The sequence below is a fragment of the Rattus norvegicus genome, chromosome 4 (assembly GCF_021556685.1).
Source record: "Rattus norvegicus strain SHRSP/BbbUtx chromosome 4, alternate assembly SHRSP_T2T, whole genome shotgun sequence".
In the NCBI taxonomy this organism is placed as follows: domain Eukaryota; kingdom Metazoa; phylum Chordata; class Mammalia; order Rodentia; family Muridae; genus Rattus; species Rattus norvegicus.
The window spans coordinates 5,265,329-5,337,417 of NC_141537.1; the positions used below are offsets into that span (position 1 = coordinate 5,265,329).

The 72,089-nt window shown below is 38.7% G+C and overlaps 1 protein-coding gene and 1 pseudogene across 2 annotated transcripts; both read right to left on the minus strand.

The window, feature by feature from the left end:
- Positions 1–7,557: 7,557 nt before the first annotated feature.
- On the minus strand, positions 7,558–28,753 carry LOC134486696 (uncharacterized; annotated as a pseudogene). The gene is made up of 7 exons (XR_015687184.1): positions 28,544–28,753; positions 24,953–25,191; positions 19,673–19,803; positions 18,273–18,431; positions 14,586–14,771; positions 9,043–9,229; positions 7,558–7,722 (listed from the first exon to the last, which is right to left on the minus strand). The product of XR_015687184.1 is annotated as an uncharacterized LOC134486696 (transcript).
- Positions 28,754–34,038: 5,285 nt separating this feature from the next.
- On the minus strand, positions 34,039–56,388 carry Ralbp1l3 (ralA binding protein 1 like 3). Its single transcript, XM_087659562.1, is given in 8 exon segments — positions 34,039–36,231; positions 38,381–38,520; positions 49,026–49,281; positions 50,721–50,736; positions 50,738–50,908; positions 51,295–51,404; positions 52,775–52,957; positions 56,364–56,388. Coding segments are annotated over 6 exon segments (2,682 nt in total). The 5' UTR covers positions 51,375–51,404; positions 52,775–52,957; positions 56,364–56,388; the 3' UTR covers positions 34,039–34,212.
- Positions 56,389–72,089: the final 15,701 nt, after the last annotated feature.

Consider the following 72,089-nt stretch of genomic DNA (forward strand, 5'->3'; position numbering starts at 1 on the left):
CTAGTAATAAGTGTACTGTTAACGATTTATCAAAATTATCCCGAGCCAAATCTCTTTTTTCTTCGCTAATTCAGTTCCCATTAGGCCGTGATAGTAATAAGTGGACTTTTTGTATTATAGAAAAAAATTTCAAAAAGGTAATCAAAATTTCTAGGCGAATTCAGTGATTTTCCGATAGGACATGCTTGTCAGTGTACTTTTCAAGATATAGCAACATTTTCAGTAGTGGAATCTTTGTTTCTTCGCAAATTCAGTTACTTCTCAATAGGAGCCCATGTAATAAGTGTACTTTGAAAGATTTAGGAAAATTTGCAAGAACGGAATCTCAGTTACTGGGTGAATTCAGTTCATTCTCAGTTGGAAACGCTTTGTATATAGTGGAAATTTGAATATATAGCAACATTTTCTTGATCAGAAACTTCGTTTCTCCGCAGATTCTGTTAGGTCCCAATACTACGTTCTTGAAATAAGTGTACTTTTCAAGATTCAGCAATCTTTTCAATAATGGGATCGTACTATCTACCGAAATCACTTAGTTGGCAATAAGACACACTTGTTATAAGGTGACTATTCAAGATAGAGCAACAATCCGAATCTAGTATCATGGTGAATTCTGTAGGTTCCCATGTCCTATTGGGAACTCACTGAGTTCGCCTAGAAATTTTGATTCCATTTGTGAAAATTTTTCTATATACCGAAAAATCTAGTTATTACTATTGCGGCCTAATGGGAACTAACTGAATTTGCCAAATAAAAGAGATTCGGCTTGTGAAAAGTTTGATAGGTCTTTAAAAGTACACTTATTACTAGAACTTGCAAATGGGATCTACCTGAATTCATACAGAAACTATGTTTCAATTCGTTAAAATTTTGCTGTATCTTGAGTAGTACCCTTATTAAAAGCGCATCCTGGGGCTGGGGATTTAGCTCAGTGGTAGAGCGCTCACCTAGGAAGCGCGAGGCCCTGGGTTCGGTTCCCAGCTCCGAAGGAAAAAAAAAGCGCATCCTATTGGGAACTCACTGAATTCTCTTTTAAATTTTGATTTCATTTGTGTAAAATTTTCTATACCCAAAAAGTCCACTTTGAAGATAAACACACAGCTAGTGTTACCCAAAGTGTATTACTGTTACTTGGAGAATAAGCTTAGTTTTACGTGGGAATAGATTGTTAAGAGCATACTTTTATACATAGACAAAACATGCTTGTCCCAGACTGACTCGCACAATCTTTGAATTGTGTTCGTTCCAAGCAGGAAAAGCTTTTAGGAAGTTTACTTTGAAGATACACACACAGCTAGTGTTTCGCAAAGTGATTTGCTGTTATTTGGTGAATAAGCTCAGTTTTAAGTGGTAATAGAGGATAAAAAGTATACTTTTCTACATAGACAAAACATGCGTTTCCCAGACTGAATCGCACATTCTTGTCGAATTCTGTTTGTTCCATGCGGGAAAAGCTTTTGGCAAGTTTACTTTGAGGATATACACACAGCTAGTGTTTCCCAAAGTGAACTGCTGTTACTTAGCTTATAAGCTTAGTTTTAAGTGGGAATAGACAGTAAGAACATACTTTTCTACGTAGACAAAAATATGAGATTCCCAGACTGAATCGCACATTCTTGGCGAATTCTGTTCTTTCCAAGCGAGAAAAGCTTATAGGAAGTTTACTTTGAAGATACAAACACAGCTAGTGTTTCACAAAGTGAATTGCTGTTACTTGGCGAATAAGCTTAGTTTTAAGTGGGAATAGAGGGTAAAAAGTATACTTTTCTACATAGACAAAACATGCGTTTCCCAGACTGAATTGCACATTCTTGTCGAATTTTGTTCGTTCCAAGTGGGAAAAGTTTGTAGGAAGTTTATTTTGAAGATAAACCACACAGCTAGTGTTTCGCAAAGTGAATTGCTGTTACTTGGCCAATAAGCTTAGTTTTAAGTGGGAATAGACGGTAAAAAGCATACTTTTCTACATAGACAAAACTTGCTTATCCCAGACTTAATCGCACAATCTTTGAATTCTGTTCGTTCCAAGTGAGAATAGCTTTTAGGAAGTATATTTTGATGATAAACACACAGCTAGTGTTTCGCAAAGTGAATTGCTGATATTTGGCGAATGAGCTTAGTTTAAGGGGGAATAGTGGGTAAAAAGCATACTATTCTACATAAACAAAACATGCGTTTCCCAGACTGAATCTCACATTCTAGGCGAATTCTGTTCGTTCCAAGCGGGAAAAGCCTGTATGAAATTTACTTTGAAGATAAACACACAGCTAGTGTTTCCCAAAGTGAATAGCTGTTATCTGGCGAATAAACTTAGTTTAAGTGGGCATAGAGGGTAAAAAGCATACTTTTCTACATAGACAAAACGTGTTTGTCCCAGACTGAATCGCACAATCTTTGAATTCTGGTCATTCCAAGCGGGAAAGGTTTGTACAGTTTACTTTGAAGATAAACACACACTTAGTGTTTCCCAAAGTGAATAGCAGTTATTTGGCCAATAATCTTAGTTTTAAGTGGGAATAGACAGAAAAAGTATACTTTTCTACATAGACAAAACATGCTTTTTCCAGACTGAATCGCACACTTTTGTCGAATTCTGTTTGTTCCAAGCGGGAAAAGCTTGTATGAAGTTAACTTTGAACATAAACACACAGCTAGTGTTTCCCAAAGTGAATTGCTGTTAGGCGAATAAGCTTAGTTTTAAGTGGGACTAGACGGTAAAAATAATACCTTTCTACATAGACAAAACATGTTTTTTCCCAGACTGAATCGCACAATCTTTAAATTCTATTCGTTCCAGCGGGAAAAGCTTATAGGAAGTTTACTTTGAAGATAAACACACAGGTAGTGTTTCGCAAAGTGAATTGCTGTTCCTTGGCAAATGAGCTTAGTTTTAAGTGGGAATAAACGGTAAAAAGCATACTTTTCAGGAGCTCAGGAGCTCTGGAGTTCAGAAGGTGCCCCATGAAGTCCTCTCACTGTGCACCCTACCATTTGTGTCCTTTCCAGTTTAGCAGAGGCACTTGTAGAAGGACTGAGATTGAACCCAGGACCTTGTCCATGGGAGACGAGCACTGACACTGAGCTGCATGCACAGCCCAAGCAGGCAAGATTGTAAGGGACATCTCTTTCTATGAGAGCATCCGAGCTACCCACAGTAATTCTTTGTTTACATAACACAGTGGTTTTTGTTTGCCACACAGGCCAGGGAGCTTCTGATATTGTTTTGTTTGTTTGTTTTGTTGTTTTGTTTGTTCCTGCCAAGGTCTTACTGGGTAGCCCTACTGGCCTACTGGATAACCTAGGCTGGTCTCAAATTCCTATTGATCCTCCTGCCTCATTCTACCAAATTCTTTGATTCCACACATGAACCACCATGCCCAGCTGCCTTAACATATAGAACTCACTGTCTGAGTAAACAGACTCTGGGGATGAGATGTCTCCCTCTGAATACCTTACGTTTCTTTTAAACACCTTCGGAACACGTCCAGAGCATTGAGTGACCATCAGAGGAACCTTACAGAGGCCACTGCAGGCATCTCCACGGACCCACTGCACATCGACGAGGCGTGGTCAGAACCACCCTTCACATCCACAGAGGCAGCCATGTAGTCCATGCTGAGTGCCTGAAGAAACTTTGCAAAGTAGCACTGTGACAGATCAAAGAGTGCAGGTGACCCAAATCTTCCTCCCAAGGGCGCTTGTAGAAAGGACAAAGTGAATTCTGAACGATTGTTGGGTACCGACCCCTGTACTTCAATAGGATCCCAGTTCAGGTCCCACCACCCACAGGGCAGTGTACAGGGATGTGTGATTCAGTTTGCTGGCAATCCAGTGCCCCCTTCTGGCTGCTGGGAGCACAGCACACATTTGTATGCTAACAAAGACCTAAACTTCCCAAATGCCTGCCTCTAATCTTGGCTGTGCTTTCTTTCCACAGAAGCCTGTGGCCCAGAGAGATCTTTGGACGCAGCTCTGAGGACGAGGTCCAGACACTGCTGAATATTTATTTCCGGCACCAAACACAGGACAGACAGGAACCTCGAGTCCCCCACGTTTTCATAGCTTGCACTGCTGCCATGCTAGAACGACGTCATCAGTGTCTTGTCAGGCTTCACAAAGCTTGGACAGAGCATTCCCCTCTAGTTTCCTGGAGATAATTTTCTAAAGAAGATGACTCAACTTCCAATGTGACAATACTCTCCAAACCGAGGCAGCCTAGGACCTTCTGAGACAGACTCTACCGATCCTGATGTGTGGCTACTATTGACCAAGCAAAGGCACCCAATACTGGAGACAGGACTTTGGTTCCCTTACCACAGCTGAGCACACAGAATGGCACCATCCCTTCAAGAGACACTTTAGGATTGGCAGAAGTGCAATGCTTTTTTTCACAGGAAAACAAATTTTTATTCTGAACGTTGTACATTCGTTCCCTTCCTTTCCCTTCCTTTGGGTTGTCTTTTCTTTCATTCATATTCTCTCTCTCTCTCTCTCTCTCTCTCTCTCTCTCTCTCTCTCTCTGTGTTCCTCTCTCTCCTCTTGAGATGTGTTTGTTTTTTTGTTTTATTTAGTTGCAAAAGGAAAGAGAGAAAGAAGCTGTCCACTGAAACCTGTCAGATGGTCAAAAGCTGGCAGCCTGTGTGCTTGAAAAGGGAATTGTAAATGAGTTACAATTTCATGGACAGGGTATCTAAACCAGGCTTTTATGAAGTACCTTACTTAAGGTGCTAGGCTGCTGTTTCTGAAAACCCTGGATCTCTCTGTGCCTGGAAAGATGCAGATGGAATCGTTTTAAGGATCATGGCTGCTTTTTACACAGAGGTTGCTTTAATAGGCATCGTTTATACCACAGAAGACGAGTGTTTGCATTACCTTTACCGTCTTGTAGAAAAGCAAGTTATTCACAAAAACCCCAAGTCTGTGTGCATGAGTCTTTAGTAGCCCTGTGTAGAGCTGCAAGTAGAGAAACACAGGGAAAACATGAGTTGCCACTTTAAGGATGATGACCTAATTGATCTGTAATGGGTCTTTCTCTTTTTTCTAAGATTTAGTCTTTTATTAGATATAAGTACACTGTAGCCATCTTCAGACACAACAGAAGAGGGCATCAAATCTTTATTACAAACGGTTGTGATACACCTCGTGGTTGCTAGGATTTGAACTCAGGACCTCTGGAAGAGCAGTCAGTGCTCTTAACCACTAAGCCATCTCCCCAGCACACTAAAGTGTCTTAAAAGCTCTTTCCTTAAACCCAGCACTGCCGAATGTTTGATGTGGGCATGTGATCTCTTGCTTTCCAAAAGCACATCCAGACTTGGTCTTTGTAACTTATTCACTGTGAAAATACATTTAACGTTTTTGGGATGTGATCTTGGTTGATAATTCTATTCACAAATTCCTTTATCTTACTAAAGAAAAAAGAAAAGACATGTTGATCACAGATTTTATTTCTATTGAAATTAAAATATTTGCATTTGATATTTGTATTTTTACAGGTAGCTCTCACCGTGACAACCTTGCATAGATTATAAACTTTTATTCTGTGAATTCTCCAGCATTTGGGACCTCAATCCAGAGAATACAGTGTCCTCGGAGTGAGGCACCACAATAAGAATTTGCCTTTTCTTTACAGAGGCACAGACTGACCATGATCCATGTATATACACCTGCATGTGTGCTGTGCCATTTCATGCTGCTGTCTGTGGATGCCTGAAGAAAACATGGGAGTTACAGGTTGTACTGACTAATTTTTGCAGTTACCACACAGAAAGGAGCCTCCATTGAGGAATTGCCTCTATGAGGGCCAGCTGTCAGGCATTTTCTCAACTAGGAACCAAGAGGGGAGGACCCAGCCCATTGTGGGTGGTCCTGACCCTGGGCTGGTGGTCCTGGTTCTATAAGTGAGCAAGCTGAACAAGCCAGGGGAGGCAAGCCAGTGAGTAACATCCCTCCATGGCGTCTGCATCAGCTCCTGCTTCCTGACCTTCTTGAGTTCCTGTTCTGACTTCTTTGGTGATGAACAGCAACATGGAAGTGTAAGCTGAATAAACCCTTTCCTCCCCAACTTGCTCTTGGTCATGATCTGTGTGCAAGAGTAGAAACCCTGGTTAACACAGTGTTTGGAACATGTGGATGCTAGGATTCAAGCCCAGGTCCTCTGGGAGAGCAGCAGTGCACCTAACTGCTGAGCCATCTCTCAGGCCCACGCCCCTTTGTTACTGTGTCCATGTCTGTGCATGGCAAGTGCACTAGAGTACGTGTACCTGTGGGATCCAGGAGATGGACTTCAGCCTTGAAGGGACTGCTTGACCCAGGTGCCATGACTTTAACTCATGGCCTCTACAAGATCAATATGAGCTCTGACCACGGAGAGATCTCTCCAAACTTTCTCCTATCTTTCCTATAGATTTATTTTACTTATTACATGAATGTGGTTACATGGTCTGTCTTTAGACACACCACTAAAGGACTCATTACTTATGGTTGTCAGTCACCCTGTGGTGCTAGAAATTGAACTCAGGACCTCTGGACCATCAGTATTAACTGCTGAGGGTGTCTAGCCAAGAGTATGACTTTCAAACATTTCTTCTTGACTGGCCATGGTAGCTTGCTCCTGTAAATCCTATACACAGGCACACACAGATGAACCAATTTAATGAGCATGATGTTTCATTGCCACCTAAAACACACTTTTAAAGCCGTCAGAAACCTGTCATTTCTAAAAGCCTACACTGAATAGAAAATATCAACTCCATTCCCTGTCCTGACTTGAGCCCTGGTTCCATGCACCATCCTACTGCCGCTCTCTGTGACCCATCACCGTGCAGGTCTTTCTATGGGCACCAGTGCACCATCCCACTGCCGCTCTCCATCTGATCTCTCCCTAGTGATTCTCATGGGTGTCTCTACCTTGGTCCTACACTTCCTACTTCATGCATTGCCATCCTAGTGTGAGGGAAAAGGGAAACAGTATTTATCTGAGGAAACGTGACATTTCACCCTAACTTCCTCCTCCTTCTGTCCCATGACCTCTCTGCTTCACCATCTCACTGAGGAAAAGGTCACATTTCCTACTTAATATGGCCGCCGAGACAGATGGGCTAGTGCAGACTGGAGTCCCAGCAGCCCTCACTGAAACCTAGAGAACTGGGGATGCCAGGACATCCTCACCCATGTAGTCAGTTGGAGCAACACAAGGCCTTGTCTCTAAATGGCTGTTGGGCTAAGTTAAATTGTTGTTGACTCAAATTAATTTGACACGTTAGACATGACAGCTGGAACTGACCTTTGATTTGATGGGTCCTATGTGGAGCTTATGGTTATGGAAGTTCCTAAGATTAAGAAACCTCACAGCACCCGGAACATAACAGGGGATGTGGGCAGCTTGACCCTGGGTTGAATCAAGCCAATTTTTTCAGGGTGAGCAACAATATAAAATGATTGGAAGGCACGGAACAAAATGGCTGCAGCTGGGCTAGGGAAGTGGCCTTCACTGCTCCTCTAGACTCCATCCGACTCTGCACTCATGTGCACAGGCCACACAGATTCACACACATATACACAGTGAAAAGTATTTTTATTATAAAGTTCAAATACACAGAGAATAAAACCAAGGGCACAACATATACCAGTAGTTTTATAAATGTGTGAGTATATGTGTACATCACAGAAACATGCATATCCAGCAATCCAGGCTTCTGGGGGCATCAGGTCCTCTTGATGCTAAACAAGGAAATAAATTACAAAAGACATCTTTAGGCCACTTCAGGCAGTGATGACCCTCAGAAAACTGCAATTATACCATGCTCGACTGGAAAGAGATAACACACATCCAACCCAGCCTCACATACCGGCTTCTCCCGAGAGTCTTCAGCCTTTGATGGGCACAGCTCCCCTACAGAGAGGGGCTGTCGCTGTGGAATAGATGGCGGGTTAGGAAGAACACACAGCTAGAGAGGATGATCTGAGCCAACCTGAAATTTAAATTCAGCTGCAGTTGACCCTTAATGGGAAAACAGCACTGTAGAGTTGGAAGGGATCACAGATAAGTGAACAGAGCCACACAGATCCAGTTAGGAACATGGCATTCAGATGAAGCCTCGTGTACCCACATTACAGAAGTGGGTCCCTGCTCCCTGGAAATGACATGAAGGTCAAGGGTCACTCAGACTGAGGAGACTCTGGGTACTGGGCAGAGCCTTTCATGAGCATTGATTCCAAATTGCTTTACAGTTTTTTTTCTTCTTTTCACCCCTCCCATTCCCCACCCACCCCACACCCTGAGGTGATGAGGGAACCCAGGGCTTCCTGCTCACTAGACAAGTGCTCTACCACTGAGGCAAATCCACATCCCCTCCTTCCTAACATTGTATCCTCTGGGATATTACTTTCTATATATAAGTAAATCTTTTTCTTCATGTAGGTTTTGTAGTGGATCCTGTGCAATTTAATATTTATGCTAATGCTAAGCATTTGGCAAAATTGTCTCTCATAGGAAATTAAACAAACATTATTTTTGCATTAAAATCAAAAAGCATGTTGACAGTGGTACAGGACTTAAACATGCAGAATCTCTAAAGGATGTATAAATTAAAACATTGTTTCTAAATGATCTTATCAAAAATAATAATTTCATATGCATGAATCCTCTATGACTTAAAGACCATAGGAAGAACGGCAATATTGTGGGATTCTTACAGAGGCTGAATAAAGAGTCTGTCATACTTACATGTGGTATATATAGTACCTAAGTATTTGTGTGTGTGTGTGTCTGTTTGTGTGTATACATATAAATTATATATACATATATATTGGTTTGTATATACATATGCATACATTTAAGTATAATTTAATTAAAGTGTTGGTTAAAAAGTTTTTCCATACTCTAATATCATTTTGTGCCCAAAACTGCTCTCATATTTACAAATTTATGAAATAAGTGAATGATGTCATCCTTCCATTCATTTGATGACTAAATAAATCTTGGTTCACCTGTAGGACCTTACTCCTGCAGAGCAATGGATGAAATTTTTAATTTTTCACCATTATCGCATGTCTTCTTGTTGTGGCCAGCTAGGAATTCTTTCATAATAGGTGATTTGCCAGAAGAGTTTATTGAATCTGCACAAGTCTTTAAATCCTCAGATCTTCTGTCAATATGTTTATAAAATATATTATAATTTCCAAATATTTGATGATAGTTGTCGATCATGATTTGTATAATGGACATCTGTAATAACACAAGGCAAAACAAGATTGTCATTTCACATGGTTTACAAAATTGAAATTTAAAAATGAAATCCAAAACTATGAGGAAAATAACAGTTGCCACAGACAGGAATGCATGATATGAAGTTTCTGAAATGGAGACTCTAAGTTCTCTGCATTTTACCAAAACTTGTCAAAATTTAAGGCATACTGCAAAGAATAGAAGAACTACTAAACCAAAGCAACATTTCAAACCTGATGTGCTGCCAAACACTGTGAGTTAATCTAATTAATGACTGTCATTCATTGACATTTTTAGGGGGTAGGGGGGTTGGGGGTTTCTGTTGGGAAGTTTTGAATGGGATGCCATTCTAGTTCCAGGCATGGCAATACCCTCTTTGTGACGACTTTCTGGTGGCTTAAGTCCCTTGACCCTCCTGATAGAAGTATACCATTGCCTATAATTTGGAATTACAAAATACAGGTGCCCATTTTCAATGTACTTTCTCTGCTACATTTTTGCTTCCCAAGATAAGAGACATCAGGTTTCAGCTTGCTGTTTGTTTTTTTTCCCTTTATGCAGACATGCTCCTCTGTCACGACATTGAAGTGCTATACTCTATCAGCATTTCTAAGTCCCAAAGAACCACTTACTTGAATGTTTCCCTGGTCATATTGTTTTCTTTTTTATTATTTTATTTATTTATATTTCAAACGTTATCCCCCTTCATAGTTCACCTCCACAAACCCTGTATCTCCTCCCCCTGCCTCTATTACACTGCTCCCTCCCTCACCTATACACTCTGACCTCAACAGCCTAGCATTCCCTAACCTTGGGTCATCAAGCTTCCTTAAGACTAAGCAGCTTCCCTCCTAGTGATGCCAAATAAAGTCATCCTCTGCTACATATTCAGCTGGAGCCACAGGTTCCCCCATGTGCAATCTTTGTTTAGTGTTTTAGATCCTGGTGTTTTATTAAAGCAAAACAAATGTACCTGAGAAAAGAAGTTGGTGAGAAAAGGGAGTTTAATGGAGAAAATGCCTCCATCAGATTGACCTAATGTACAGAGAAGTCTAAAGGATATTGTCCTGATTAACCTTGGAATTTGTAGGTCCCAGATCTCCAGGATGGTGCCACCCTTGAGCTATTAGTCAGAAAATGTAAGGGATGAGGTACAAGGCAAGAGGCAGAACTCCTTGTTCTTCAGCTTGTACTTCAGTTCTTGAATCCAGGTTCCTGCCCTGCTTCAGTTTAGGCCCTGATATTTCTCAGGAGTTAACTGGTAACTCCAAGTATATCATGGAGTGCAACCTGTCTTCCATAAGTTGCTTTTTATCAGTGTTTTGTCATAGCAATCATAGAAAATTATAACACTTCCTAAATTGAGCAACACTGATAAGTTACTTTTCTTCTGAGATTATGACTTAGGTTAAGTCAACTCTACTCATCACATATTTCTTACCAGCATGCAGCTGAGTTTATGTTTGAGCAGTCCTGCACAAGATAGTCATATTTTATATGCAGATTGCAGAATAGCTTTGCTTGTTTGTTTTCATGCTTGACCATACAAAAGAATATATTTGAAAAGAACTGCCCTCCTGAGAGACAGAGCCAGAATACAGCAAATACAGAGGCGAATGCCAGCACCAAACCACTGAACTGAGAACAGGACCCTCGTTGAAGGAATCAGAGAAAGAACTGGAAAGCTTGAAGGGGCTCGAGACCCCATATGAACAACAATGCCAAGCAACCAGAGCTTCCAGGGACTAAGCCAAGACCTAAAGACTATACATGGACTGACCCTGGACTCTGACCTCATAGGTAGCAATGAATATCCTAGTAAGAGCACCAGTGGAAGGGGAAGCCCTGGGTCCTGCTAAGACTGAACCCCCAGTGAACTAGACTGTTGGGGGGAGGGCGGCAATGGGGGGAGGATGGAGAGGGGAACACCCATAAAGAAGGGAAGGGAGAGGGGTTAGGGGGATGTTTGCCCGGAAACCGGGAAAGGGAATAACACTCGAAATGTAAATAAGAAATACTCAAGTTAATAAAAAAAAAGAAAAGAAAAGAAAAGAACTGCCCATAAGAGAAGAATCATTAATAGTTATTAAGAGTGAAAAATGAATTTTGTTGCTTCATTTGGACATGCGCTTTGATTCAGGCTTGGATTTTAGGTTTCCGGGAGCTTGGTAATAAGAAATTACCTATAAAAGGTAAAAGTCCTATAAAAGTCCAAGCCAAGTTGAGTCCTGGGTGAGAATACTATTCATGTGTGTGACATCACTAATTCGTCCTTCCTGTGGACTTAATCCCTGGAAACTACTAGTTAAAAATGTACCCTGCTTTCTTTCATTTTTTATTTTTTTGTTGCCTTTTATCCTTTTCAAAATATATGTGTTTTTGAATCTCTTTAAATTTATCATCATGCTCACAAGTAACTCTCATTTTATTTTTCAACCCTTCCAACTATCTCTTGATAACAATCCCCCCCTTGCAAAACTTCAAAAATTAAAATTAAATAAAGTTTTAAAGTTAAATTAAAAATCAAACAAAAAATTAAAATCCTTTTAAAAAATGCAGTCTGTGAGATGTGGTGTGCTATACTATGTCACAAATTATACCCCTTTGTCCAAAAAGGTTTACTTGCAAATGTACATTAAAATAAGTCACTGGCCTGCTTCAAGACCTCTGGATTTTGCTACACCATCAATACCGGAGCCTCCCATATCCTTCTATATCCTGGTATCTTGCTGTAGCCTTTAAATCATTGTGATCCTTCACCTTTGAATCTGCAGGACCTCCCCCTTCATATGCTCCAGCAGCAGGATCTAGGCCCCCTACATATATGTAGCAGATGTGCAGCTTGATCTTAGGTATGTACCCTAAGTATTAGTGTGTGGTCTAGCTCTGACTCTGTTGTCTACCACTTGATTGCTTTCTTTTAGCTGGGCTGCTTTGTCTAGCTTCAGTGGGAGGAGATGCACTTATTCCTGTTGTGAATTGATGTATGAGAGTGAGTTGTTGTTCATGGAGATTCTACACTACTAAGATGAAGGAAAATGGAGTGGAGAAGGGGTCGTGAAGATGAGACTGTAATCAGGATATAGAGTAAATAAATTAGTGAATAAATATTTTTTCTTTATTAACTTGAGTATTTCTTATTTACGTTTTGATAGTTATTCCCTTTCCCGGTTTCTGGGCCAACATCCCCCTATCCCCTCCCCCTCCCCTTCTATATAGGTGTTCCCCTCCCCACCCTCCCTCCATTACGGTCCTACCCCCAACAGTCACAATCACTGGGAGTTCAGTCTTAGCAGGACCAAGGGCTTCCCCTACCACTGGTGCCCTTACTAGGCTATTCATTGCTACCTATGAGGTTGGAGCCCATGGTCAGTCCATGTATAGTCTTTAGGTAGTGGCTTAGTCCTGGAAAGCTCTGGTTGGTTGGCATTGTTGTTCATATGGGGTCTCGAGCCCTTTCAAGCTCTTCCAGTCCTTTCTCTGATTCCTTCAATGGGAGTCCCCTTCTCAGTTCAGTGGTTTGCTGCTGGCATTCGAGTATGTATTTGCTGTATTCTGGCTGTGTCTCTCAGTAGAGAGCTACATCCAGTTCCTGCTGGACTGCACTTCTTTGCTCCATCCATCTTGTGTAATTGGGTGGCTGTATATGTATGGGCCACATGTGGGGCAGGCTCTGAATGGGTGTTCCTTCTGCCTCTTTTAAATTTGCCTCCCTATGCCCTGCCAAGGATATTCTTGTTCCCCTTTTAAAGGAGTGAAGCATTCACATTTTGATCATCCGTCTTGAGTTTCATGTGTTCTGTGTATCTAGGGTAATTCAAGCATTTGGGCTAATAGCCACTTATCAATGAGTGCATACCATGTGTGTTTTTCTGTGATTGGGTTATCTCACACAGGATGATATTTTCCAGTTCCCTCCATTTGCCTATGAATTTCATAAAGTCATTGGTTTTGATAGCTGAGTAATATTCCATTGTGTAGATGTACCACATTTTCTGTATCCATTCCTCTGTTGAAGGGCATCTGGGTTCTTTCCAGCTTCTGGCTATTATAAATAAGGTTGCTATGAACATAGTGGAGCACGTGTTGGGGCATCTTTTGGGTATATGCCCAAGAGAGATATAGCTGGGTCCTCAGGTAGTTCAAGGTCCAATTTTCTGAGCAACCTCCAGACTGATTTCCAGAATAGTTGTACCAGTCTGCAATCCCACCAACAATGGAGGAGTGTTGCTCTTTCTCCACATCCTCACCCACCATTTGCTGTCACCTGAGTTTTTGATCTTAGCCGTTCTCACTGGTGTGAGGTGAAATCTCAGGGTTGTTTTGATTTGCATTTCCCTTAGGAGTAAAAATGTTGAACATTTCTTTAGGTGTTTCTCAGCCATTTGGCATTCCTCAGCTGTGATTCTTTGTTTAGTTCTGAACCCCATTTTTTAATAGGGTTATTTGTCTCCCTACGGTCTAACTTCTTGAGTTCTTTGTATATTTTGGATATAAGCCCTCTATCTGTTGTAGGATTGGCAAAGATCTTTTCCCAATCTGTTGTTGCCATTTTGTCCTAACCACAGTGTCCTTTGCCTTACAGAAGCTTTGCAGTTTTATGAGATCCCATTTGTCGATTCTGGATCTTAGAGCATAAGTCATTGGTGTTTTGTTCAGGAAATTTTCTCCAGTGCCCATGTGTTCGAGATGCTTCCCCACTTTTTCTTCTATTAGTTTGTGTGTATCTGGTTTGATGTGGAGGTCCTTGAGACCTGAAGAACTTAAAACTGCACTTGAATACATCAGTGGTAAAGTAATTGAAAGTATACAAAATAGTATACACGAATTTGTCACCTACATACACACACACACACACACACACACACACACAAATACGCACACACACATATGAAATACATATATATATGAAATGTACTTTTATATGACCATTAATTCACTTGATGTGAATATTTAATAATATAATAGTCTAATTACTGTGAAATACAACTATTATATACTCCAAAAAGAGGGCTGGAATGAAAAAAAAAACAAGCAAATCCTGGGTAATCAGGATTTTATTAAACTTCACTCTAGTCTTCTTTGACTACCATTATATGTGAAGCATACTCTTGGTCAAAATCAGTATCTATTCAGAAAGAACAAGAGAAAGACTGAAATTTTTCACTTATTTTAAACTACATTAACCATCTTTCTTTCCAAATCTTCCTGAAACAGATCGATATATATTCCACTCCACTCCAGAAGAATGGAATCCTAGGGTTTCCTTTTACAGAAATGATCTTTCCAAAGTGTTCCTACTTCCTGCATTACAATGAGAATTTTGTTCCCAAAGGCAAAAGTCAGATCTCCTTACCTTTCTTGATACATCACTCCCAAACCATGCATCCTTTGTAGTCTGATCCCACAAAACATAAGGAGCTATCCGGATAGATAACCTGTTAGTGTCTAAATTATTCGTGGATGAGTCTCTTATTATTACTAATACCAAATGAGATGCTTTAGAAGGATAAAGTTTGCCTGAGGAATCTTCAGTAGAAGTCTAAACGAAGAAAAAGGATAATTTTATTTTAGACCATCTGAAAACTAATGTTAGTTACAAAACTAACTATGAAGAAAACAGGGCAAATGTTTTGTAGACCAACTCATAGTATAACCAGAATTCAAAAGACGTATAATATACAGGTAGAGTACTACAAAAAATATTTTCTGCGAATCATTTTACTGTATAAAATCATGGGAACATTTTAAAAGTATGAATGAATTTCTATGTAATAGATATTTGACTGCTACCTACAGAAGCCAGAGGAAGGTGTTGGGATATTGGTATTAGAATGAATGGGATTGTTGCAGACCATGTGTGTTCTGTGTATGAAAACATCTAGTGTTATTAAACATCAATCCATCTTCCCAAGCACCATGGAGTGGAGACACATTTAATATCTAATGTAGTATAAATCCATTTAACATTCTTGTGACACTCTAGAACGTAAGGAGCAGAAAGCACTCTAGTGACCCTACACGATGCAATTATAAAAGGTTCGGTACAGCAAGACAGAGATGCATGGCGCCTGGGTAGCAAGTGGAGCTCAATGCTCCTGTTACACACAAAAATCATTCTCTGGAGTATTGCACAGAAAAAAGATTCAAAGAAGTCAAAGCTATACCTGACCTAGACTGTTTGAGGTAGTTATATTTGAGAAAGAAGTATTCAGTAATAGCTTCATGTTCTAATCAGTGACATATATTTAGCATGTGGTATATTCACAGTAACATGGTAATAATACTAGGATGCAAATAATCCACAGGTATTATACACACCTCTTTCTTTTAATTTGTTTCACACAGGAACTAAACCAATACTCTATGCTGACCTGCACACAAGGTGCTGCATAGGCTGTCTTCTAAACTGTGACAGTTATAAAGGAGAAGACACGCAGGTGGGATTACAGACATGGTTCAACACTCTAGTTTGAGAAATAAACATGTTTAAAAAGTGACAATACATGTCTGTGCTAAGGAAACCTCTTGGTTTTTCCAACCAGAGTTCCTTCATCTGGGACGCTAAGCCAATTCTCATATAAGTCAGAAGTAACTTCCTTCAATGTTTGCAATGAAGTCCTTTTTTTAAATGAAAATAAAAAAGTAATGGTCAATGTACATTTTAGAAAGAACATGAAAAGCATTTTTGTTTAAAATTAGCAGTTTAGACCAGTGATTTTCAATTTGGGAGTCATAATCCATTAGGGGTTCACATATCATATATCTTCCATGTCAGATATTCTCTCCATTTTTCTTTATAATTCTTACCAATAGCAAAATTTTAATTGTGAGAAAGCAGCAAAATGATGTAATGGTTAGTAATCACCAAACCATAAGGAAATATATATTAGTGTTACAGTATTAGGATGGCTGAGAATCATTGGTTGAAAGCATATAACATAAAAGACTCCCAAACTTCTATCTCCCCAGAATCTTGGATCAAATGTGGAACCTATATGCAGGATCTTGTGTTTTCTTCCCTAAGACTAGAATCAATGAAGCAGTGTCCTAGTTGCTATAGCAATGAAATAAACCTATGGTCTGTTCAAATTGCCTCTCTTGACTTCTAGTCCACAACATGACTTGCAATCATAGATCTGCACTCCACTTCCCAGCCCAAAGCTCTCTCTGCCTTGAAAAACGCCAGATGGTATGTGCAATATCCAGACAGGAACCTATCATAACTGCCCTCTGAGAGGCTCCACCCAGCAGCTGAATGAAATAGGCTATGTAGAGTCACAGCCAATCATTGGCTCTCATGAATCAATCAAGGACTTGTATGGAAGAAATGGGGGAGAGATTCCATGACCTGGAGGAGATAGGAAATCCACAGGAAGAGCTACAGAATCAACTAAGCAGCACCACTGGGAGCTATCAAAGGCCGAATTAACATCTAAAAATCCTGCAGAAGCTGCAGCATGACCTACAGCACAATTTCTAGCAAATGTAAAGCTTAGTCTCCTTGTGGGTCCCCCAACATGTGGAGCAGGGGCTATCTGTAAGCTGTTGACTGTGAAAACCTGTCCCTACCTGGCCTTAGGGGGAGAAGATGTGCTAAACCTGAAGAGAGTTGATGTGTCTGGGTAGGAGTACAACCCAAGGGTCCCAATTCAGCTCAGGGAAGGAGACAGAGTCTATGAGGGGAGAATAGGTAGGGGGCAGCATACAAGACATAAAATGAACAAACAAAAAATATAAAATGATGATGATGATGATGACGATGATGATGGTTTAAAAATCCACCAAAACAATCAAACCAAAACCAAAGTCCTCTTCTTGGAATAGGCAACAATCAAAAAATGACAGCACCCAAAATTAACTCATCCTGACTGTATAATTGTTGAATCTGTACTTTAGGTTCACACAGCGTAAAGCTGTTGTATACACATACACCTTGCTTACAGACCCAGCAGGAATAGTGGTGAAGCTTACTTATTTTCCATGTGAGAAGATCTCATAGTTTCATGTCTTTTTCTTAAAATTTGTAAATATTCAACTATTTAAATTTAGTTGTAAGCATCAGATTGTTTGAAGAACAGAAACTGTCTTTTGCAAGAAATACAACAATGAACTTTCATGTTGTACTAAGGATAGCAAGCCATAAAAATGGAAGAAACATAGGAGCCCTTATACCTGTAAATTGCTTTGAATACACACGGCTAACTTCAGTAAGGTTTTAAGTTTCTGGCAATGAGAATCAGACACACTTGGCAAGCTCAAAGGCCAAGGAAGTATCATTCAGTACCTTTGCCTAATGTTAGTAAGCATAGTTAATCCCAGAGCATTATTTTTACTATTTATGTCTGGGCCATAGCTCCACACACTTCTGAAAGGTGAAATCAGATCATGGCCCAAGTAAAAATAAAACAATGATATTTGCTCTAGAGTCACTGCAGCTCCCTGGCAAGTTAGGAGTGTTAGTGTGTTAGACAAGTTAAAAGTAGGTTAGGCTAATACTTGAATATTTGACATGGAATTAGAATGGCAATATCTGGCAAAAGTGAAAGTGCTGAATTATTTTTTGTTTGAGAAGGTAAACGATTTCTTGTATATACAAGACAGAGGGTAATGTTCAACATCGATAGCCTATTGTAGGTGAGTGTTGGACTTGTCAATTTGAACTGTTATTTGTGAAGGATATTTTTGGTAAGTATTATTTAATACATGCATTTAATAAAGCACATTTTTACCACCATTATAACTTGTTCAGCTATTAATTCACAGGGTATGTTCAGAGGTGAAATCAGTGGGAATGTCTGTAATGCCAAACTAAAGCCTATCGCATATATGAGGATGTTAACTTCCAACAGAAGCTGTTCACCTGCTGTTCTTTATGATGAATCTTTGGGTTTGTCAGACTTTTACCTGCCATGCCTCTTATCAAGAGGTCACGTGTCCATAGTTCTAGGAAACAGTCATCGTCATGTAATCTTAAGGAGAGATAGCACATATGCATCTCTAGAGGGATGCTTAATGTTGGTGACGTGAAAACCTTCCTTACCTTCAAGATAGATGCTATTACAAGCATGCATTCTTTATTCCATTCAATGAGTTGTTCACTGTCAATCCTCTCTCTGAGGCACCAGTGTGAATTTTCAGGTAGAATTTTGAATATGTGATCTGATTTTTGTCCTTTCTCTGCAATTATGGATAACATATCCTGTGTGGGATAAGGATAAGCTTGTAGTATTAGAGATCCACACCTGAAGCACAAATATGTCTTTTATTGTGATCCTGAGCAAGGACAGTTTTGGCTGCACAGCTATAACTGAGAGGAATAAAGTAGTCATTGAACTTTTTTCTGTTTTAGCTTCCAAATACATTTTCTTCCCTAATCCATTTTTTTCCCCAATTTGTCACATCATGGTTTTGTTGGACTTCTGTTCCCCAAAGCATTTTGGTGAATGGTCCTCTATTACTTTGTGTTTCCTTCTATCAATATCTTTCTCAAGCCTGGCATCTTAAGTAAATATTGGCATATTTCCCTTCCAGAGATCAACTCACTATTTTACTTACTGTTCATCCTGGCCTCTATTATGAATCCTAACTTTTGTGTTTTGAAGAAATATTTTTTCACCATATTTCTGAGACTTTTATATCCTTATTCTGTGACTTCTTATTTTCAACTATGTCTACAGATGCTTTCACATTTAAAAGCCCAAGCATATTTCTATCATTCTTCCATAATTTACTCTGTAAACATGACTACCATGCATAGGTTTACTCCATTTTAAATTGATTACACGAATACAAACAAGGTTACCAGAAAATTCTGCTCTAAATTACCTAAGAAATTGGCAGTAATGCTCATGTGTCTAACAGGATAAATTTGTTCACAAACACCATAAATTCCTATCACAGCTATAGTGCTAAAATAGATGTTGGATACTAGAGATATATTTCCAAAGAAGTTTAATAACTCATTTAAAATGGATTAAGCCATATTAGATGGCATTTAAATATAGTCCACTAGGATAAATGATGTTAATATATATATAAAAAAGTGTGTTCATCTAATTCATTGATAATTTAAAGGAAAAGCCTACAGATATTTTTAAGTATTGAGTAATTTCAGAGGAAATGATATTAAGGGAGATTCCAGAGAAATGTGGAGTCATAAAGACGCTGCAAGACTTTACAGTTGGGTAATTAGTGGGGCACTTCCATAGAATTATTTCCTCCAACATGCTGGTGGGTTTGAATCTTTGATGCAGTCAGTGTAAAACATGGTAATGGTATTTCTTCTCTTTTTCTTTCAATTACATTATTCAAATTACAGTGGAAATTATTTCTGTTTTAAAATGATCTTACTCTCATAGATTGGTTATCTAAACATTCTTCAGTTTGATTAAATAGCTTACTGAGAACAAAGGTGCTACAGAAAGCCAGAATGATACTCACAAGTATTGGTGCAGGCAGCTTTCTGTAGACATAAATGCTTGTAAGATTTTTGCCAAATAAGCATTTCTTTCTTGGTGGTGCTGGATCAGAATATACTGGTGGCTTGGTATATATATAGCCTTTCTGTTTCTCTGCATATAAGAAAGAAGGGAAATCATTTTTGAAACTGAACTCTCTTTAACCTTGTATATCCTTTGCATTTGTCACACCAAATCAAAAAGAGATATGTGTTAAAGTACTAGAAACATAGAAAACATCAAGTAGACACATAATAGTCAAAGGCTAACTGAACATAGAAATAAAAATACAAAAAGCTATGAATGAAAAAGACAAAGTCATACATAACATTAACTACATTAGACTAATACCTGAATTTTCAATGGATATTCTAAAATATAGTGGGCCCGCATCAACGTTCTCCATGTTTTCAAAGAATACAGATACTAGCCTAGACTTTATTACTGAGCAAAAGCATCATTCATATCAACAAAAGAGGAGAAACATTACATAGTTTAAGCACCACTAAGTCATTTCTCATCATCAATACTGGTCTACAAAAGGCAAACAGCAGGCTGAAGATAACGTACATATACACAAGAGGACAGAAATGATAAATAACCCTGTAGTCATTCAAAAAAGAGGGGGAAAAGTATGTGTCAACAAAAAAATAACAAGGACCCATAAATACTGCTCATTAATAACTCTAAGCATTAACTGTCTCATACCAATAATATACAGACTATCAGTTTGGGTCAGAAAACAGGTTTCATCTTTCTCCTGCATTCAAAAATTACAGTTGTTTTAGATAAAATCACATACTCGTGTTTGCCATGCAATTGCCTATATTTCTTTGTCTAGGTTTCAGGTCCCATTTAGTTTTCCATGTTCATTGGTGTTGCCTTCTTCAGTTAATGTTTAGGAAGTGACGTTGGTGGGGCTTTATGGGTGAGGTCAAGGGAACATGGCAGAAGACTGCGAGGAAAGAAATTTAAAAAAATCACTACAGGATGGTTTAGAATTTTTACTGTTTAAATCTCCCTGATTCATGAACATGTGGGAATCTTTCCATATATCTGATATCTGTTCAATTTATAAGACATTATGTTTTGTTTTGGGTTGAATATTTTTTTTCATTTTTTTCTTTTGTTTTTGGTTTTGTTTTTTTAATCATAAAAGCCTTTTATTTCTCGGTTAGAATTTTCCCAAGAAACTTAATACTTTTAAAAGTTACTGTTAATGACAGGTTTTCATTGATTTACTTTTCAGTAAGTTTGTGATTTTTACAAAGGAGTACTCACTTTGTGTGTTAATTCTGTATGTTGCTACTTTTGAAAGAATTTACAAGATATCTGATTATTCTTATGGAATATTTAGGCTCACTTATGTTTACTATCATACAATTTTCAAAAAGACATACTTTGAATTCTTCATTTCTAATATATGTCCCCTTGGTCACATGCAGTTTTAATATTATCTTAATTGTTTACATAGGTTGTATGAAACAAGAGTAGATTGAGTATGACCAAAAATCAGCAAAGGAAGCCATTGGTACCATAATATTTCATAAATAACTTGATGAGGGGCAGCACACACTATAAGGATATTCTAAGTGATAGAATCATTATCATCCTTGCAGACATAAGGCGCTCACTGCTAAATATTCTTCAATTAACTCAATATGGTAAGCATTCTTATTGCTAGAAATTTCAACTTTTAATGTTTTAGACTATTGTCAATTAAGGCTAATTGCAGATGTGGAAAGAAGAAAACTAAAGTAGCCAAAAAGAAGGAATTGTATATTTATATAACATTTATATCATATTATTTTAGGAAAATGAATTTATCTTGTCAGAGAGGAGTGAAAATGTGTGACTTGGACAAGTCAAAGGACCTGCACGGATGATCCTAAAGAGAAATAACAAGATACCAAATGTTGAACTTTAAAAGCATACTTAGGAATAACATTTTTTTTCTGAGAAACCAAATGAAAGACCCAGAACCATGTTCAATTCTATGGTAAAGAAAATACATTTAAGTCTAATCAAAGAACAGTTGTTTTGAACTGAGCTGTTACTGTCACTTATTGAACCTATTCTGCTATCTTGCCACAGTGGTTATCATTGTACTTTATAGGTATTACAGGTGGGTACAATTATCAATTGCTTCCCTAACGTGTCAACTTGCCTACTGTTTTATCTACCTTAGAACTTTGACTTAAACCTAGGGGCTTCTAAGACATATCCAGGTAGATTGCTGAGATTCCTTGTAAGATTTATTTGGCAACTGGCACTCAAGCCCCCAACCTTGAGAGAAATCCGAGTGCTACCCGACACATCCAAATTTTGGGGAAAAGCCACAGAAAATACTTTAACAATTGGTAGAATTTCTCTCACCAGGATTGAAATCATGGCCGGAGCTAGAAATCTAGTCCGATTTATGTAGCTAGTTTGGTCATAAACTTTAAAGTTGATGACACTAATTTAATAAATTAGTGACGTTCCTTACAGCATTTAAATATTAGTCCTATATGTATCAACAACTGGGGCCATCATCCTACGTCAAAGAAGCCTCTTTGTATAGAAAATGGAGACCATTACAGAAAACAAAAACTTGGACACAATGAAGAGATAATTGCATTACAAAAAATCCAGCACCAGTGAATACATGTACATTAGAGCTAAATGCTCTGTAGCTCAGGGACCATTGTAGAAGAAGGGTTACAAATACTGTAAGACCCAGCATACTTGAAAGTCTGTTTTGAAATTGCCTCTCATAAAAATTGGTGCAAAATCACAATAATAGCAATGTCAATGCAGTGTTAAGGCAATGATCAAAATTTCACTTGTCAAAAGTTATAGGCAGCTAATTATGACTGATAGACTGATAGAATATTAATTTTTCCAGAAATGAACTGCATATGGATTGTCTAATACACACTGTATATCATGGAAACCATATTCACAAACAGAATAAAATGAACTCAGGTAATATTCATATTTTTAAAGATATAAATATATATATGTATATATATGTATATATATATATATAATCATGTACAAAACAATATTGAAATGAGTATGAAAGTGCAGTGACTGTGATGGACCTAAGGGAGAAAAATCAGGTTACAGTGCTATAATTCAATTTTTGATAAAAATTTAAAATAATACTAGTAATAAATGAAAACATTGTGAACTTATAGTAATGGGAGTTCAGGAAGGACTAAGAACAGTAAATATGGAAATTATCAATTTCTTTACTGGAGGTTTTCTCTAAGATTTCCATTTCTCAAATTTGTATTACAGACACTTTTGAGATGGACAAACCATGAATAAAGAATATTTCATGTTGAGGCCTCAGGTGATGAAGAGATATATAAAAAAAAATGCTGTATGCTTCTGTGCATTTCTCAGTGTATGTAATGTATGCATGCATGCGTGTGTGTGTGTGTGTGTGTGTGTGTGTGTGTGTGTAAAACACGTGCAGATCACATCACTGGTGATATATATTTAGAGCTTAATTAGAACTTTGAGCTTATTAACATATGAGGAGCCTCCAGTATTGGTCTTTCTGTCTCTTTTAATTTTTGGTCATTTTGATCATTACTGAACAATATGTCAGGAATATCTGTCCAATAAGCTTCTGCTAATTACTGTCTCTGACTGCCATCTCCATTCAGGTAGAAACTTCTCGTTTAGAGATGATTGTGCTCCAATACCTAGTTTTGTTTGTTTTTTTGTTTTTTAAAGATTTATTCATTTATTATATATAAGTACACTGTAGCTGTCTTCAGATACACCAGAAGAGGGCATCAGATCTTTTTACAGATGGTTGTGAGCCACCATGTGGTTGCTGGGAATTGAACTCAGGACCTCTGAAAGAGCAGTCGGGGCTCTTAACCACTGAGCCATCTCTCCAGCCCTTGTTTGTTTTTTAATGTATGTTTTGATGACCCAAATTCATGTTGCAAAGTCTAAATCTCAATTGCTTTAGACACTGGATTATCTTTCCAGGTCATTTTGTATATTCTAAAACCATGATACACCTCTAAGTTCATCCTGTGTGATGATTAATTTTGATTGTTAATGGAATTTTATTTATAACTTTCTATGGCACGGGATTCTATGCAGAATTCTGAGGTATTATTCAGTGTCATTAGCTTCTGGCCACACATTGGTAACTGAGGTGGGAAAACTAATACTATAACTGGGCTGTAGAGGCAGACTGAAAAATTTTCCAAAGACTGTGTAGGACCATGAACAAGGCACATTGGAGTGTAAACAATAACCCAATATAATAACATTTGTTACAATAGCAAACAATATGAAATATGCAGCATAAGTACAATGAGTGAAAACTATTTGTAACTAATACGGTGAAATATAAAGCTAATATAGTATCTTGGAATAATTCTTCTGATATGATTAAATGGGAGGTAAAAGGGAACATTAAAATACAATGACCTTAGACTTTCTTAAATCATGCACTACCACTTATATGTGGTAGTTGTCCTGTTTTGTCCTGCTAAACAAAACATAAAATGTCATCATCAGACAAATATTCTCAGATGATATATTCACATCACTTAAGATAAGGGTAATATTTGGGTATATTTTCTTAACTTAATTACTTCAGTTAAAAGTGTATTTGAATTTGTGTGCTACTACCTGATAATCAGGTGTGTCTAACCTCTTTATCATACCTCTCATAGGTTTTGTAGTGAATCCTGTGCAAATTAATATTTTTACCAATGATAAAATTTTGAAAAATATTGTTTCTCATAGGAAATTAAACAAATATTAGTATTTTCGTGCTAGGAAAACAAAGCATGTTTCACAGTGGTGCAGGGCTTAATCTTGCAGAATGTCTAATCAATTTTTAAATCAAATCATTGTTTCTAAATGATCTTATCAAAAATAATAATTTCATATGCAAGAAATTCTCTAACTTAAGGACCATAGGAAGAAAGGGGGGAAAATATAGCAGACAATATTGGTGGATTCCCTAAATAAAGAATGTGTCATACATACCTGAATGTATCCAGATGTATTTCAGTATATGAGTATATATATATGTGAATATATGTGTACATATATATGAATATATGTATAGATGCATATATTTAAGTATAATTTAATTAAAGTGATGTTTAAAAACTTTTCCCATACTCTAATAATCATTTTGTGTCCCAAAGCTTCTCTCATATACACAAATTTATGACATCATGGAATGATTTGATCAAATGATTCCATTCATTTGATGAATAAATAAATCTTGTCTTACCTGTAGGACCTTCTTCCTGCAGTGCAGCATATGAAATATTAAATTTTTCATCAATATCATTGGTTTTCCAGTTGTGGCCAAGCTATGGCTTTTGTCACAATAGGAGATTTTCCAGAATAATTTATTGATTCTTTGTATGTCTTTAAGTCTTCAGACCTTTTGTCAATGTGTTTACTAAATATATCATCATTTCCAAATATTCGATGATAGTTGTCAATCATGATTTGTATAAGAGACATCTGTAACACCACAAGGCAAAAACAAGATTGTCATTTCACACAGTTTACAAAATAAATTTAAAAATGAAAAGAAATACTAGGAGGAAAATTACAGATAGGAACCCATGAAATGAAATCTCTGAAATGAAGACTGTAAGTCTTTTGCATCTTTACACAACTTGTTAAAATTTCATGCCTATTGCAAAGAACAGAAGAACTATTTAACCAAAGCAACATTTCAGAACTGATATGCTGAGAAAAACTGTGAGTGAACCAAATTAATGACTGGTGTGTTAATTTTTTGTGTGTGGGTGGGGGTAGCTGTTTATTGTGATGTTTTGAATGGGATGCCTCTCTAGTTCCAGGCATCGTAATACCCTCTCGTTGACAATTTTCTGGTGCCTTGGTCTGCCTGGTGAAGTATGCCACTGCTTAGAATTTGTAGTTACAAAAGGTAGGTGCCCATTTTAAATGCACTTTCTGTGCTACATTTTTGCTTCCCAAGATAAGAACCATCAGGTCTCAGCTTCCTGTTTGTTTTTTCTTCTTTTCTGCAGTCGTGCTCCTCTGTCATCACACTGAAGTGCTATACTCGCTCAGCATTTGTAGGTCCCAAATAACCACCTACTTCAATAAGTTTCCCTGGTCATGCTGTTTGATTTTTTATTGTTTATTTCATTCATTTACATTTCAAACGTTATCCCCCTTCACAGATCCCTTCCACAAATCCTATATCTCCTCCCCTGCCTCTATTGCAGTTTTCTCTCACTTGACCACACACTCCTGCCTCAACAACTTAGTATTCCCCTACCCTAGGCCATCAAGCCCCTCAGGACTAAGCAGCTCCCCTCCTAGTGATGCCAAATAAGACAATCCTCTGCTACATATCCAGCTGGAGCCATGGTTCCCCCATGTGCACTCTTCGGTTGGTCTTTTAAATCCTGATGTTTTATTAAGGCAGTAGAAATGTGACTGAGAGAAGAAGTTGGTGAGAAGAGGGAGTCTTAATTGAGAAAATGCCTCCATCAGATGGACTTATTGTATAGTGAAGTCTAAGGGATATTGTCCTGATTAACCTTGGAATTTGTAGGGCCCAGATCTCCAAGATGGTGCCACCCTTGAGTTATTAGTCAGAAAAAGAAAGATATGAGATACAAGGCAGGAGGCAGTGCTCCTACTAGGCTTCTGCTTCAATTCTTGCCTCTCTGTTTTATTTTTAGCTCTGACATTTCTCAGTATTTAACTGGTAACTGCAAATATATTGTGGAGTGTAACCTGTCTTCCATTAGTTGTTTTTCATCAGTGTTTTGTCACAGCAACTGTAGAAAATTATGACACTTCCTAAATTGAACAACACTGGTAAGTTACTTTTCTTCTGAGATGATGACTTAGGTTAAGCAAACTCTATTCATCACATATGTTTCTTCTCAGCATGCACCTAAGTTTATTTTTGAGCAGTCCTGCACAGGATAGTCTTATTTTATATGCGGATCGTACAGGATAGTTTTGCTTCTTTGTTTTCATAACTGACCATACAAAAGAATATATTTGAAAAGAACTGTCCATAAAGGAAGAATCTTTAATAGTTATTAAGAGTGAAAAATACATTTTATTGTTTCATTTGGACTAAACATGCAGTTTGATATAGTCTTGGATTTTAGGTTTCCAGTACCTTGGTAATTAGAAATTAACTAAAAAAGCTACGTTTCTAGTTCAAGTCAAGTACAGTCCTGAGCAAGAATCTTATTCAAGCTATCCCTTGGGCTATCATCCTCCATTGTGAGTAACATCATGATATCTTCTTTCCTGTGGACCTAATACCTGGGAGCTACTAGTTAACATGTACCTTGCTTTCTGTCATATTTACATTTTCTTTATCTTTTATCCTTTTCAAAATATGTGTCCTTTATTGATTCTCTGAAATTTCTAATCATGCTACTAAGTAACTCTCATTTCATTTTTCAATCCTTCCATATATCCCTTGGAAACAATCCCCCCTCACTAAATTTCAAAAATTAAAATTAAATAAAATTTAAATTTAATTTTAAAAAAAATCAAACTAAAATTTAAAAAATAAATTAAAAATACAGTGTGTGAGATGTGTTGTGCCATAAGTGGTCACACATTATACCCTCTTGTCCAAACAGATTTTCTTGCAAATGTATAATGAAATAAGTCTGGTTTAAGCTATACTATACTCTCAATACTGGAACCTCCTGCAGATGCCTCTCCTTCTATATCCTGGTATCTTGCTGTAGCCTTTAGTCATTGTGATCCTTCAGCTTTAAATCTGCAGGACCTCCCCCATCATATGCTCCAGCAGCAGGATCTAGGGCCCCTATATATATGTAGCAGATATGCAGCTTGATCTTCAGGTATGTCCCCTACCAGTTTATATGCAGGCTAGCTCTGACTGTGTTGTCTACAACTGGATTGCTTTCTTTTATCTGGGCTGCTTTGTATGGCTTCATTGGAAGGTGATTCACTTATTCCTGTTGTGAATTGATGTATGAGAGTGGGTTGGTGTCAATGGAAGGTCTACACTACTGAGGTAAAGAAGAATGGAGGGAAAAACAGGTTGTAAAGGTGGGACTTGGAGGAAGGGACTGCAATCCAGATATAAAGTAAATAACTTAGTGAAGAATATTGATGTATATGTGTTTATAATAAAATTAACAGCTACAGTATACCTGAGGATCATAAAACTGTACCTGAAATAGGTTAGTGATAAAATAATGGAAAGCATACAAAATAATATACATCAATTACTCATCATTACATATGTATATACATATACAAATACATGCACATGTACAAGTACACTTAAACGTATATGTACAAACTCACACTCATACACACACTCACACACACATATATATGTACACAAACACACGCACGCACACACACACATATATGCAATGTGCTTTAATATGACCAGCAATTCACATGATGTGAATATTTAGTAATATCATGGTCTCACCACTGTGTAACACAACTATTCTATACTCCAAAAATAGGGATACAATGGAAAAAAACAAACAAAACATAGGTAATCCAGATCTTTTAAAATTTCACTCTCGTCTTCTTGGATTACCATTACATGTACAGATTATTGTTGGCTAAAACATCAATATCTAAATCAATATCTAAGAAGAAAGAAGAACAGTAGAAAGAAATGACTAACTTACTTTAAACTACATTAAATATTTCCCTTCCCAAATCTTCCTGCAATAGATCAATACATATTCTACTCCACTCCATAAGAATGCAATCCTAAGGTTTCCTGTTAGAGAAATCATCTTTGTAAAGTATTCCCAATTACTGAATAATAATTAGACTTTTGTTCCCAAAGGCAAATTTCAGATCCCCTTACCTTTCTTAAGACGTCACTCCTAAATAATGAATCTCTCGAAGTCTGACCCCACAGTACATGTGGAGCTATGCGCAGAGATAACCTGTAACTGTCTAAATTATTCATGGAAGAATCTTTTATTATTACTAATACACATATGAGATGTTTTAATAGTATAAAGATTGGTTCTGGGATCTGTTGCAAAAGGCTAAACACAGAAAAAGGAGAATTTTAGGTTAGACCATCTTGAAAATAATGTAAGCTAAAAATCTAACTACAAAGAACAAATAGGGTAAATGTTTTGTAGACCAACTCATAGTATAATCAGAATTCAAAAGAATTAAGAATATATAGCTAGAGTATTACATAAAATATTTTCTGTAAATCACTTTTCTGTACAGAATCATGGAAAAAACATTTTTCAAATTATTTACGAATTTCAGTGTACTAGATGTATGACTGCTACTTACAGAAGCCAGAGGAACATGTCAGGAATCCCTGGTAATAGAATGAATGAATATTGTTGCAAACCATGTATGTTCTGTGTGTGAAAACATCCAGTGTTATCAAACAGCAAACCACCCTTCTTGCCACCATGGGGACACATTTAATATCTAATGTATTATGAATCGACGACACACCCTTATAACAATCTAGAACATAAGGAGCAAAATCAGACTCATGACTCTACTCAATGCCCTGGTATTAGAATGAATGAAGATTTTTTGAAGACCATGTGTGTTCTGTGTATGAAAACATTCAGTGTTATTAAACAGCAAACCATCTTTCCAACCATCATGGAGTGGAGACACATTTAATATCTAATGTAGTATGAATCCATGTAACACTTTTGTGACACTCCAGAACATAAGGAGCAGAAAGCACACTAGTGACCCTGCAAAATGCAATTATAAAAGCTTCGCTACAGCAAGACAGAGATGCAGGGCTCCTGGGTTGCAATGAGAGCTCAAAGCTCTGGTTAAGTATGAAATCATTCTATGGAGTATCACACAGAAAAATGATTCAAAAAAGTCAAAGTTATACCTGATCTAGACTTCTCTAGGTAGTTATAGTTGAGAAAGAAGAATTCAGTAAGAGATTCCTGTTCTAATCAATAACATATATTAACCATGTGAAATATTCACAATACCATGGTAACAATTCTAGGATGCAAGTAACCCACAGGTATTATACACACCTACTTCTTTTAATTTGTCTCACACAGGAACTAAACCAATACTCTAAACTGACCTGAACAAGAGGTGTTACATAGACTGTCTTCTAAATCATGACATTTTTAAGGAGAAGGCTCCCAGGTAAGATTACAGACATGGTTCAACACGCTAGCTTGAGAAATGGGAATGTTTAAAAAGTGACAATACATGTCTGAGCTAAGGAAACCTCTTGGCATAGAACATCATTCCAGCTTATAATCCTGTAAACACAAGCCTATGTACCTTACAAAAAGCATTGCTTATATATTGGTGTAGTCCCCCCAAGTGTTTACTGTATCATTACTTTGGCATTACTTTGGCATTAATTTTTCCACCCAGAGTTCCTTCATCTGGGATGCTAAGCCAATTTTCATAAAAATCCAAGGTTAGTAAGCTTCCATCAATGTTAATAATAAAATCATTTTTTTATTGAAAATAAAACAAAAAAAGTAATAGTCAATGTACATTGTAGAAAGTACTTGAAAAACATTTTTGTTTAAAATTAGCAATTTAGACCAGTGATTCTCAACTTGTGGGTCATAATCATTACAGTGTCAAATATATTTTCCATATCAGATATTCTATCCATTTTTCTTTATAATCACATCAGGAGCAAAATTTGAATTATGAAGAGAAGCAAAATGAAGTAATGGTTAAGAGTCACAACGCCATGAGAAAAATATTAGTGTTACAGGATTAGGGAGGCTGAGAATCATTGGTTGAGAGTGCACTTCCCTAAAAGATTCTCAAACTGCCATGGCTCCAGAATCTTGGCTCAAAAGTGGAACCTATATGCAGGATCTTATTTTTTTCTTCCCTAAGACTAGAATCAATGAAGCAGAGTCCTAGTTACTATAGCAATGAAGTAAACCTACCGTCTGTTCAAATTGCCTCTCCTGGCTTCTAGACTACACCACTCCTTGCAATCATAGATCTCCACTCCACTTCCCAGCTCAAAGCTCTCTCTGCCTAAAGGAAACCAGCTCCTACATGGAATATGGAGACAGGAGCCTATCATAAGTGCTCTCTGAGAGGCTCCATCCAGCAGCTGACTGGAATAGGATTGAAGAGCCATAGCCAATCATTGGATTTTATGGATCAATCAGGGACTTGTACGGAAGAAATGGGGGAAGGATTCCACACCCTAAAGGAGATAGGAACTCCATAGGAAGAGCTACAGAATCAACTACACAGGACCACTGGGAGCTACCAAAAGCTGAATTACCATCTAAAAAGCCTACAGAAGCTGTACCATGACCTACTGCACATTTATAGCAAACGTAAAGCTTGGTCTCCATGTGCGTCCCCCAACATGTGGAGCAGAACTATCTGCAAGCTCTTGACTTGAAACCCCTCCCCAACTGGCCTTAGGGGAGAAGATGGTCTAACCCTGAACAGAGTGAGGTGCCAGGGTAGTAGGATAAACCAGGGGCCCGTAACTGGCTCAGAGAAGGAAAAAGGCTTTGTGAGGAGAGAATGGGGGTGTGTGTCAGCATAGGAGACATAAAATTAACAAATAAATAAATGTAAAATAATAATAATGATTATAATAATGATGATGATGATGATAGTAACTAATAAAATAAATGAACAAAACAAAGAAACAAAGACCATAGTCCTCTTCTTGGAAATAGGCAACTGTCAAAAATGGCAGCACCAGAAATTACTTGATCCTAACTGTATAATTTGGTGAATGTGTAGAGTACACACAGAGTAAAGTTGTAATATACATGTAGACCTCTGCTTACAGACCACCTGGAATAGTGATGAAGTTTCTTATATGTTTTCCACATGAGAACGTCTCAGTTTCATACCTTTTTCTTAAAATTGGTAAATATTCAACAATATAAATTAAGTTGTAAGCATCAGTTTGTTTAAAGAACAGAAACTGTCTTTGTTCGTAAAATACCACAAATAACTTTCATGTTGTACTAAAGGTAGCAAGTCATAAAATTGGAAGAATCCCAGGTGCTCTTGTACCTGTAAATTGCTTTGAATGCACATGGCTACCTTCAGTCACTGATCTTAACTTTCTCCCCATGATGTGGTCCCAAGTTTCTGGCAATTTGAACCAGACACACTTGGCAAGCTCAAGAGCCAAGGAGGAATCATTGGGTACCTTTGCCCAATGTTACTAAACATAGTTAATCGCAGAACACTATCTTTTCTCTTGATGTCTGGGCCATAGGTCCATAGTCTTCTGAGAGGTGAATTCAGATCAAGGCCCAAACAGAAATAAAACAATATTTGCTCTAGACTCACTGCAGCTCCCTGGCAAATTAAGAGTGGTAGACAGGTTAAATGTAGCTTGGGTTAATTCTTGACTACTTGACATGGAATTAGAATGTCAATATCTGGCAAAAGTTAAAGTGCTGGATTGTTTTTTGATTAAGAAGGAAAACAATTTTGTTTATCTACTGGACAGAGGGCAATATCAAACATTGACAGCCTATTGTGGGTCAGTGGTGGACTAGCCATTTTGAACTGTTATTTGTGAGGGATAAGTTTTGGTAAGTATTATTTAAGACATGAATTTTGTAAAACACACTTTTATCACTATTACTACTTGTCCTGCTATTGCTTTACAATATACGGCCCGAGGTGAATCAGTGGGAATATATGTAACGCCAAACTAAAGCCGATCTGTTATATGATTATTTTACCTTCCAACAGAAGCTGTTCACCTGTGTCTTTGGGATGAATCTTGTGACATTCTAATCTTGTCAGACTTTTACCTGCCATGTGTCTTATCAAGAGATCATGAGTCCATGGTTCCAGAAAACAGGGATGGTATAACAAGCACGTGTTCTTCATTCCAATTAATATATCGTTCGGTGTCTATCTTATCCCTCAGGGACCAGTGTGAATATTCAGAAAAGTGAAATTGCTGGTTAGTGTTTTTGATTGGGAATGAAAACAATTCCATGTATCTACTGTAGGGAGGGCAATATCCAACATCGAACACCAATTTTTTTTTCTCAAAGGCTGCTGAATTTATTTCCTTAATCAATAATGGTCCTGGCAAAAATTAGTAAACCAACATTGAGACATTTGTAATGAAATTTTAAAAACCCATGATACCTTGATAGAAATTAGAGTTTACACAAACAAAAAGAATTCTTCGATATTGCCAGCAAATATAGAATGAGTGTTGCACATCTGACGGGTGCAGCAAGGCATTTGTACATTTTCATTTGACACCTGACCACCTTTCCAGTCTCCATAACATCTTCTCTCCAGATTTAAAAAATAGTATGCTGATTTCTATAACAAAGCTTTTTTTTTCTGTACAAAAATCAAATAATGGCCAACAAGTCACAACAGTGCAATAGGTAGAGGCTAATGAAAAATCGCACAAAACAGGTGCTGAAATAAATACTGACTGGGGAGTAGACAGAGCCCTCCTGTGGTTTTGTTGCTCACTTTAGAGTGTGGCATTTGTCTTCAGAGCCACAGGGTACCTCCCTGGGGGCCACTCATCAGACAGTGAAATCCGGTTGCCTAAGAGTCCGGCCTCCCAGACCACTGGGAGCAGTTGTCTTGGGTTAGAGGCAAACACCAGGTGCGGTCAATTACAGTTATGCTTTCCTTCCTTCCGCTCAGTTCTGTCAGAGTCCTTAAGCAGCCCCTTGAGATGACATGGACAGGTGAAAGTTGTGCATGAGAGCATCTACATGGCTTATCCTGGCAGAGGTGTGGGTATCCCAGCCCAAGCTAGCAACTGAAGTCACTGTGGAAGGTGACTTTCCTGGAAGGTCAGTGTGGAAAAGGACTCTGGTGTGAGAAGCGTCCTGTGCAACCTCAGGGTCAAGGTGGTCATCTCTGACCACCTCTGAGAAAAGGCCCTTGCTGCTCCCTGGCAGTGAGTGGGTGGCCTGCCCTGCCCAGGCTGGTGGCAGGCTGCATGGTAACCTCCCTCTGCAACCAAACTGGGCCGTCCTGACTCACAATGACAGACTCGGAGCTGGAAAAGAAAAGTGGTACACACAGGGCAGGAACAAGGAACCCCAGCGTGAGCCTTTTTGGCCAGTCAGAGAATATGAGGCAGATCCCCACTGAACAATCTGCACCAAAAGGTGTGGAAGGCACAAGCAAGAGTGGCCAGGGACCCTGCAGGGCTGGTAAGACCACGAGCGTCCACAAGGCAGGCGCAGAAGTGACCTGGTTTGGTTCCCACCCTTTGATAAGAAAGAGATCCTGATTCTACTGTGATTTAAAGAACAACAACAACAACAACAACAACAACAACAACAACAACAACAACAACAAAGTTTTTTGGTTTAAAAAGAAGCCACTCAAGGGTTAAAATAGTTATTTTTATCAAAGAAAATTAATTTTCAAATAAGCTGACACTATCTGGAAATGCCTGTGTTCCCTGCAAGCCCTCCACCCCCGAGTGTCCACCGCTTCACCCTCCCAGGACCTGAGCCTGACGCGGAGTCAGACGTGTGCAAGAGTGAGCATCTCTGAGAGCCTTTACAGAACGCTGCCAGGCAGGACAGGCAGTGGACTCTGGCTTACAGTATGATGCACAGGGCCGGGGCAGTTCAGATGCATCTCCTTCGGGTCTTTGCTGGGCGAGGGCTTCACCTGCTCCTTGGCTGCTATCACCTCAAGGACACCTTCACAGGGCAGTGGGCCTGTGCCCCCTTGCCTCTCGGGCTCCTCCTCCTGGAGCTGCTGCTCAGACTTGGCTCGCTGCATCTGGAGCAACCGGAGCTGCACTCGGAGCTCAACGATGGCCTCCCGCTCTTCACCAACTGCTTGGTTCAAGTGATTGTTCTTTATTTCTAACTCTTCATTCTGCCTCTGTAAGTCTTCCAGAATGATCTGCAGCTCCTCCTCATCCTTGCTCTCGCACTCACTGTCAGAAGAGTGCTCCTCTGTCTCGCTGCGGCCATGCTGGCGACTCTGGATCTCCGCAATCTCAGCTCGGAGGCGGTGGACCTCTTCTTTCTCCGAGGCGATCTGACTACGCAGAAACTGCTCCATGGCCAGGAGCTCCTCCTGCTCAGTCAGGATCTCATTCTCCTGGGCAAGGAGGATATTTATGTCCTCCTCAATTTCCTTCGTTTCTTCTTTGGAAACATCCTCTTTCAATAGGCTGGCTATCTCCTGGGAAATCTTGGTCTCACACTCTTGTCTTTTAGCTTCCCTCAGCTTTCTCTTGAGGGCAGTCAGAATCCTCTGTACTTCCCATAATCTTTCTTCTTTAGATAAGTCCTTTATCCCGCGCTGCAGATCTCGATGTAAACAGTTCAAAAGGAACTCCTGTCTCCTGATCTCTTCCTTGATGCCTGCTTGGGTCTCTGGCAGTGTAGGCATTGTGGCCATGTTGGACCAACGCAGAGGTCTCGTTACTTGCTTCAGGACCACGGTGCTAAAGAGCTCTTGCACGTGTGTGAAAAGCACACACAGGACCCGATTGCTGATCTGGACAGTTGGGCTCAGCACTAGAGAGATGTTCTGGATGCTCATCTTGGTTTCTATCTCCTTCGCAATGATGTGGTCCATGTGCACAATGAGCCAGGAAAGCAGAAGGTGGTTATACTCGGGCAGTTCCCTGAGCAAGCGCTGGAACTCCTGCACTTTCTCCATCTCTGTGGTCCTCCGACAAGCCTCTTCAAATCGGGGCATAAGCTCTCTGGTAAGCAAATTCTCGGGAAGGTCTCGCAAATACTGCTTCAGCAAGCTGGCTACAGTGTTAGGTTCATATTCTTTCAAGTTTGGAGACTCCTCTCGATCATAGGCTGCTTTCAGCTCATCTACCTTTGATTTGACTCCTGACACTCGGTACATGCCTTCACACTTCATGCCGTGCTGCTCCATGTAGTCCACGCACTCTCGGAAGACAGCTGGCAGCCGGATGCCGTCGTACATCATGGTCCTCTCTACTGTGTCAGCCAAGGGAGCGCCGAAAATGGGTCTGAGACTTGGGACGTCCGTCTGAGGCACCTCTGACTCCTGAGTTGGCTTCTTCTTTTTCTTCTTCTCCTTCCACTGTTTAACAACATAGGCGGCCGTCAAGTCTTTACATTTCTTTTCTTTATGCTTTTCCTCTTTGTGCTTTTCCTCTTTATGCTTTTCTTCTTTGGGCTTTTCTTTGATTTTAAAATCCTTTTCCTTCTTTTTAGAGAAGCTGGGCTTTTTGAACACATGGATTCCCTTAGACCTCTTCATCTTGGAAGGACTTTCAGCTTCATCTCCAGAGCTGTCTTCCTGGAAGGCAGCGTAGCCTTCAGTCCTTTTCTCCTTTTTCTTAAATTTTCCCTTTTTCTTTCCATGGTCTTTCTCATCATCTGACACGATATCAGGAGGCTCGTGGAGGATGTCATGGGGAGGCAAAGGCTCATCCATTCGGTACAATCCAGGAAATTTTGTAGGGCTGATCTCCTTGGAGCTGGGAGTCCGGGTCAGCCCGCTGCCATGCTCAGCCCGGCGGTGTTCACTAGGGCTGCTGGTGGGGGGCAGGAAGGACTCGGTTATGCTGAAGCCCTGAGGAGGAAGGGAAGTGGTCTTCTGTTACCTATCCGTTCCACCAGTGCCTGCAGCCGAGCGACAGTCTGCTCTGCTGCAGCCGCTGCCTCCTGCGCTGTCCCCTGGCCGGCTGCAGGAACCCCATTCCCACCCCGCCCAGCCTTCGCCTGTTTACACCAATTCTTGATCAGTGGTGGACTAGAAAACTAGTTTTCTAGTTAACTAGTGGTTACCAGAAAACTCTGCCATTTTGAGCTGTTATTTCTGAAGGACATTTTTTGGTAAGTGTTATTGAAACATGTGTTTTGTGAAATACACTTTTACCACTATTGTAACTTGTTCCACTATTACTTCACATGGTATGGTCAGAGGTGAAATCAGTAGGAACTTTTCTAACGCCAAACTAAAGCCCATCTGATCTATGAGGATGTTAACTTCCAACAGAGGTTGTTCACCTATGTCTTTGTGATGGATCTTTGAGGTTGTCAGACTTTTAAATGCTATGCCTCTTATCAAGATGGCATGTGTCCATAGCTCCAGGAAACAGACATCCTCATGTAATCTCAAGGACAGAAAGGACATATGCATCTCTAGAGGAATGTTAATGTTGATGATGTAAAAACCTTCCTCATCTTTAAGAAAGATGCTGTTATAAGCACGTATTCTTCATTCCAGTCAATGTGTTGTCACTGTCAAGCCTACACCTCAGGGACCAGTGTGATTCTTTAAGTAGAATTTCGAATATGTGATCTGATTCTTGTCCTTTGTCTGCAATTATGGATAACATATCCTGTGTGGGATAAGGATAAGCTTGTAGCATTAGAAATCCACACCTGAAGCACAAATATGTCTTTTATTGTGAACCTGAGCAAGGACAGTTTTGGCTGCACAGCTATAACTGAGAGGAATAAAGTAGTCATTGAACTTTTTTCTGTTTTAGCTTCCAAATACATTTTCTTCCCTAATCCATTTTCCCCCCATTTGTAACATCATGGTTTTGTTTGGACTTCTGTTCCCCAAAGCATTTTGGTGAATGGTCCTTTATTACTTTCTGATTCCTTCTATGAATATTTTTCTCAAGCTTGGCATTCTAAGTAAATATTGGGATATTTCCCTTCTAGAGATCAAATCAGTATTTTACTTCCTGTCTGTCCTGGCCTCTATTATGTATCCTGTTTTTTATTTTAATAAATATTATTTCACTATACTATTAAGACTTTAATTTCCTTTTCTGTGACTTCTTTTTTTTTTTTTCTTTTTTTCGGAGCTGGGGACCGAACCCAGGGCCTTGCACTTGCGAGGCAAGTGCTCTACCACTGAGCTAAATCCCCAACCCTTTCTGTGACTTCTTATTTTTAACTATGTCTAAAGATGCTGTCACATTTAAGCACCCAAGTATTTGTCAATTATTCTTCCATAATTTTATTCTGTAAAAATGACTACCATACACAGATTTATTCCATATTTTCTCTATTTTCAATTGATTACATGATTAAAAACATGGTTACCAGAAAACTCTGCTCTAAAATACCTAAGAAATGTGTAGTAATGCTCATGTATCTGACAAGATAAATTTGATCACACATAGCATAAATTCCTAGCTCAGTTATAGTGCTAAAATAGATGTGGACAGTAAATATATATTTCCAAAGAAGTTTAGTAACTAGTTTAAAATAGATTAAGCCATATTAGACAGCATTTAAATCTAGACCACTATGATAAAAGATGTTACTATATAGCAAAAAAATAATGTATACATCTAATTCATTGATAATGTACAGTAAAAGTCTATAGATATCATTAATTATAAAAGATTGAGTAATCTCAGAGGCAATGATATTAAGGGATTGACTCCAGAATAATATGGAGTCATAAAGAAGCTGGAAGACTTTACAGTCGGGTTATCAGCGGTGTACTTCCCTAGACCCATTTCCTCCAAGAAGCTGGTGGGTTAGGATCTTTGATGCAATCAGGGTAAAACATGGGAATATTATTTCTTTTTATTCTGTATTTTTGATTTCTTTCAATTACATGACTCAAACTTCAGTGCAAATTATTTCTATTTTAAAATGATCTTACCTTCATGTATAGGTTATCTAAACATTAATCTGTTTGATTAAATAATTCCTTAAATGAAGGTGCTGTAGAAACCCAAACTGATACTCACAAGTTTTGGAGTAGGCAAAGTTTTGTCTTCTAAAAGACCCGAAAGAGATTTGCCAAACAAACATTTCTGTTTTGCTTGTGGTGGATTAATAGATGTTACGGTTGGGTTAGTATATACAATGCCTTCATGTTTTTGTGAATCTAAGAAAGAAGGGAAATCATTGCTGTAATTGCTGAACTCATTTAGTCCTCATTTAGCCCTAGCATACGTACCTTTTTCCCTTTACCACCTGCATGCCTTATACAATATCACAAACACACAGAAAATAACTAATTAATATTATAACATTTATAATGATCTTGCTTCCTAAGGCACTCGATATATAGTTGTATATGGCCCATTCTTCATGCATAAAGAGTAAGTTATTGTGTTTGCCTTGAAAGCTATGCTTAAAGATATTAGAATCAAACAGTCATATAGTACCAATCTTTTCATCCCCTTCTGTGACTTTCTGACTGCCGTGGCCAACAGTAAAGTACCAGCAGTATCTGTACTTCACAACACAATTTGCCTAATTGCACGTCTGTTACATTCCTTGGCTTTCTCCACTGATCTTTGAGCAAATCTGAGATCGTAGTGTCTATGTCAACCATATGGGTTTATTATGCTATATTTTCAGATTTTCATAAGAGACTAGGATGCTGGCACATGCCTTTATTTCTAGATCTCAGGAAGCAGAACCAAGGGGATCTATGTAAATTTGATTTCAGTTTGGTTCACTGATCAACCTCCATGATGGCCAGAGCTGTTACATACAGAAAATCCAATTTGCTATTGAGTTGCTATTTTCTTTAAGAATCTATGAGACTTGACCTCACACTAGTCAGAATGGCTAAGAATAAAAACTCAGGTGACAGCAAATGCTGGTGAGGATGTGGAGAAAGAGGAACACTCCTCCATTGTTGGTGGGATTGCAGACTGGTACAACCATTCTGGAAATCAGTCCGGAGGTTTCTCAGAAAATTGGACGTTGAACTAACTAAGGACCCAGCTATACCTCTCTTGGGCATATACCCAAAAGATGCCCCTACATATAACAAAGACATGTGCTCCACTATGTTCATAGCAGCCTTATTTATAATAGGCAGAAGCTGGAAAGAACCCAGATGCCTTTCAGCAGAGGAATGGATACAGAAAATGTGGTACATCTACACAATGGAATATTACTCAGCTATCAAAAACAATGACTTTATGAAATTCATAGGCAAATGGATGGAAGTGGAAAATATCATCCTGAGTGAGGTTACCCAATCACAGAAAAACACACATGGTATGCACTCATTGATAAGTGGATATTAGCTCAAATGCTTGAATTACCCTAGATGCACAGAACACATGAAACTCAAGAAGGATGACCAAAATGTAAATGCTTCACTCCTTCTTTAAAAGGGGAACAAGAATACCCTTAGGAGGGAATAGGGAGGCAAAGTGTAGAAGAGAGGTAGAAGGAACATCCATTCAAAGCCTGCCCCACATGTGGCCCATTCATATACAGCCACCCAATTAGATAAGATGGATGAAGAAAAGAAGTGCAGGCTAAAAGGAACTAGATGTAGATCTCTCCTGAGAGACACAGCCAGAATACAGCAAATACATAGGCGAATGCCAGCAGCAAACCAATAAACTGAGAACGAGACCCCCATCGTTGAAGGATCAGAGGAAGGACTGAAAGAGCTTGAAGGGGACCCCATAGGAACAACAATGCCAACCAACCAGAGCTTCCAGGGACTAAGCCACTACACAAAGACTATACATGGACTGACCCTGGGGCTCCAACTGCACAAGTAGCAATGAATAGCCTAGTAAGAGCACCAGTGGAAGGGGAAGCCCTTGTTCTTGCCAAGAATGAATCCCCAGTAAACTTAATTGTTGGGGGGAGGGGGATAATGGGGGAAGGATTAGGAGGGAGCACCCATAGAGAAGGTAAGGCAGAGGGGTTAGGGGAATGCTGGCCTGGAAACCAGGAAAGGGAATAAAGATCGAAATGTAAATAAGAAATACCCAGGTTAATATAATGGAGAAAAATAAAAAAGAGCAACATGTAGAAGAATGCAGATCGATCCATGCTTATCACCCTGTACAAAGCTTAAGTCCAAGTGGATCAAGGACCTCCACATCAAACCAGACACACTCAAACTAATAGAAGAAAAACTAGGGAAGCATCTGGAACACATGGGCACTGGAAAAAATTTCCTGAACAAAACACCAATGGCTTATGCTCTAAGATCAAGAATCGACAAATGGGATCTCATAAAACTGCAAAGCTTCTGTAAGGCAAAGGACACTGTGGTTAGGACAAAACGGCAACCAACAGATTGGGAAAAGATCTTTACCAATCCTACAACAGATAGAGGCCTTATATCCAAAATATACAAAGAACTCAAGAAGTTAGACCGCAGGGAAACAAATAACCCTATTAAAAAATGGGGTTCAGAGCTAAACAAAGAATTCACAGCTGAGGAATGCCGAATGGCTGAGAAACACCTAAAGAAATGTTCAATATCTTTAGTCATAAGGGAAATGCAAATCAAAACAACCCTGAGATTTCACCTCACACCAGTGCGATTGGCTAAGATCAAAAACTCAGGTGACAGCAGATGCTGGCGAGGATGTGGAGAAAGAGGAACACTCCTCCATTGTTGGTGGGATTGCAGACTGGTAAAACCATTCTGGAAATCAGTCTGGAGGTTCCTCAGAAAATTGGACATTGAACTGCCTGAGGATCCAGCTATACCTCTCTTGGGCATATACCCAAAAGATGCCTCAACATATAAAAGAGACACGTGCTCCACTATGTTCATCGCAGCCTTATTTATAATAGCCAGAAGCTGGAAAGAACCCAGATGCCCTTCAACAGAGGAATGGATACAGAAAATGTGGTACATCTACACAATGGAATATTACTCAGCTATCAAAAACAACGAGTTTATGAAATTCGTAGGCAAATGGTTGGAACTGGAAAATATCATCCTGAGTGAGCTAACCCAATCACAGAAAGACATACATGGTATGCACTCATTGATAAGTGGCTATTAGCCCAAATGCTTGAATTACCCTAGATCCCTAGAACAAACGAAACTCAAGACGGATGATCAAAATGTGAATGCTTCACTCCTTCTTTAAATGAGGAAAAAGAATACCCTTGGCAGGGAAGGGAGAGGCAAAGATTAAAACAGAGACTGAAGGAACACCCATTCAGAGCCTGCCCCACAAGTGGCCCATACATATACAGCCACCCAATTAGACAAGATGGATGAAGCAAAGGAGTGCAGACCGACAGGAGCCGGATGTAGATCGCTCCTGAGAGACACAGCCAGAATACAGCAAATAGAGAGGCGAATGCCAGCAGCAAACCACTGAACTGAGAATAGGTCCCCCGTTGAAGGAATCAGAGAAAGAACTGGAAGAGCTTGAAGGGGCTCGAGACCCCAAAAATACAACAATGCCAAGCAACCAGAGCTTCCAGGGACTAAGCCACTACCTAAAGACTATACATGGACTGACCCTGGACTCTGACCCCATAGGTAGCAATGAATATCCTAGTAAGAGCACCAGTGGAAGGGGAAGCCCTGGGTCCTGCTAAGACTGAACCCCCAGTGAACTAGTCTATGGGGGGAGGGCGGCAATGGGGGGAGGGTTGGGAGGGGAACACCCATAAGTAAGGGGAGGGGGGAGGGGGATGTTTGCCCGGAAACCGGGAAAGGGAATAACACTCGAAATGTATATAAGAAATACTCGTTAATAAAAAAAAATACTTAAAAAAAAAAAAAAGAATCAGCACTCAAGCGGCAGGATCCATGCACTCCAGACACAGCCCTGACCTGAAGAGACCCGGATCAACAGTTCTCTGCACCAAAATCCCATGGGAGGGAGAGCTAAACCTTCAGAGGGGCAGACATGCCGGGGAAACCAGAAGACACTACACTCTGCCCACATTTTGACTCCAGAGGAAAACACCTAACACCATCTGGGATCCCGGTGCAAGGGGGGCCAGGAAAAGGCAGCGCAGGCCCTGCTGGTTGCCGCCCTCACGGAGAACTCAACAGCAGCCCCCAGGCAGCAACTTGAACCGCTGGACCACAGGTAAGACCAACTTCTCTACTCAAAGCGACCTGCCAGGTGGACTCAGGATACAGACCCACAGGAACAGCTGAAGACCAGTAGACAGGAAAGACTATACACCTGAAAGCAGAACACTCTGTTCCTATAACTGGCTGAAAGAAAACAGGAAAACAGGTATACAGCACCCCTGACACACAGTCCTATAGGAGAGTATAGCCATTGTCAGAAATAGCAGAAAAAGGTAACACCAGAGACAACCTGATGGCGAGAGGCAAGCGCAGGAACCCAAGCAACAGAAACTAAGACTACATGGCATCATCGGAGCCCAATTCTCCCAACAAAGCAAACATGGAATATCCAAACACACCAGAAAAGCAAGATCTAGTTTCAAAATCATATTTGATCATGATGCTGGAGGACTTCAAGAAAGACATGAAGAACTCCCTTAGAGAAACGCAGGAAAACAGAAATAAACAAGTAGAACCCTATAGAGAGGAATCACGAAAATCCCTGAAAGAATTCCAGGAAAACACAATCAAACAGGTGAAGGAATTGAAAATGGAAATAGAAGCAATAAAGAAAGCACAAAGGGAAACAACCATGGATATAGAAAACCAAAGGAAGAGACAAAGAGCTGCAGATACAAGCATCACCAACAGAATACAAGAGTTAGAAGAGAGAACCTCAGGAGCAGAAGATTCCATAGAAATCATCGACACAATGGTCAAAGATAATGTAAAATGGAAAAAGCTACTGGTTCAAAACATACAGGAAAACCAGGACTCAATGAGAAGATCAAACCTAAGGATAATAGGTATAGAGGAGAGTGAAGACTCCCAGCTCAAAGGACCAGTAAATATCTTCAACAAAATCATAGAAGAAAACTTCCCTAATCTAAAGAAAGAGATGCCCATAAACATACAAGAAGACTACAGAACTCCAAATAGATTGGACCAGAAAAGAAACTCCTCCCGTCACATAATAGTAAAACACCAAATGCACAAAACAAAGAGAATATTAAAAGCAGTAAGGGAAAAAGGTCAAGTAACATATAAAGGCAGACCTATCAGAATCACACCAGACTTCTCACCAGACACTATGAAAGCCAGAAGATCCTGGACAGATGTCATACAGACCCTAAGAGAATACAAATGACAGCCCAGGGTACTGTATCCAGCAAAACTCTCAATTAACATAGATGGAGAAACCAAGATATTCCATGACAAAACCAAACTTACCCAATATCTTTCTACAAATCGAGCACTAGAAAAGATAATAAATGGTAAAGCCCAACATAAGGAGGCAAGCTAAACCCTAGAAAAAGCAAAAAACTAATCATCTTGGCAACAAAACAAAGAAAAGAAAAGCACACAAACATAATCTCACATCCAAATATGAATATAACCGGAAGCAATAATCACTATTCGTTCATATCTCTCGAAATCAATGGTCTCAACTCCCAATAAAAAGACATAGACTAACAAACTGAATACTCAATGAGGACCCTGCATTCTGCTGCCTACAGGAAACACACCTGAGAGAAAAAGACAGACACTACCTCAGAGTGAAAGGCTGGAAAACTACTTTCCAAGCAAATGGTCTGAAGAAGCAAGCTGGAGTGGCCATTTTAATATCGAAAAAAATCGATTTTCAACTAAATGTCATCAAAAAAGATAAGGAAGGATACTTCATATTCATCAAAGGAAAAATCCACCAAGATGAACTCTCAATCCTAAATATTTATGCTCCAAATACAAGGGTACCAACATACATAAAGAAACCTTACTAAAGCTCAAAGCACACATTGCACCTCACACAATAATAGTGGGAGATTTCAACACCCCACTCTCACTGGACAGATCATGGAAACAAAAATTTAACAGAGACATAGACAGACTAAGAGAAGTCATGAACCAAATTGACGTAAAAGATATTTATAGAACTTTCTATCCTAACACAAAAAGATAAACCTTCTTCTCACCACGTCATGGTACTTTTTCCAAAATTGACCACATAATTGGTCATAAAAAAGGCATCAACAGATACAGAAAGTCAGAAATAATCCTATGCGTCCTATCAGACCACCACGGGCTAAAGCTGGTCTTCAATAACAATAAGGGAAGAACGCCCACATATACATGGAAGTTGAACAATGCTCTACGCAATGATGACCTTGTCAAGGAAGAAATAAAGAAAGAAATTAAAGACTTCTTAGAATTCAATGAAAATGAAGGTACAACATACCCAAACTTATGGGACACAATGAAAGCTGTGCTAAGAGGAAAACTCATAGCTCTGAATGTCTGCAGAAAGAAATAGGAGAGAGCATATATCAGCAACTTGAGAGCACACCTAAAAGCTCTAGAACAAAAAGAAGAAAATACACCTAGGAGGAGTAGAAGGCAGGAAATAATCAAACTCAGAGCTGAAATCAACCAAGTAGAAACAAAAAGGACCAAAGAAAGAATCAAGAGAACCAAAAGTTGGTTTGAGAAAATCAACAAGATAGATAAACCCTTAGCCAGACTAACGAGAGGAAACAGAGAGTGTGTCCAAATTAACAAAATCAGAAATGAAAAGGGAGACATAACTATCGAATCAGAGGAAATTCAAAAAATCATCAGATCTACTACAAAAGCCTATATTCAATAAAACTTCAAAATCTTCAGAAAATGGATAATTTCCTAGACAAATACCCAGTACCAAAGTTAAATCAGGAACAGATAAACCATTTAAACAACCCCATAACTCCTAAAGAAATAAAAGCAGTCATTAAAGGTCTCCCAACCAAAAAGAGCCCAGGTCCAGGCAGGTTCTGTGCAGAATTCTATCAGACCTCCATAGAAGACCTCAAACCAATACTATCCAAACTATTCCACAAAATTGAAACAGAAAAGATTGCTACCGAATTCCTTCTATGAAGCCACAATTACTCTCATACCTAAACCACACAAAGACCCAACAAAGAAAGAGAACTTCGGACGAATTTCCCTTATGAGGATCGAAGCAAAAATACTCAATAAAATTCTGACAAAACGAATCCAAGAGCACATCCAAACAGTCATCCACCATGATCAAGTAGGCTTCATCCCAGGCATGCAGGGATGGTTTAATATTCGGAGAACTATCAACATAATCTATTATATAAACAAACTGAAAGAACAAAACCACATGACCATTTCATTAGATGTTAAGAAAGCATTTGAAAATATTCAACACCCCTTCATCATAATAGTCCTAGAAAGAATAGGAATTCAAGACCCATACCTAAACATACTAAATGCCATATACGGCAAACCGGTAGCTAACATTAAACTAAATGGACAGAAATTTGAAGCAATCCCACTAAAATCAGGGACTAGACAAGGCTGCCCACTCTCTTCCTACTTATTCAATATAGTTCTTGAAGTTCTAGCCAGAGCAATCAGACAAAAATGGAGACCAAAGGGATATAGATTGGAAAAGAAGAAGTCAAAATATGACTATTTGCAGATGATAGGCAGTATTTTTCTGTGACCCCAAAAGTTCCACCAGAGAACTACTAAACCTAATAAACAACTTCAGCAAAGGGGCTGGGTATAAAATTAACTCAAATAAATCAGTAGCCTTCCTCTACACAAAAGAGAAACAAGCCAAGAAAGAAATTAGGGAAACGACATCCTTCATAAAAGTCCCAAATAATATAAAATACCTTAGTGTGATTTAACCAAGCAAGTGAAAGATCTATATGATAAGAACTTCAAGACTCTGAAGAAAGAAATTGAAGAAGACCTCAGAAGATGGAAATATCTCCCATGCTCATGCATTGGCAGGATTAATATAGGAAAAATGGCAATTTTACCAAAAGTGATCTACAGATTCAATGCAATCCCCATCAAAATACCAATCCAATTCTTCAGAGAGTTAGACAGAACAATTTGCAAATTCATTTGGAATAACAAAAAACCCAGGTTAGCTAAAACTATCCTCAAAAATAATAGGACTTCTGGGGGGGGGATCAATATCCCTGAACTCAAGCAGTATTACAGAGCAAAGGTGATAAAAACTGTATGGTATTGGTACAGAGTCAGACAGATAGACCAGTGGAATAGAATCGAAGACTCAGAAATGAACCCACACACCTATGGTCACTTGATTCTTGACAAAGGGGCCAAAACTATCCAATGGAAAAAAGATAGCATTTTCAGCAAATGATGGTGGTTCAACTTGAGGTCAGTCATGTAGAAGAATGCAGATCGATCCATGCTTATCACCCTGTACAAAGCTTAAGTCCAAGTGGACCAAGGACCTCCACATCAAACCAGATACACTCAAACTAATAGAAGAAAAAGAGGGGAAGCATCTGGAACACATGGGCACTGGAGAAAATTTCCTGAACAAAACACCAATGGCTTATGCTCTAAGATCCAGAATCGACAAATGGGATCTCATAAAACTGCAAAGCTTCTGTTAGGCAAAGGATACTGTTGTTAGGACAAATCGGCAACCAACAGATTGGGAAAAGATCTTTACCAATTGTACAACAGATAGAGGGCTTATATCCAAAATATACAAAGAACTCAAAAAGTTAGACTGCAGGGAGACAAATAACCCTATAAAAAAAGGGATTCAGAGCTAAACAAAGAATTCTGAGCTGAGGAATGCCGAATGGTGACAGCAAATGCTGGTGAGGATGTGGAGAAAGAGGAACACTCCTCCATTATTGGTGGGATTGCAGACTAGTACAATTGTAGGATGATGTCACAGGTGAGGCAGGTACAGGATAGAAGGAGGCCTGTCATTGGAGGAGAAGGAAGGATGGGTAGGAGAGAAGTTTGAAGGAAGAGGAGACGACTAGGGGAGAGGGGAGGAGACAGGGCGGAGGAGAGGGGCTGAGAAGCCGTGGCAGGACAAGATGGCAGGTGATGTTAAGATTCTGCTCTGTGTATATACAGGTTTTTATTAATGTTCTCAAGGGATGGATAGTACCAGGCTTTTTATGTTTAAGTGGGCAATTATATCTTACCAATTGGATCTAAGATTATTGTATTGTGTGTTCTTTTATGTGAGGGTTTGAGTGTAGGGAAGTGTGCGGCTGGGCTGTGTTTGCGCCAAGATAATCTAGCAGATATCTTGGGGCACTGTGGTGAGGACCTAGCAGGGTAAAAGACACCGTTAATCTTTTTTATATTTATCTGGGCACTGCGGTGTGGGCCCAGCGGGGTAAAAGACCAACAATACTTTTTATTATTTTTATATTTTTACAACAGATGGCGACAACCATTCTGGAAATCAGTCCGGAGGTTTCTCAGAAAATTGGACGTTGAACTAACTAAGGACCCAGCTATACCTCTCTTGGGCATATACCCAAAAGATGCCCCTACATATAACAAAGACATGTGCTCCACTATGTTCATAGCAGCCTTATTTATAATAGGCAGAAGCTGGAAAGAACCCAGATGCCCTTCAACAGAGGAATGGATACAGAAAATGTGGTGCATCTACACAATGGAATATTACTCAGCTATCAAAAACAATGACTTTATGAAATTCATAGGCAAATGGATGGAACTGGAAAATATCCTAAGTGAGGTAACCCAATCGCAGAAAAACACACATGATGTGCACACATTGATAAGTGGCTATTAGCCCAAATGCTTGAATTACCCTAGATGCACAGAACACATGAAACTCAAGAAGGATGACCAAAATGTGGACGCTTCACTCCTGCTTTAAAAGGGGAACAAGAATACCCTTGGGAGGGAATCGGGAGGCAAAGTTTAGAACAGAGGCAGAAGGAACATCCATTCAAAGCCTGCCCCACATGTGGCCCATTCATATGCAGCCACCCAATTAGATAAGATGGATGAAGAAAAGGAGTGCAGGCTGACAAGAACTGGAAGTAGGTCTCTCCTGAGAGACACAGCCAGAATACGGCAAATACATAGGTGAATGCCAGCAGCAAACCACTGAACTGAGAATGGGACCCCTGTTGAAGGAATCAGAGAAAGGACTGAAAGAGCTTGAAGGGGCTCGACACCCCAGATGACCAACAATGCCAACCAACCAGAGCTTCCAGGGACTAAGCCACGACCCAAAGATTATACATGGACTGACCCTGGACTCTGACCTCATAGGTAGCAATGAATAGCCTAGTAAGAGCACCAGTGGAAGGGGAAGCTCTTGGTCCTGCCAAAACTGAATTACCAGTAAACTTGATTGTTGGGGGGGAGGGTGGTAATGGGGGGAGGAGAGAGAGGGGAACACCCTTACAGAAGGGGAGTGGGAGGGGTTGGGGGGAATAACAATCGAAATGTAAACAAGAAATACTCAAGTTAATAAAGATGGAAAAAATGTTAAGAATCAATATATCACTGTAAGTATCATTTCTTTACATATTCTTGATTTCTTAATCTCATTTCTGTGTTTAACCTCTAGCATAACCTCAGGACCAGTGGAAAGAGGTACTAAAGTTTGGAAGCAAATTCTAACAATAGGATAATATCTATAATGCACAGGTGAAATTTTCCCTCACATGGTAAATCCTTCATTGGTGTTTGTTATAAATCATACTTTAAGTTCTGGGAGTAGAACAACTATGTACCTAGAAGGCCCGCATAGGGAAGAGCAGCTGGACTTTTCGGCAGTGTATTATAGCCAGGAGTGCATGTTTTCCCAATGGGGCAGCTGCTGAGTCCATGTTCGGTTTCCTTAATGTTTCCAATATTTGTTGCATTATTCTGGGAACATGAGGACTTTCCTCCAGGAGGATGATATAGTGATGTTCCAAGCCACAGTGCAGCCAAGTCCTCTCCAAAAACTTTTGGAGAATTTTCGATCATAAATTCTACTAGAGAAATCTATGAAAAAAGAGGGCAAACACAGAGGGTCTTTGTCATTTTGCATAGTTGCAAAATCACATTTTACTTCTTAGTCTTGGAGGCTAAAAATATGCCGTTCAAAGTTCTAAGAAAAATTTAGCTGTTAGAAATAGGGGCAGGCTTTTGTCAGAAATTTAAAAGATCGTGAGATCAGATGTTCAAGTGTGATCATCACAGTGCAATGTTACATAAGAGAATGATTTCCAGTTTTTACATTGTGTTGGCTAGTATGTGATACATACTGTACACTGAAATAGCTTTGGTTACATTTTACACATATATGTGTGAGCATGATTATAAGGCTGCTTATAGAAAGGCAGAGCTAAGGAGGGAAGATGGCCTCTGAATGTGGGTACCATTCTACTGAAAGTTCCCATGGGCTGTCTAAAAAGTAAGAGATAGGCAAACCCATCTGAGCAGTGAAATTCATGTGTCTCAGTGCAATGCAATGGTAACAGTTGCATCAATATATCACGGTAGGTGCCATTTCTTCACATATCTTTAGTTAATTACTTAACCTTAATACAGTGATGACTCAGTGCAGATGCAATGGTAACATCTTGATTTTATGATTCATTATATTGGGAGGTATTTGAAATAAGATCTACTGGGAGGAAATGGTATAATTATGTATCTTCAATGGCAGGTACTTTGGGACCCTGTCTTCTCCTGATCTTTGATTCTACACAATATGAGGAATATTATTGTTTCTCAGTTGAGTTGTTTTACAGTATGCTCCTTACAGGTCCAAGGACAATTGGTCAATTAATAATGGATCAGAAACTCAAATACTTAGAGTCAAAATAACCATTTGGTCACTGTACTGCATAAGTTTTGGTAGTTTATTATAGTACTTGAAAGATGGCTAACATAGAAAAGTATACACAATAATTTCTCTAAACCAATCATAACCAGCATCCTGAAGCCAATGGTATTTTACTCACATTAATCAGGAATTCTTAAGGACCATATCTGATAAAAAAAATCCAAATTGCATTGCCTTTTTTTGTTGGGGAAACCACCTTGAAAACAAGTAGAATTTCACACATTCTACACTGAATATGTCAAAATTAAGTCTTGATTGCTGAACCAAGTACCTAGGATTTTTTTTGGTATCATTTCACAGCATTTGTTCTCACTGGCTTAGTCTAAGGATATTCTAAATGACAAAGACAAAAGACTGAGTCACTGATCTCAAATACCCATTTATATTTTACTTAAAATGCACCAATGATTCCTTCTCTCCAGAAGAACACCTTTCAAAGCTGTACTTACTTTACAAAATGAAACAAAACAAAAACCAAAACAATCATCATCAACAACAACAACAAAATAACCAAGATTCTCAGGGTAATCCTGTTTTCCTGTCTCATTGTAAAGGCTTATCAATGCTAGGCATAAAGTTCTTATCTAATTACCTTTTTGCCAATATCATGTCACTCCATTATTGCAGGAGCTGGGCATGAATAAGAGACATGGGGCTAACCCAACAGATAGGTGGTAAGAAGACACTTCATTAAAAGGAGAGTTATTTTTAATTTCATATAATATACAAAAAAGTTGCCTCAGAAGAGCCGCATTTTCAGGTGGCATTTTATCTAAAAGACTGAACACAGAGACAGTTATTTTAAAGCAAATATACTCAATTTGTAAATATAAAGGAAGGGAACGGAGTAATCATATCGTATGCAGGATGCACTGTAAATAAAATGAAAGAATTTGTATTCAAATTATTGCTTGAAATATTTACCCAATTCAGAAAAGAGACAAATCTAATTGGAATTTGAAAGTAAGATTATAAGCCTGGGCTACTGTAATTCCCACTGTAACACACACTCTTTTAAAAGTGTCTTCCATGTTTGTGAACAATTGAAAGCTTTTGCTGTCTCTCAGTGTTCTTAGTAAATGTTTCTGTGATATGTAATCTCTAATGTGTGTAAGCAAATGTTACTTCTATTTTGTTGATGTTGTTCAGAGTTTGCCAACAATTACCTCTGCACTGCGGCTAATTTCTCTTCATCATTGACCTTTTCGGGTACACCAATCCACTCATCATATAGTTTTGAAGTCATTAGACTTCCCTTGATGTTTTGGAGGAAGTCCTTATAAAGAGAGGAAAAATATTTTTGTGGAAAAAAATTAAACATGAAAATTATTCAAAGTACATTCGCCTGTAAATTTCAGTTTAGTTCTAACTTTCTTCACAGTTCCCCAAATTTCCCCTAGATAGAACGTTCCATGATATGTGGGCCCAGTAAGTTTCATCTATTTAAGCTATTTACTAAAGAGTAAATTTTCAGATTTACTTGGACTACAGAAAAATCTTTCCTTAGCTCAGCATGCCTCTAGTAGACAGCTGAGCAAACTAGCACATATAAGCGATCAATACTCCAGTTCGAATACTATTTTTAAATGATAGAAACATACAATTATGATATGGTATTTTGATGGGGATTGCATTGAATCTGTAGATCGCTTTTGGTAAAATGGCCATTTTTACTATATTGATCCTGCCAATCCATGAGCATGGGAGATCTTTCCATCTTCTAAGGTCTTCTTCAATTTCTTTCTTCAGTGTCTTGAAGTTCTTATTGTACAGATCTTTTACTTGCTTGGTTAAAGTCACACCGAGGTACTTTATATTATTTGGGTCTATTATGAAGGGTGTCATTTCCCTAATTTCTTTCTCGGCTTGTTTCTCTTTTGTGTAGAGGAAGGCTACTGATTTATTTGAGTTAATTTTATACACAGCCACTTTGCTGAAGTTGTTTATCAGCTTTAGTAGTTCTCTGGTGCAACTTTTGGGATCACTTAAATATACTATCATATCATATCATCTGCAAATAGTGATATTTTGACTTCTTCTTTTCTCATCTATATCCCCTTGACCTCCTTTTGTTGTCTGATTGCTCTGGCTAGAACTTCAAGAACTATATTGAATAAGTAGGGAGAGAGTGGGCAGCCTTGTCTAAAGATATTTGTTATATGATTTGAAATGAGGTTAGAGACTGGGCTACAAGGCTAAGGTGATTTCTAGTCAAGCCTGCAACAGATTATCTTCAACACCATACATCTTGTTTTTCTATGTAGATTTCATTGCAATAGATTGTCAAAATATAGTTCATAAGTAATTTTGTGCTCTAATCATGAAACCACTTGATGGGAACATATCACGATCCATGTCTTAGACCTGCTTATTCTAATGGGACAAAAATGTGTGTACACAGTGTCTTGGCATACCAGTTTATGGCAAATATCTGTTTAGGAAAAATGAAATGTTCTCCCTATAACCAAGATTAGTCTTCACATCGGAATTTAGAGTTTTCTTAATATGGACCTGAAACATACTGCTTTAGTGTGTTTTTTTTACAGTGCCCCTCTTAAGCAAGAAAATGATAGTATGCTGTGATATTTTATGACAAATTAAAATGGGAACTAAGAAAAGCCACCTGAAGGAAGATGGCAGACTCACCTTTTTGCTGCTGGCTTCTTGCTGAGTTTCTGGGCTTCAAGATGAATTTCCCATGTACATCAGCGTTTAGGTATTTCATGATTACCCCAGGTAGGGAAGGGAAAGCTGTAAAATTTCTTAAGTCCCGTGAACTTAAGTTCTTTTGAATATTTATCATTCTAATGTCATGTGGATACTCATGCCCTATGAGAAAAAAACATGAATTGTAACTACTGTAACTGAATATAGGCAACCCTTCTGATACAATTTAGAATGCTTTGCTGTATTTCTTCTCCTTGTCCTCCTCCTCCTCCTTCTCCTCCTTCTCCTCCTCCTTCTCCTCCTTCTCCTCCCCCTCCTCCTCCTTCTCCCCCTTCTATTCCTCTTTTCCTTCCCCTCCTCCTCCTTCTCCTCCTCCTATTCCTCTTTTCCTCCTCCTCCTTCAGGATAATGTAGACTATAAATACTAGAACATTAGAACCATTACAGGGATACTATAATAAATTAAGCTGAGAACTCTAAAAATAATGAGGAGAAAATTTTCAGTGTATCACTTTGTTTAGAGAATATAGACCTAAGAATGCACTGTGTAGGGGGACTTTTGCTGTATTCTTCTCTATCCATTTTAAGACATGCCTGTTGGAGTATTAATATCAATAATATTTTTACATCATAAGAATCCTACTTCACCGGGGTTGGGGATTTAGCTCAGTGGTACAGCACTTGCCTAGCAAGCGCAAGGCCCTGGGTTCGATCCCCAGCTCCGAAAAAAAGAAGAAAAAAAAGAATCCTACTTCACTCCTCTAGCTTCATATTAAGCAATTCAAATATTTCACACTGCATACATAAAATAAAATGAGCACTAATTGTCTTCACAAAGATAATTGTGATATCCTATACTAGCAACTTAAAAGCACAATGAAAACCCATATCAAAAATAAGAAAACACACTAAAGAGAAGCAGACAACAGGAAATAATATTAAGTCTGAAATCAATTAGAAACAGAATCCATAAAACCAAGATCCTGTTCTTTGAGAAAATCAACAAGACACATAAACCTAAACTAAAAGTCTCAGAAATAGTATGCAAATTAACAAAATCAGAAATGAAAAGGGAGAAATAATAGAAATTGAAGAAATTAAAAAAAAATCATCAGGCTTTACTACAAAAGACTATACTTGACAAAGCTTGAAAATCTACATGAAATGGATGATTTTCTAGACAGATACCACATACCAAAGTTAAATCAAGATCAGATAAACTAATCAGTCCCATAACCCCTAAGAAACTAGAAGAATTCATTAAAAACAACCAGCAACAATAACAGTAACAAAAAGACTAGGGCACAATGCATAATTCAGTGCATAATTCTACAAGACTTTCAAATAAAAGCTAATACCAAAACTCCTTAAAGTATTCTCAAAATAGAAACAGAACTACAGAACTTGCTGGTGAGATTGTAGAGAAATGGGAAAGCTCTTCCATTACTGGTGGGATGGCAAACTTCTACCACCACTCTGGAAATCAATCTGGCTGTTCCTCAGTAAACAGGAAATAGTTGCACCTGAAGATGCTGATATACTGGTCCTGGGCATATAGCCAAAAGATGCTCCACAGTACCACAAAGATGCGAGCTCCACTATGTTAATAGAAGCCTTATTTGTAATAAGAAGCAACCCTGATGTCCTTCAACCAAAGAATGGATACAGATAATATGGTTTATTTACACAATGGAATACTATTCAGCTATTAAAAACAAAGGACATCGTGAAATTTGCGGGCAATTGCATGGATCTAGAGAATATTCTGAGTGAGCTAACCCAGACTCCAAAGGACATGAATGGTATATATTCATTAATCAGTGACACTACACAAAATATACAGAATATCCATGACACTAAAAGTTAAACCATAAGGAAAGCCTAAGTAAGGATGCTTCAATCCCACTTAGCAAAGGGAAATAAATAACCATGGAAGGCAGAGGGAAGGAGAGATATGTGTGAGGGTGGAATGGGAGGAGAACAGGTCAGGATCAGGTATGGGAGAGACATGAGAGAGGACAAGGGACCCAAGAGAATGAATGGAAATATACAGCAATATCCCAGAGACATGGGATAGGTGTGCTCCCAAGAGTCAGGGTAGGAAATTTTGCCAAAACTCAAAATCACGCAGATGTAAAATTTGAAGAGACCACCTTTTTAAATCAGACAGGACACCTGTGGATGGATAGGGATACTAACACACCTACAAAACTTTCAACCTCAAATTGCTCCTGTCTAAAAGAAAGGCAGGACAAAAATGGAATAGAGTCTGAAGCAGTTACCAGTCAGTGACAGGCTCAACTTGGGATCCATTCCATTATTAGGCACCAATCCCAAATATTATTACTGATGCAAAGTTGTGCTTGCAGCCAGTAGCCTAGCATGGCTGTCCTGAGAGGCCCTGCAAGCAGCTGACTAAAACAGATATAGATATTACATCTAACCATTGGACTGAGGTCAACAACCCCTATGGAAAAGTTGGGAGAATTGAAAGAACTGAAAGGATTGGAAACATCATAGAAAGACCAGCAATATCAACCTGGACCCCTGGGAGCTATCAGAGACTGAGCCACCAACTAAAGAGCATACATGGGCTGTTCAGAGGCCACAGGCACCTATGTACGAGAATGTTTTCTTATCTGGCATTAGTGGGAGAGCGTGCTCTTAAGTCTGCAGAGACTTATGTCACTGGTATGAAGGTCAACTTTATCAGTTAGAGCTTCAAATTTTCAGTAGCTTTTAAAAGATCAGCTTTGCAAGAATACTTGGTGATCTCAAATTTTTAATTCTTATTCAAACTTTTCTGATAATTTTATTACTATTATTTATTTATTTGGCAATAATCTAGTGAGAAAGAAAAGAAGGCAACAAACAGAATAGCTGTAATTAAGTCAGGTTGTCTCCAGAAATCAGAATATGATTTCATATTCAGTTGCAGAATTATTGGTCATAGGAGATGTGAACTGAATATTTTACATGGATTTGGAGAAAGGGCTATATTTCTAATATTCATTACAAAACAATCTACATAATTTGGAATAAATAAAAAAGTGAAGATTTTACATTTTAGATTTAAACTTGTTTCTCTGTGTAAGTCATTCACTCACATATATACCTGATCTCCATGTTAGACTTGGTGTCTGTGCAGGTCAGATGTGGGAATTAGATCCCCTGAAACTGGAGTTATAAATGGTTGTGAGCTACCATGTGAGTGACGGAAACCCTTGAGATATATAGCTAGGAAGAGTTTCTGTAATGATCACCAAATGACTTTTTAAAATTGTTTTCTCCAGAAACAATATGTCTAGAGTTTTGTTTTGTTTGCCTTATCAGGAAAATTGTTTCTAAAACAGAAAGCACAGAAAAATTCCTGTCATTCTAAGGCTGTTGATTATGAGGTATTAAATTGTATCTGAATGTTATATTAGTAATTAATTATGATTTAAATGAATGAAATTATATTTAAGTCATTCTGCTTTAGTGTTTATTCAAGTTTAAGACTAAATAATTAAAATAGTGAGGATTTACCAAACTCAGCTAGTCCCTCCTTAGATTTCCCTGTTATTACCTTGGAGTACTCTTGGAGCTTTCCCAGGGCCAAGACAGAACCACAGTTGGTAATCTTCAATGTTCTGGGAGGCAAAAAGAACCAACCATCACAAATAAACTGACATCAGAGTCTTGAAGAGTCTAGTGATTTCCTTTACTTACTATTTCTAGCTCTCTAGCAGGGAAATTATTTAAACCAGTATTAATGATATTTCCTCTGACCACAGGTTTGAGTAAACGGGACTGATTTCAGGAGAAAATCTTTGGGTACTTGCCTTTCCTCTTGGAGGGAGCCTTGATCTACTGATCCACAATAAAATAAGAAGTTGCATTCAGCCATTACCACTAACCAAGACAAATAGTATTATGAAATTTCTTACATCTGTGCAGACTGTGTGTGGTATATTGAACTTCGACTTAACATGAGCACAGAACCTAGTGTCCACAGAGGCATATACTCATGGTGGCTATGATGAGTTTAGCAAAGTTAACATTCAAAAGATATGATAACTTCGACAACAGTGAACACAAGAGTCAAAAACAGAGAGTCTTTGAGGGTGCCTAGAAGTGAAAACAGCCTTTGGCTTTCATTGAGGGATGTCCAGTCTGTGGAGATGAAGGACATGTGTCTATCCTGGAAAATAGGCCTGATGCTGAAAAGAAGTTCTAGAACATAATTACTGCACACAGTGTTATGGATCCATTTGAAATAATCATCTAAATAGAACATTCTGTTGAAATATTGAGCACCCTCTAGGAATGGCTCTAACTGGAGTTATTATTAATTTTATTTTCTTGTAGACTCCTATTTAAAACCAATGACATTGTCCCATAGAGTTTTTAAGTGTTAAATTAGCAGACAAAAAGCACTCAAGCAGACACACCACCAAATACCCATTTACACCCCAACATACATGGAGAGGTGATAATGAAACAGAAAGAGAAAGAGAGTGAGAGAGAGAGGCAGACAGAGGTAGAGGGGCATAAAGTTAGAGAGGCAGACTGACATGTGGATTCTCATTGTACAATCTCACAGAAAGCGATAGACAGGGATGCATAAACACAGAGAAACACACACACACACACACAGTTACAAAGAGATACACATGCACATTTAAAAATAGAAAGACAATATATACACAGATATGTATGCAGAAAAGACATAGAAATGTAGACTCATTCATTAAAGATTTATTAAAAGTTAAAAATAAATACACTAGAACATGTACACTTACACGTCCACACAAGAGAAATAAAAACAAGAAGAGATGGGAAAGACTACAGAATTATATACAAAATAGGCAGTATAGCCTAATTTAAAAAAAAAGAAGAAGAAAGAAAAAAATATTCCCTCTAACATTGGCGTCCTTTAAATTAGGTGTGAGCATATGACAAATTAATCACAATTTATTACAGTAGATATGTATTATCTAGTGAAACTACACATACAGCTCAAACCATTGGGCTATGAGTTTCATTTCACATAAAACTAGACACAAATTCAAGAAAAAAATGTCACTCAAAGGACTATTATTATGCCTTCAATAACTTCTGATTAAAAAAGAGGCATTTGTAAAATATGATTTGTAAATGTATCATGATCAAATTTCATCTGTATTTACACATTTCCACATATGTGAATCTCAAAAGCAAAATTCAATTTTAACTCAAAATAGATTGAAAGTAACTTACATGCTTTCTTATCATTGGTAGTAACTTGCTGATTATGTCATTCACCATATTGAAGTTTGTTGCTGTTACATATAGAGGCTATAGAATGCACAGAGAGAAAAATGCTATAAAATAACCTGAGAGCTCATGAATACAAAATTAATATGATCTAATCATTATTTACAATTTATAATCTGTAACAACTCCTCTAATGTATAACTTATTTTCTTCCCATAGGCTTAGTCTGGAAGACACTCAGTCTACCATATTTATTTTAGAATTTAGTTCTTGGGTACTGAAAAATCAAACATAACTGTAACAGGTTGTGTATGATAAAGGGTGACTAAGAAGCCATGGGTGCTAGAGCTCAGCATCCTGATTTCTCTTTCATTATAGCAGAACGTAGTCAGGGAGAGCACTTAAAAAGAGAGCAGAGACATTTGCTTCCTCTCCAACTGGACTTCCATCATTACAGCCTTACTTCCATGTGCTTCACATGCACAGTTCTAGAAAAACGAGGTTGGGAAGCAGCGCAATTATTTTTATAAAAATTAAAATTAGTGAGCACTCTTATCATATCAGGGTTTGTAAATACTTAGATGGCATACAGATATAGAGTGTTGAATTCTTTTATGGTCATAGATCTAGGGATCCAAAATTAATATTTTAGAAACAAGATCCCATTTCTTAACACTCCCAGGAAAAAACTATTAGCTCTCTACTGCCTCTCACATTTAGAATCTGCTCCAGAGACCTAGGAAGACAGCAGCAAGAATATAGCATGAAATCAAACCATAGTAATTGGACAAGAAACCACTGATGTACTGGAAATCTAATAAATAACCAGACAGTGAGTAGATAAGTATATTTTTATGAAGTTAGTATCTTCTAACCTCTATGAGGATTGTAAGTATCTAAGAAACAGTCCCTTAAATAAGAAACACAGCACATGTGCTCTCTCCCTATCCATAACAACCTTGAACCCAAACCTAAGAAAACCACTTCACAAGCCATCTCTTTTACAGAGGTTTCATTCATTATTTTTTAATTTTTACTTTTTATTAATCAACTGATATGCATAATGTATTACTTTGAAAATAATATGAGTAAGGGTCTGTGTCTGTGTGTCCATGTGCGTGTGCCTGTGCGTGTGCCTGTGTGTGTGTATGTTTGTGTGTTTGTGCATATGTTTGAGTGCTTCTGATGATTCATCCAAGACCCCAATGTTACATTTCAGATTAGTAGAATTTTATGAAAAGGACAACTTACACTAACTGACTTTGTATCTTTTTATGCAGAGGCTAACAATTATGCAAAAGCATCTTAGAATAGACCAGCTCTGATCTTGTGGTTGGAATGTAACAAGAAAGGAACAAATTTAAGGTTTTGTTCAGAATGTAAAATTAATCACCTATGGGTGAAAATATAGATCAGGGCTCAGAAATCATACATCCCAGAAGGAAATAATCACCTGCAAGTTTCCTTCTTACACCAATATGGCACATTGAAATATGTATATATATTCATAAAACACATACTCATAGGAATACACACACACACACACACACACACACACACAGAGACAGACACACACAAACACGTAAGCATAGAACATTTAAAGAAAAGTAAAGCTTCTGATATTTTGATGAATAACTGAAAACATTGGTATAATTTTAAGACAACAAAGTTTTATTATAAAGAATTCTGCACATGAGATAGAGTAATAATTCACATGGGACTTTAATTCACATTATTGAAAAATATTTGTTTTCAGAGCATTAGAAACATATTAATGTCTAATTAATGATTGCAAAGATGTATACATCTCTTTCTGATGGTGATTTTCTTTGTAAAACAGATTTCAAGACAAAGAGACTTTTCAAATAAAATATTTCTACAAATAACGTTTTTAAAGCATGAAAGTTAAAATAGAACTGGTAGTTTTATTATATATACTAAAATATTTCTTGACTCATGATGAACCACAGAAATGTAAACAATTCTTAAGAGAGAAGATCAACCTTAGAATAGTTCACATGCTCCTTCTATGAGGAATAAAATGTTTTAATTGTTCAAAGACAAATAAAATATTTAATGTAAATATATTTGCCTATATCTTCAGATAGAAATAATAACTGTAAATATTGAAATTACATATTAATAGACTAAATGTGAAACAGTGAGGTGATACTATCACTAGCAAGGTATGAATTTTAAAACAGATTACTAAAATCATGGAGGAATGTAGTAAAATGCTGTCCCCCAGCCATGGCATAAGCATTGACTCATGAGGACAGTGCAGTTGTTTTCTATACAATGCTAAGACCAAAAGTCAATATTTTATACATTGGTAATTATTAAAGTCAAGAAAGGGAAAGAACATGAATATGGGGAAAGGTTTGGGGATATCTTGTGATTGTGCAGGTGATTTGGCATTTCTATACTTACATGAAATTATCGAGTAAAGATAATTCTAAAATCATCTGCATCTATCTATTTTAAAATATAAGCAGTGTCTTAGGGATCTACATTCAATCTTAAGAGTAAAGAAAAAACAAAAATTAGGTGGAAAAATCCTAATATAAAAATAATATAAAAACATTTTCCTAATTTATCCATAGAAAAACTTTACAGGTTTATCTTAAATGTAATGAAATACATTGATGATTCAAAGAATTTATAAACTATAAAAGAAAAGGCTAAAGTAGAAACAAAAAAAATCAAAGAAAACTAATAAGAAATTGATATATATATAAAATATATATATGAAGAATTATTTCTGAATACTGACTAGAGAATATGGAGAAAGAAAATAAGGGAAGATATTTAAAAAAGGTAGAAGAATGTTTTGATGATCTGATATTATCTCTTCAAAGACAAAAATGAAATAAACATATAACATGAATAAAAGTTAAAAATTATCTATTACCAATCTTCTGAACTACACGAAAGGTTTTTAATAATTATGGTAGGATAAAATATTAAAGCACTAGAGTCATAGGAGAGAATTAGTAAAAATGTTCATGTTAAAGCAAATGGATCTAAATCAGAAAAGTGTACAACGCTGAGCATTTGCCACAGCTGAAGTCAAAGAGCAGAGGCAAGAGAACATTTCCCTATGGGAGGTTCTGCTCTTCTGCTCTTCTCTGTCCTGAGGACACATATGGTTCAGCCAAGCTGACGAGTTTTCCCTGATTTATGTCACTGACTCAAAATCTATTTTATACTATATTAAAATACTGTTTTGTGTAATGGGGACCTGGTATGAGTAAGAAATTGCTTGGTGATCTAAAATATCTTCATTATATTCCCCTTTGTAAGTCTAGTGCAGTGTCCACAGTGACATGTTAGAACACTGACTCTAGGTCCATTTTGTACCCATTAGCATTTATGAAAGGCAGAGAGGTGGTGATCCCTGAGTCACAGTCTATTCTGCTTTACAGTAGGAAATGTCTTCAAAGCTCTACATGTTACATAGTACTTAAATTTTTGATCTGCGCTAAACCCAATACTGGAAAGTGGACAATAATATGAGCCTGAGAAAAATAGACAATTATTCAATAGATATTTATGTTTATCTCAATGATAGAACTACTGTATAGTATTGTGAGGTTGTGAGTTTTATCCTAAACACCATACACAAAGATGAACACACACACACACACACACACACACACCCCACTGTTAAATTTATAAAGGTAATTTCTGAACAGAAGTCACATGCAAAGATACCCTCATGACTAGATTATTCAAATAAACATGAGGATGAAAGCCATGACTTTGTAGCTGGTATTCAGAGGAAGGTACAAGGATGCATAGTAAGAGACTTAGAGAAAGAGCACAGAATGGAGATAAAGAGCTAGTATATCACTGAACACTTAGGTATGGAGAGAAAATGTAATGCTTTATGATAATATTATATAATAAAAATAGTTTACTAGTCATAAATATTTTAAAATGAATAAGGAATAGTGGAAACAACACACAAGTCTATATATAAGCAATAAGGACTCAGGAAGGGGCAGTTTAATTGTAGTAATAATACTTCACTTGGAAATATATGCTGTTGGAAATATTTGATTCAATTTTCAGTGATATAACAAACAGTATTTCCTCTTTTTTGGATCTCTAGTACATGAATCAGTCTTGTTTCATGTTGCTCTCTACACATCACATATGAGAGTCCTATGTCTGCATTGACTACAGATATAATTTCCACATAATATTGTCTAAATTCTCTCCCTCAGTCTCTCTGTCCCTCTGTCCCTCCCCTCCTTTGTCCCGCTCTCCCCATCCCTGCCCTTCTTATGTCTCCATCTTCCATTACTTTACAGACTGTCTCTCTCCTAGTCATGAACATAGAATATTAGTTTTGGTTTTGTATTCACATACAGTGTCACAGCATGCAATGTCCTCAGTGAATATCTGCATGGGAAGTTCCATTATGTTGTGTTTTTTGGCTTCACGAATGGATCTGTGAAATGCAAGAAAAATATACAATACAGCAGGATTAATTAGGAGCTTATTTCAAGGTAATCTCTGTTAATATTTTTTTCAGAATCATCTTAGATTTCAATATAAGAAAATAAGATCAGCAATATTCACTATTCGACTGGTGAATACTCAAAAATGCTTCAAAAACAGATATAGTCAGGTAATAACACATTGACCTAAGTAGTATACCCAGTCCTCAAAATGATGTGCCTGAAACAAACAGAAGGATAGAAATTTGCTTGACCTCAAAGGAGGAAGCAGCAGATGGTTTGAATGTGCATGCCAGAGTGATATCTACTTAGTGGAATTTAAAATAAGACTTGAGAGTACTGTTTACTCTAATACAAAGAGGAAATAATAAATGCAGAACTTCTGAAAAAAAATAAAAAATAAATGCAGAACTTCCACAAAATTAAATAAAATAAGGAATGGACAGGAGAATGCAAAGCATTTTCCATTGACCATCTAATTAACAACTGATTTCGAGACAGAATATCAAATATATATAATATATATATTTTATATATATATATGTATATATATATCATTCCTGTATCACCAAGGAATTAAAATGTTAACACAAGTAAAATACCTTTGTAGAAAGAAATACCACCAAATGGTCTGTTCCATGGAACTGTGAAATTGAAAAAAATTAGAGTCATGATAAATGGTAAGATTTTTAAGGTTATTATGCATAAAAACATCTTACGTCTGTGGCCATCAATTATGGTATAGGTATATTTGGCAGTCTCTACATGATTCCACCTCTAAATGACCTAATTTTTGTACTGTCGTGCTGTCATATGACACTTTACCATCCCTAAATATAATATTTGATAAGAGAGAAACCCTAAGCATTAAAGAACAATCTTTTGAGATTTTACTAGAGGAATAGAAAACATTCAGAGAACAAAAGGTGATCTTCTCTTTTGTCAGAGTCTATGACAAATGCTTTTCCATGTAAAGAGCAAAGTCACAGAGCCTAGAATGCTCATAAAACTAGTGTTTGTGTTATTTGAGTCAACTGTGTGATGACACTAAGAATTTGGATAGAAGAATGAAGAGCTCAAATTTGGAGTATGCATGAACTTTTCACATGGAAAAAAACTTGAATTTTGGTGTATGTTTGATTAGAGCAGAAGGCACATGCTACACAATCTCTGTGATTCCATCAACTACACTCAATATAATATCAATATGCCATGAGCACAATGAAAGATTAGAATGCAAATTTGAAATTTTCCTGAGCTCAGAAAATTATACCTGACTCTGATGGTCTTGTGACACCAGTCCTTTTTAATTGACTATAAAAACCAGTGATATTCTGCTACAGAGACATTCAAATACTTGAGTATTGCATGAGTAACTTTTCATCATTCAATTAAAATACTAATGTTTAAGAAAATGTGGGAGTGGCCTGAGACACTGGCGGAACCTGAAGGAAACAGACCGGATAAACAGTTCTCTGCACCCAAATCCCGTGGGAGGGAGAGCTGAACCTTCAGAGAGGCAGACACGCCTGGGAAACCAGAAGAGACTGCACTCTGTGCACATCCAGGCGCCAGAGGAAAACACCAAACGCCATCTGGAACCCTGGTGCACGGAGGCTCCCGGAAAGAGCGGCGCAGATCTTCCCGGTTGCTGCCACAGCGGAGAGGACTTAGGCAGTACCCCACGAGCAAACTTGAGCCTTGGAACTGCAGGTAGGACCAACTTTTCCCCTGCAAGAAACCTGCCTGGTGAACTCAGGACACACAGAGGCAAAATTCCTCTAAGGCCGGGCACTTCCTGTGTTTACCGGAAGTCCCACACCGGCGGATCCCGGACCGCAGCAGCTCTCTGCTCCCAAACCCCGTGGGAGAGAGACCTCACCGCCTGATCAAGTGGGCACTCCTGAGGCTGCAGAGCGGAGGAGACCACCAACACTGCCCACCCCTGCCCACATCCCTGGCCCAAGAGGCAACTGTATAAGGCCTCTGGGTTCCCGTAGGGGAGGGCCCGGGAGCGGCAGGACCCCTGCGCCTGAGACACTGGCGGAACCTGAAGGAAACAGACCGGATAAACAGTTCTCTGCACCCAAATCCCGTGGGAGGGAGAGCTGAACCTTCAGAGAGGCGGACACGCCTGGGAAACCAGAAGAGACTGCACTCTGTGCACATCCAGGCGCCAGAGGAAAACACCAAACGCCATCTGGAACCCTGGTGCACGGAGGCTCCTGGAAAGAGCGGCGCAGATCTTCCCGGTTGCTGCCACAGCGGAGAGGACTTAGGCAGTACCCCACGAGCAAACTTGAGCCTTGGAACTGCAGGTAGGACCAACTTTTCCCCTGCAAGAAACCTGCCTGGTGAACTCAGGACACACAGAGGCAAAATTCCTCTAAGGCCGGGCACTTCCTGTGTTTACCGGAAGTCCCACACCGGCGGATCCCGGACCGCAGCAGCTCCCTGCTCCCAAACCCCGTGGGAGAGAGACCTCACCGCCTGATCAGGTGGGCACTCCTGAGGCTGCAGAGCGGAAGAGACCACCAACACTGCCCACCCCTGCCCACATCCCTGGCCCAAGAGGCAACTGTATAAGGCCTCTGGGTTCCCGTAGGGGAGGGCCCGGGAGCGGCAGGACCCCTGCGCCTGAGACACTGGCGGAACCTGAAGGAAACAGACCGGATAAACAGTTCTCTGCACCCAAATCCCGTGGGAGGGAGAGCTGAACCTTCAGACAGGCGGACACGCCTGGGAAACCAGAAGAGACTGCACTCTGTGCACATCCAGGCGCCAGAGGAAAACACCAAACGTCATCTGAAACCCTGGTGCACGGAGGCTCCCGGAAGGAGCGGCACAGATTTTCCCGGTTGCTGCCACAGCGGAGAGGACTTAGGCAGTACCCCACGAGCAAACATGAGCCTTGGAACCACAGGTAGGACCAACTTTTCCCCTGCAAGAAACCTGCCTGGTGAACTCAAGACACAGGCCCACAGGAACAGCTGAAGACCTGTAGAGAGGAAAAACTACACGCCCGAAAGCAGAACACTCTGTCCCCATAACTGGCTGAAAGAAAACAGGAAAACAGGTCTACAGCACTCCTGACACACAGGTTATAGGACAGTCTAGCCACTGTCAGAAATAGCAGAACAAAGTAACACTAGAGATAATCTGATGGCGAGAGGCAAGCGCAGGAACCCAAGCAACAGAAACCAAGACTACATGGCATCATCAGAGCCCAATTCTCCCACCAAAGCAAACACGGAATATCCAAACACACCAGAAAAGCAAGACCTAGTTTCAAAATCATATTTGATCATGATGCTGGAGGACTTCAAGAAAGACATAAAGAACTCCCTTAGAGAACAAGTAGAAGCCTACAGAGAGGAATCGCAAAAATCCCTGAAAGAATTCCAGGAAAACACAATCAAACAGTTGAAGGAATTAAAAATGGAAATAGAAGCAATCAAGAAAGAACACATGGAAACAACCCTGGACATAGAAAATCAAAAGAAAAGACAAGGAGCTGTAGATACAAGCTTCACCAACAGAATACAAGAGATGGAAGAGAGAATCTCGGGAGCAGAAGATTCCATAGAAATCATTGACTCAACTGTCAAAGATAATGTAAAGCGGAAAAAGCTACTGGTCCAAAACATACAGGAAATCCAGGACTCAATGAGAAGATCAAACCTAAGGATAATAGGTATAGAAGAGAGTGAAGACTCCCAGCTCAAAGGACCAGTAAATATCTTCAACAAAATCATAGAAGAAAACTTCCCTAACCTAAAAAAAGAGATACCCATAGGCATACAAGAAGCCTACAGAACTCCAAATAGATTGGACCAGAAAAGAAACACCTCCCGTCACATAATTGTCAAAACACCAAACGCACAAAATAAAGAAAGAATATTAAAAGCAGTAAGGGAAAAAGGTCAAGTAACATATAAAGGCAGACCTATCAGAATCACACCAGACTTTTCGCCAGAAACTATGAAGGCCAGAAGATCCTGGACAGATGTCATACAGACCCTAAGAGAACACAAATGCCAGCCCAGGTTACTGTATCCTGCAAAACTCTCAATTAACATTGATGGAGAAACCAAGATATTCCATGACAAAACCAAATTTACACAATATCTTTCTACAAGTCCAGCACTACAAAGGATAATAAAGGGTAAAGCCCAACATAAGGAGGCAAGCTATACCCTAGAAGCAAGAAACTAATCATCTTGGCAACAAAACAAAGAGAATGAAAGCACACAAACATAACCTCACTTCCAAATATGAATATAACGGGAAGCAATAATCACTATTCCTTAATATCTCTCAATATCAATGGCCTCAACTCCCCAATAAAAAGACATAGATTAACAAACTGGATATGCAACGAGGACCCTGCATTCTGCTGCCTACAGGAAACACACCTCAGAGACAAAGACAGACATTACCTCAGAGTGAAAGGCTGGAAAACAATTTTCCAAGCAAATGGTCAGAAGAAGCAAGCTGGAGTAGCCATTCTAATATCAAATAAAATCAATTTTCAACTAAAAGTCATCAAAAAAGATAAGGAAGGACACTTCATATTCATCAAAGGAAAAATCCACCAAGATGAAGTCTCAATCCTAAATATCTATGCCCCAAATACAAGGGCACCTACATATGAAAAGAAACCTTACTAAAGCTCAAAACACACATTGCACCTCACACAATAATAGTGGGAGATTTCAACACCCCACTCTCATCAATGGACAGATCATGGAAACAGAAATTAAACAGAGATGTAGACAGACTAAGAGAAGTCATGAGCCAAATGGACTTAACGGATATTTATAGAACATTCTATCCTAAAGCAAAAGGATATACCTTCTTCTCAGCTCCTCATGGTACTTTCTCCAAAATTGACCATATAATTGGTCAAAAAACGGGCCTCAACAGGTACAGAAAGATAGAAATAATCCCATGCGTGCTATCGGACCACCACGGCCTAAAACTGGTCTTCAATAACAATAAGGGAAGAATGCCCACATATACGTGGAAATTGAACAATGCTCTACTCAATGATAACCTGGTCAAGGAAGAAATAAAGAAAGAAATTAAAAACTTTTTAGAATTTAATGAAAATGAAGGTACAACATACCCAAACTTATGGGACACAATGAAAGCTGTGCTAAGAGGAAAACTCATAGCGCTGAGTGCCTGCAGAAAGAAACAGGAAAGAGCATATGTCAGCAGCTTGACAGCACACTTAAAAGCTCTAGAACAAAAAGAAGCAAATACACCCAGGAGGAGTAGAAGGCAGGAAATAATCAAACTCAGAGCTGAAATCAACCAAGTAGAAACAAAAAGGACCATAGAAAGAATCAACAGAACCAAAAGTTGGTTCTTTGAGAAAATCAACAAGATAGATAAACCCTTAGCCAGACTAACGAGAGGACACAGAGAGTGCGTCCAAATTAACAAAATCAGAAATGAAAAGGGAGACATAACTACAGATTCAGAGGAAATTCAAAAAATCATCAGATCTTACTATAAAAACCTATATTCAACAAAACTTGAAAATCTTCAGGAAATGGACAATTTCCTAGACAGATACCAGGTATCGAAGTTAAATCAGGAACAGATAAACCAGTTAAACAACCCCATAACTCCTAAGGAAATAGAAGCAGTCATTAAAGGTCTCCCAACCAAAAAGAGCCCAGGTCCAGACGGGTTTAGTGCAGAATTCTATCAAACCTTCATAGAAGACCTTATACCAATATTATCCAAACTATTCCACAAAATTGAAACAGATGGAGCCCTACCGAATTCCTTCTATGAAGCCACAATTACTCTTATACCTAAACCACACAAAGACCCAACAAAGAAAGAGAACTTCAGACCAATTTCCCTTATGAATATCGACGCAAAAATACTCAATAAAATTCTGGCAAACCGAATTCAAGAGCACATCAAAACAATCATCCACCATGATCAAGTAGGCTTCATCCCAGGCATGCAGGGATGGTTTAATATAAGGAAAACCATCAACGTGATCCATCATATAAACAAACTGAAAGAACAGAACCACATGATCATTTCATTAGATGCTGAGAAAGCATTTGACAAAATTCAACACCCCTTCATGATAAAAGTCCTGGAAAGAATAGGTATTCAAGGCCCATACCTAAACATAGTAAAAGCCATATACAGCAAACCAGTTGCTAACATTAAACTAAATGGAGAGAAACTTGAAGCAATCCCACTAAAATCAGGGACTAGACAAGGCTGCCCACTCTCTCCCTACTTATTCAATATAGTTCTTGAAGTTCTAGCCAGAGCAATCAGACAACAAAAGGAGATCAAGGGGATACAGATCGGAAAAGAAGAGGTCAAAATATCACTATTTGCAGACGACATGATAGTATATTTAAGTGATCCCAAAAGTTCCACCAGAGAACTACTAAAGCTGATAAACAACTTCAGCAAAGTGGCTGGGTATAAAATTAACTCAAATAAATCAGTTGCCTTCCTCTATACAAAAGAGAAACAAGCCGAGAAAGAAATTAGGGAAACGACACCCTTCATAATAGACCCAAATAATATAAAGTACCTCGGTGTGACTTTAACCAAGCAAGTAAAAGATCTGTACAATAAGAACTTCAAGACACTGAGGAAAGAAATTGAAGAAGACCTCAGAAGATGGAAAGATCTCCCATGCTCATGGATTGGCAGGATTAATATAGTAAAAATGGCCATTTTACCAAAAGCAATCTACAGATTCAATGCAATCCCCATCAAAATACCAATCCAATTCTTCAAAGAGTTAGACAGAACAATTTGCAAATTCATCTGGAATAACAAAAAACCCAGGATAGCTAAAGCTATCCTCAACAATAAGAGGACTTCAGGGGGAATCACTATCCCTGAACTCAAGCAGTATTACAGAGCAATAGTGATAAAAACTGCATGGTATTGGTACAGAGACAGACAGATAGACCAATGGAATAGAATTGAAGACCCAGAAATGAACCCACACACCTATGGTCACTTGATTTTTGACAAAGGAGCCAAAACCATCCAATGGAAAAAAGATAGCATTTTCAGCAAATGGTGCTGGTTCAACTGTAGGGCAACATGTAAAAGAATGCAGATTGATCCATGCTTATCACCCTGTACAAAGCTTAAGTCCAAGTGGATCAAGGACCTCCACATCAAACCAGACACACTCACACTAATAGAAGAAAAACTAGGGAAGCATCTGGAACACATGGACACTGTCAAAAATTTCCTGAACAAAACACCAATGGCTTATGCTCTAAGATCAAGAATCGACAAATGGGATCTCATAAAACTGCAAAGCTTCTGTAAGGCAAAGGACACTGTGGTTAGGACAAAACGACAACCAACAGATTGGGAAAAGATCTTTACCAATCCTATAACAGATAGAGGCCTTATATCCAAAATATACAAAGAACTCAAGAAGTTAGACCGCAGGGAAACAAATAACCCTATTAAAAAATGGGGTTCAGAGCTGAACAAAGAATTCACAGCTGAGGAATGCCGAATGGCTGAGAAACACCTAAAGAAATGTTCAACATCTTTAGTCATAAGGGAAATGCAAATCAAAACAACCCTGAGATTTCACCTCACACCAGTGAGAATGGCTAAGATCAAAAACTCAGGTGACAGCAGATGCTGGCAAGGATGTGGAGAAAGAGGAACACTCCTCCATTGTTGGTGGGATTGCAGACTGGTAAAACCATTCTGGAAATCAGTCTGGAGGTTCCTCAGAAAATTGGACATTGAACTGCCTGAGGATCCAGCCATACCTCTCTTGGGCATATACCCAAAAGATGCCTCAACATATAAAAGAGACACGTGCTCCACTATGTTCATCGCAGCCTTATTTATAATAGCCAGAAACTGGAAAGAACCCAGATGCCCTTCAACAGAGGAATGGATACAGAAAATGTGGTACATCTACACAATGGAATATTACTCAGCTATCAAAAACAACGAGTTTATGAAATTCGTAGGCAAATGGTTGGAACTGGAAAATATCATCCTGAGTGAGCTAACCCACTCACAGAAAGACATACATGGTATGCACTCATTGATAAGTGGCTATTAGCCCAAATGCTTGAATTACCCTAGATCCCTAGAACAAAGGAAACTCAAGACGGATGATCAAAATGTGAATGCTTCACTCCTTCTTTAAATGAGGAAAAAGAATACCCTTGGCAGGGAAGGGAGAGGCAAAGATTAAAACAGAGACTGAAGGAACACCCATTCAGAGCCTGCCCCACAGGTGGCCCATACATATACAGCCACCCAATTAGACAAGATGGATGAAGCAAAGAAGTGCAGACCGACAGGAGCCGGATGTAGATCGCTCCTGAGAGACACAGCCAGAATACAGCAAATAGAGAGGCGAATGCCAGCAGCAAACCACTGAACTGAGAATAGGTCCCCCGTTGAAGGAATCAGAGAAAGAACTGGAAGAGCTTGAAGGTGCTCGAGACCCCAAAAGTACAACAATGTCAAGCAACCAGAGCTTCCAGGGACTAAGCCACTACCTAAAGACTATACATGGACTGACCCTGGACTCTGTCCCCATAGGTAGCAATGAATATCCTAGTAAGAGCACCAGTGGAAGGGGAAGCCCTGGGTCCTACTAAGACTGAACCCCCAGTGAACTAGATCGTGGAAAAGAAAAGTACAGTGTCTCATTTTAAAAACCATTCTATCTTTTCAGTAAGGTTTTAGCTGGTGAGCCAACCTTTCTATGGTGATCCCTTACCAAAGGGATCGAACCAGTCTCCACTCAGACCGGAGATCTTATCCTCTTGAACGACACTAACAGTACCATAAACCAGTAGAGATGGACAGTTGTCTCTCTAGCCCTGGGCCCAAAGCACTACCCCAGAAACACACACTTGAATGCTAACCCAACTTACAGAACAAGCAGCCCATTAAGCAGTTTTCCCTGAGATACCAGTCTGGAAATAATACGAAATTACTTCGCCTGTTTTATTGCTCCTCTCCCCTTCTCATGTTCTGGTCCATCTAATTACTGCTGCTCATAAGGAGATTCAAGACTTGTGTGTGAGCTGGATGATGGCTTAGGGGCAGCTAATTTGAAAGAAGAAACCTTTCCTCAGCAAAGGCAAAGAGTGATACTCTGCACCTACGTAGGCAAGAAATATATATAAATATATTTTTTGTTTATTTAATATATGTTATTAATATGACACACACACACACAAAATCAACGAGTGTGCAAGAATCCTTGGAGATCAGAAGAGGGCATTGGATTCCCTAAAACTGGACTTAGAGGCATCTGCGAGTTATCATGTGGATGCTGAGAACTGAATCCAGGTCCTCTCGAGAGCCTCTCTACTCCCAGGAACTGGGAGTCAGCAGACGTTCTACTACAGGTGCAAGGCGAGCCTGGTATGCACAGTGATTTCAAGTATAGCTTGGTGTACGTGTCAAGTCCTAGGCCAGCCAGGGCTACACGCTGAAACCCTACCTCAAAGAAGAGGAGGAAGGTATATCATGAAGGAGGCCTCTTGAAGATAGAAACGGACTGGAGTGAAGCAGCTCTAGCCAAGGCAGGG